Genomic DNA, 64,300 nt, shown 5'->3' with positions numbered 1-64,300 from the left:
ATTCAATACAACGGTATGAACACGATACGAAGGCAAACCCATGAAAATACCCCTTGATGAAAGAAAAAAGACACTACATAACTTTATTGCATTGGAAATATACTATGGCTATGTGATGGACCCCCTCTTTAGTGGATTATTTCAACGCAAGGGTTCAGCTCTCCCAAAATTTGAAGCATTTAGGAGACAAACTTTTGCGTGCCCTAAAATTAATGTCACAAAACAACATTGAGGGTACCTATCAAAAAAAGTATGTCGTATAAGCATGTCATTTTGTAAGTTTTCATGAGGAATGACACACGTTTTCCATCCTTTAATAACTAGCGGGGGGGGGGGGGTGGGTTGAAAACCCGAAAATATTAAAAAACCTCGGCGCCTTGTTCTCTAATCACCTCCCATTCGTCATTTTGATGTCTATGATGCGTCTCCTCCTTCTTCTGTACAAACATCATCCGAAGAAAACCCAATGACATTTCGCGGTTGTGCATCTCCCTTTCTTCTTTTTGCAGCTCTACAAAATGTTTAGGTTTATAGGGTTCATTAAATCTCGTCCTTTACACACATCATTTATTATTCTCTCTTTCTTATTCATTAACACTCGTTCTCTCATGACTCCTGTGACTTGGCCGCCTAAAATCTTTCCTCCATTGTGCAGCTGTCTTTGCCGGAGTCCAGGTCGTTACTGGAGACTAGAGTGAACATTGATGTCGCCTAAGCCTCAGCGAGCCTCCAATGTACCGGATCTCTCTCTCTCTCTCTCTCTAACTTGGTAATAACTTATTCGTTTTATAAGTATATTATTTTTTTAAACTTTTTAGGTTTGAAATATTGATTATGATTGGAAATTGTTTTCATTTGTTACAAAATCCAATTGTTACTTTGTAATTAGATTGATGATTTTTTTTTGATGATTTAGTGTTAGCGTTCTTAATTTTCCTTTTGGTTTGTGCTTTCTAATACGAAAAAGATTATAGATAGTTTATTTTCATGGAATGTTTGCTTTTGCTTGCTAAATTTTCTGTAGGGGAGTTTGTAAATGTATGGTATTACTATGCATTTAGCAAATCGATTCTCCATTTTATTACCATCCTGAAATAGAAGATAAAACTATGTAGGTTGTTATACATGTTATTTGTATTAATAAAAGTTGTGATAACTTAGAAGATGAATCCATGAAAGCTAAAATGGTGACTTTTATGTAACCCATTAAAGAAATAAGAAACCTTTTTTTTAATAATCTTGCTTTATTTAATTTGCAACCATTTGGACTCTTGGTAAATTAAATGAAAGTGGAAAAGAATCTTGGAGCAATGAAGGAGAAACACACGTGACTGTCATTGATGGAATCTCTAGTCGAATCAAACATTTATTCATTTAGTATTATATCACTTGCTATTAGTTTTTGAGTATTGTTTTTTTATAGAGAGGAGGCAACTGGGGTAACTGGATCTCTTGCAATAGGTGTAGCATACTTTGGTGTCATCAAATCGACCAAAAAATGGATTGAAGAAACACATGTGAATCTTAGAGGTCCCTAGGCTAATATGGAAAGATAATGGACCAAAGGGACTATATAAAGGATCGGTTGGGTCTCATGTTTCAATTGTTGCGTTTGAGGTAGGTGAATTGGTCTGAATACAAGTCTTAATCGGAGATGGTGTATTGTTAGGGGAATTGATAAGATATGATGAAATAGTTTTTGTATTACATTTATTTAAACATGGGAATGATTATTATTATTTGACATACTATATCTTTTTAAATGGATTGTCTTTTTTTTTTTTTTTTTTTAATGATATGCTATTTTATATTTTGAGACAATAATTGTCATCTAATTTGGAAATTATTAAATCCATTTAAAAAAATATTTTTTTAAAACCTTTAAAATTGTCTTTCTTTATGACACGAGCTTTAATGATACGCACTGTGTGCGTAAATGCGCGTCGTAAGGTTACGACACATAAATGCGTGCGGTCTTCCTTTATGATAGGCCCTTCATTGACACGCATTTGCGTGTCATATGTATCCTTCTATGACACGCAATTCTTGTCATTAAAGGATATTTTTCTATTAGTGTATTTATCTAAAAATTAAGGTCCAGAATTTTAACTTTGTTACAGAAGATGCAAGCACAAATGAAAACTTAATAAAAATACAATAATTGCATATTAGGCTCAAATAGACTGCAACATATAAGTTTTAACACCAAAATGGGTAAAAATGTGCTAAATCAGGAAGATTTCATATATATTTGTCGATGATTTGTATTAAATCCTTAATGAACTGGAAGCCAACGTTGAATAGCTAATAATGCTTGTATGTATTTATACATTTGAGACATGCATAACTATTAGATGTCGGTTTGAAACTAAATATCATGTTGTTTTGAGACTAATCTAATGTTTTGTTACTATAGTTTCAATCTCTCGTGTAAATATGTGTTATGTTCACTGGTAGATACATGTTCATCCCATTCATGATACCATTTTTTTCTTGGTTTTTTTCAATAAATCCGTTAAATTTAAGAAAAAAACTATAACAAATATAAATATTCAGTTATCACCATTAAATGGTAATTTCTTATGTAGCCTCTTTAAAGAGGTTCCTCGTCCTCAAACGACATCTTCAATTTCACACCTATAGTAAATTGCAGTCACAACATCAATCCTATGATGAATTTACTTTCCCTTCCAAATTTCAAGAAATCAGTCAAGATCCCAACCTTTTCTTTTTATGATAACTTTTAATTAACATTAAGAATGTGATTGCTAAAAATATAATTGTACATAATATAATAATGGATAAAGTATAATGAATTAAGAATAAATAATCTTGAAAAACAAATTGTAGGTTTCCTTCCTATATTTCTTTATTTAATACAAGTAGAGTTGCATTTGATCCATTTCTTATAAATCTCTTATTCGTGCAAGTGATGCTTTCATTTAAAGGGAAAACCGAGGAAGGAGAGGGAAATCACAATTTTAGATTAATTGATTGAATTTAGTAATGAAACTTAATGAAAAGAAGATCTTTGGGGGAATTTGCATCCGGTTTTATCATCATTAAGTGTTACCACCGAAATAGGTAAAAAAGTTGGTAATTTAGTGAGATTTCATATGTGTTTGTCGATGAGATTGTTACTTGAGGAGTCTGGTGTTCCTTTCCATTTCATGGTCGCTATAGAGACAAAGCATGGACTCCTGTTGCGGAGTGGCTTCAAGGAAAGACTTCATAATAACTTTAGGTGTAAGTTGTACTAAAAAGATAAACAAGTACTATTTGTGTTAAAACTATAGTCTAGAATTTAACTTTGTTATAGAACATGCGAGCAAATATGAAAACTAAAACGAAATACAATAATTGCATATTGGGCTCAAATAGACATCAACATATAAGTGTTAACACCTAAACAGGTACAAATTTGCTATATTAGCGGGATTTTATATATATTTGTTTATGATCTTTACTAAATCGTTGATCAATTAGAAGTCTATCATTATTGGTTCCCTTCACAAATGGATATATAGGTATATATTTATATATATGAGACATATGTAACTACTATATTTTGGTTTGACACTAAATATCATGTTGTTTTCAGACTAATGTAATGTTTTGTTACGATAATTTCAATCCTCGTGTAGATATCCATTATGTTCGCATGGTAGATAAATGTTCATCCCATTGATGATACCATTTTTTTCTTGATTTCTTTCAATGAATCCGTTAAATTAAGAAACAAAAATCTATAACATATATAAATATTCAATTATCAACATTACAAGGTTATGACTAAGACAAATTGTTTTAACTGCTGTTATTCCCTATAAACATGCATTTTAGATTGCAACACATTTGAGAACTCAAAAAAACAAATAATGGTAAATTTCTTAGTTACCCTCTTTAAGGAGTGTCCTCGTCCTCAAACGTCATCTTCGGTTTCACACCTACAGTAAATTATAACATCTATGTACTTGTTCAAGCCTATCACAAATTTACTTTCCCTATTAAATTTCAAGAACTCAATCAAGATCCCAACCACTCCGAAGAAATCAATATTTGCCGACTTTTAATCAACTTTAAGAATGTGATAGTTAAGAAATATAATTGTACATGATATAATAATAATGTTCTGAATGAACCAAAAATAAATAATCTCAAACAACATATTGTAGCTATCCTTCCCATATTTTTCTATTCAATGTACATAGAGTTGAGTTTGATCCATTTCATATAAATCTCCATTCCGTACAAGTGATGTTTTCATTTAAAGGGGAAGCCGAGGAGGGAGAGGGAAACCAATCTTTTGGATAAATTGGACGAATTTGGTAATAAAACTAAATGAAAAGGAAGATGTTAGGGGAATTTGCATACAGTTGTATCATCAATAAGTTTTAACACCGAAATGGGCAAAACGTTGATAATTTAGCGAGATTTCATATATATTTGTCGACGATATGTATTAAATCGTTAATCAGTTGGTAGTCCGCCGGTGCTGATGGTTCCCTTTACCGACAGATATATAATTAGTTTTAGTTTTAATTAGTTTTAAGGATTTTATTTTCCCTTATTAACAATTAAAACAAATTTATATTAGGTATGATGTCAACCACCGGTCCAAATATGACAAATTTGCTACTTTTGATTTGCCAGACGTATAGAAAAAAAAACCCACCGCTCCTGCCCTTGTCCAGAAGAATAATGTTAGTTGGCACGCGTCAATAGATATTGGTGCATCCATTAGCCATCATGACATCCTTCAGTAACAAGGATGGTTCCTATTGAAAACTGTCAACGCAGCCACACCTCTCTATATAAACGATATCAGTACTACTTCTCACAAACATAACATCTCTCTCTCTCTCTCTCTCTCTCTCTCTCTCTCTCCATACAAACAATAATGGCAAAGTCGAACTCTAATCTTTGTGCAGTTGTTCTTTTAATATCAATTCTAATAGTAGCAGCATCAGCAGGGAGTTTTTACGATGACATGGACATCAGTTTTGGGGGTGAACGTGCTAAAATTCTGAATGGAGGTCAGGATCTTTCACTTTCACTCGACCAATACTCTGGATCGGGTTTCCAGTCGAAGCACGAGTACCTGTTTGGAAGGTTCGACATGCAACTCAAACTAGTACCAGGCAATTCTGCTGGCACCGTCACCACATTCTACGTGAGTACCATCGATCGGTTCCAATCTTGAATTTCATATCTGAATTAAATATATATATTGTGATCACTCATTTGTATTAATCTTTTAAAGGCTGATAATAACCATGTCTTTGTATTAAATCACATTAGTTGTCATCACAAGGTGCGGGTCACGATGAGATCGACTTCGAGTTCTTGGGCAACTCCACGGGAAACCCTTACACAATTCACACCAATGTGTATTCACAAGGGAAAGGAAACAAAGAACAGCAGTTCCACCTTTGGTTTGACCCTACCGCAGCCTTCCACACCTATACCATCGTATGGAACAGTCTAAGAATTATGTAAGTCACGCATCCAACATAAACATTAATTGGTTCTCTTCCTTTCTCATGTTTTTCTGCTGTTCCTATATAAAGCTCTTTGTCTCTTCAGTTTCTTGATAGATAACATACCAGTAAGGGTGTTCAATAACAATGATGCTGCTGGAGTCCCATTTCCCAAGAGCCAACCCATGAGGGTTTATGCCAGCCTGTGGAACGCGGATGACTGGGCAACCCAAGGTGGGCGTGTGAAGACCGACTGGACTAATGCGCCTTTCACCGCGTTATACAGGAAATTCAATGCCAATGCCAAAAAAGTTGGTCCCAATTCAGTATCTACAAGCTCAATAAATGATGACCAGTCATGGAGTACCCAAGGACTTGATGCAGCTGGCCGAAATAGGATCCGATGGGTGCAAACCAAGCACATGATCTACAACTACTGCAACGACCGCAAACGGTTTCCCAATGGTATTTCAGCGGAATGCAAGACCTCTAGATTCCTTTAAGCCTGCTTACTAACTTGATATCCATATTTTTTATTCTTTATTGATCGATTTCTGATCTTCATGATTATTTATTCTTTGATTCATTGTAAACATTCAAATTGAAAATACAAATAAATACACAAGTATAAGATTCCATGTACACTTTAAAAACGCATTGTCTAACAGCACACTACAATAATTGAAATATCTTTTTCGTTCATATCTAATTATATAGTTTAGTTGGTCAAAATCGAAAGTCATTAGTAAAAACATTATAATTTCTAAAATCCTTTTTTTTTCGACACTACATACAAACTTCATTATGTGTAGAATTAACAACAAAAAATGATCCTAGAGGTCTATCATTGTTTTCGATAGGAAACATTGTATGTGGAAGAAATGGCTAAAGTCTCGTATGCCTTAGTTAATTGTAACTTCATGTATATATGATACGTTATGCACTAGATCTTAAATTGTAATGTAGTGGGAGGCGGTAGCAGGTTTATGTCAAATACAAGAAAAAAATTAGGAAGGGATGAAGTGGTCGTTATGCTATTTGAAAAGCACTTATGTGGTTACCTTACCTTTCAGAAGAAAGAAACTAGTCATAGAAGGCTTCAGTGATGTAGATAAGAGATGTTCTAGATATTTAGGGAAAACCATAACAGGGTTTTTGTATACCATTGCGGGTATAACCATCAGTTGGATATCCACACTTTGGAAAGAGTATTCATCTATTAACCATAGAAGCATAATGAATGGAAATTGAAAAAATTATCCTTAGAACTTATTTGGTTGAAAATTTTCATATATTTGGGCAAAAAAAGACTGTGTCCTACTTTATTAAAACCATAGTGCATTTCACCTTTCAAAGAATCTAATCATTCATGATAGAACAAAGTATGTGTAGATGAAGTAACGGTTTATCAAACAATCAATTAGCCATTGGACTCGGAACCCAAAGAAGATCCTTGGTACTAAGAATCTAGTAGACATGTTTTCCAAGGCAATCATGATACAGAAGTTGAATCTATGTAAAGCGTCAATTGGTTTCTAGATACTTGGAAAGATAGTTGGAAAGAAGGAAGGCCTATAGAGAGATGTGGTTAACAAAGATTAAGTTTAGGTGGCAGAAGATTGGTTGATTATTTTCCACCTGGGATATTGTGAGTTGAGGAGCCTGATCTTTCTTTCAACCACATTGTCGCTATGAAGACAAAGGAAAGGGCTCCTATTACTGAGTTGCTACAACGAAAGACTTCTCGGTAACTTTAGGTGTAAGTTGTACTAAAAAGATTAAAAAGTACTATCACTACTAAAAAACAGCACTTTAATGGCATGCGAACCATGGCACACAATGATTTATGATACATAAAACTCCCCGTGATACTCCAACTACCCGATGAATTGGTTATTCCTAAACGAGTCATGAAGGGTGTAACGAACATATTCTGTCTCCACATTGGATCAAGAACAGGGTCAGAAGGATCAAAAACTGCTAATTCATACAGGGCCATAGAACCGGCCCAACCAGCAACCAAAGCTGTATGCATTATATGAAAAGAAAGCAAGCATCCGGGATCATTCAATACAACGGTATGAACACGATACGAAGGCAAACCCATGAAAATACCCCTTGATGAAAGAAAAAAGACACTACATAACTTTATTGCATTGGAAATATACTATGGCTATGTGATGGACCCCCTCTTTAGTGGATTATTTCAACGCAAGGGTTCAGCTCTCCCAAAATTTGAAGCATTTAGGAGACAAACTTTTGCGTGCCCTAAAATTAATGTCACAAAACAACATTGAGGGTACCTATCAAAAAAAGTATGTCGTATAAGCATGTCATTTTGTAAGTTTTCATGAGGAATGACACACGTTTCCCATCCTTTAATAACTAGCGGGGGGGGGGGGGGGGGGTGGGTTGAAAACCCGAAAATATTAAAAAACCTCGGCGCCTTGTTCTCTAATCACCTCCCATTCGTCATTTTGATGTCTATGATGCGTCTCCTCCTTCTTCTGTACAAACATCATCCGAAGAAAACCCAATGACATTTCGCGGTTGTGCATCTCCCTTTCTTCTTTTTGCAGCTCTACAAAATGTTTAGGTTTATAGGGTTCATTAAATCTCGTCCTTTACACACATCATTTATTATTCTCTCTTTCTTATTCATTAACACTCGTTCTCTCATGACTCCTGTGACTTGGCCGCCTAAAATCTTTCCTCCATTGTGCAGCTGTCTTTGCCGGAGTCCAGGTCGTTACCGGAGACTAGAGTGAACATTGATGTCGCCTAAGCCTCAGCGAGCCTCCAATGTACCGGATCTCTCTCTCTCTCTCTAACTTGGTAATAACTTATTCGTTTTATAAGTATATTATTTTTTTAAACTTTTTAGGTTTGAAATATTGATTATGATTGGAAATTGTTTTCATTTGTTACAAAATCCAATTGTTACTTTGTAATTAGATTGATGATTTTTTTTTGATGATTTAGTGTTAGCGTTCTTAATTTTCCTTTTGGTTTGTGCTTTCTAATACGAAAAAGATTATAGATAGTTTATTTTCATGGAATGTTTGCTTTTGCTTGCTAAATTTTCTGTAGGGGAGTTTGTAAATGTATGGTATTACTATGCATTTAGCAAATCGATTCTCCATTTTATTACCATCCTGAAATAGAAGATAAAACTATGTAGGTTGTTATACATGTTATTTGTATTAATAAAAGTTGTGATAACTTAGAAGATGAATCCATGAAAGCTAAAATGGTGACTTTTATGTAACCCATTAAAGAAATAAGAAACCTTTTTTTTTAATAATCTTGCGTTATTTAATTTGCAACCATTTGGACTCTTGGTAAATTAAATGAAAGTGGAAAAGAATCTTGGAGCAATGAAGGAGAAACACACGTGACTGTCATTGATGGAATCTCTAGTCGAATCAAACATTTATTCATTTAGTATTATATCACTTGCTATTAGTTTTTGAGTATTGTTTTTTTATAGAGAGGAGGCAACTGGGGTAACTGGATCTCTTGCAATAGGTGTAGCATACTTTGGTGTCATCAAATCGACCAAAAAATGGATTGAAGAAACACATGTGAATCTTAGAGGTCCCTAGGCTAATATGGAAAGATAAAGGACCAAAGGGACTATATAAAGGATCGGTTGGGTCTCATGTTTCAATTGTTGCGTTTGAGGTAGGTGAATTGGTCTGAATACAAGTCTTAATCGGAGATGGTGTATTGTTAGGGGAATTGATAAGATATGATGAAATAGTTTTTGTATTACATTTATTTAAACATGGGAATGATTATTATTATTTGACATACTATATCTTTTTAAATGGATTGTCTTTTTTTTTTTTTTTTAATGATATGCTATTTTATATTTTGAGACAATAATTGTCATCTAATTTGGAAATTATTAAATCCATTTAAAAAAATATTTTTTTAAAACCTTTAAAATTGTCTTTCTTTATGACACGAGCTTTAATGATACGCACTGTGTGCGTAAATGCGCGTCGTAAGGTTACGACACATAAATGCGTGCGGTCTTCCTTTATGATAGGCCCTTCATTGACACGCATTTGCGTGTCATATGTATCCTTCTATGACACGCAATTCTTGTCATTAAAGGATATTTTTCTATTAGTGTATTTATCTAAAAATTAAGGTCCAGAATTTTAACTTTGTTACAGAAGATGCAAGCACAAATGAAAACTTAATAAAAATACAATAATTGCATATTAGGCTCAAATAGACTGCAACATATAAGTTTTAACACCAAAATGGGTAAAAATGTGCTAAATCAGGAAGATTTCATATATATTTGTCGATGATTTGTATTAAATCCTTAATGAACTGGAAGCCAACGTTGAATAGCTAATAATGCTTGTATGTATTTATACATTTGAGACATGCATAACTATTAGATGTCGGTTTGAAACTAAATATCATGTTGTTTTGAGACTAATCTAATGTTTTGTTACTATAGTTTCAATCTCTCGTGTAAATATGTGTTATGTTCACTGGTAGATACATGTTCATCCCATTCATGATACCATTTTTTTCTTGGTTTTTTTCAATAAATCCGTTAAATTTAAGAAAAAAACTATAACAAATATAAATATTCAGTTATCACCATTAAATGGTAATTTCTTATGTAGCCTCTTTAAAGAGGTTCCTCGTCCTCAAACGACATCTTCAATTTCACACCTATAGTAAATTGCAGTCACAACATCAATCCTATGATGAATTTACTTTCCCTTCCAAATTTCAAGAAATCAGTCAAGATCCCAACCTTTTCTTTTTATGATAACTTTTAATTAACATTAAGAATGTGATTGCTAAAAATATAATTGTACATAATATAATAATGGATAAAGTATAATGAATTAAGAATAAATAATCTTGAAAAACAAATTGTAGGTTTCCTTCCTATATTTCTTTATTTAATACAAGTAGAGTTGCATTTGATCCATTTCTTATAAATCTCTTATTCGTGCAAGTGATGCTTTCATTTAAAGGGAAAACCGAGGAAGGAGAGGGAAATCACAATTTTAGATTAATTGATTGAATTTAGTAATGAAACTTAATGAAAAGAAGATCTTTGGGGGAATTTGCATCCGGTTTTATCATCATTAAGTGTTACCACCGAAATAGGTAAAAAAGTTGGTAATTTAGTGAGATTTCATATGTGTTTGTCGATGAGATTGTTACTTGAGGAGTCTGGTGTTCCTTTCCATTTCATGGTCGCTATAGAGACAAAGCATGGACTCCTGTTGCGGAGTGGCTTCAAGGAAAGACTTCATAATAACTTTAGGTGTAAGTTGTACTAAAAAGATAAACAAGTACTATTTGTGTTAAAACTATAGTCTAGAATTTAACTTTGTTATAGAACATGCGAGCAAATATGAAAACTAAAACGAAATACAATAATTGCATATTGGGCTCAAATAGACATCAACATATAAGTGTTAACACCTAAACAGGTACAAATTTGCTATATTAGCGGGATTTTATATATATTTGTTTATGATCTTTACTAAATCGTTGATCAATTAGAAGTCTATCATTATTGGTTCCCTTCACAAATGGATATATAGGTATATATTTATATATATGAGACATATGTAACTACTATATTTTGGTTTGACACTAAATATCATGTTTTCAGACTAATGTAATGTTTTGTTACGATAATTTCAATCCTCGTGTAGATATCCATTATGTTCGCATGGTAGATAAATGTTCATCCCATTGATGATACCATTTTTTTCTTGATTTCTTTCAATGAATCCGTTAAATTAAGAAACAAAAATCTATAACATATATAAATATTCAATTATCAACATTACAAGGTTATGACTAAGACAAATTGTTTTAACTGCTGTTATTCCCTATAAACATGCATTTTAGATTGCAACACATTTGAGAACTCAAAAAAACAAATAATGGTAAATTTCTTAGTTACCCTCTTTAAGGAGTGTCCTCGTCCTCAAACGTCATCTTCGGTTTCACACCTACAGTAAATTATAACATCTATGTACTTGTTCAAGCCTATCACAAATTTACTTTCCCTATTAAATTTCAAGAACTCAATCAAGATCCCAACCACTCCGAAGAAATCAATATTTGCCGACTTTTAATCAACTTTAAGAATGTGATAGTTAAGAAATATAATTGTACATGATATAATAATAATGTTCTGAATGAACCAAAAATAAATAATCTCAAACAACATATTGTAGCTATCCTTCCCATATTTTTCTATTCAATGTACATAGAGTTGAGTTTGATCCATTTCATATAAATCTCCATTCCGTACAAGTGATGTTTTCATTTAAAGGGGAAGCCGAGGAGGGAGAGGGAAACCAATCTTTTGGATAAATTGGACGAATTTGGTAATAAAACTAAATGAAAAGGAAGATGTTAGGGGAATTTGCATACAGTTGTATCATCAATAAGTTTTAACACCGAAATGGGCAAAACGTTGATAATTTAGCGAGATTTCATATATATTTGTCGACGATATGTATTAAATCGTTAATCAGTTGGTAGTCCGCCGGTGCTGATGGTTCCCTTTACCGACAGATATATAATTAGTTTTAGTTTTAATTAGTTTTAAGGATTTTATTTTCCCTTATTAACAATTAAAACAAATTTATATTAGGTATGATGTCAACCACCGGTCCAAATATGACAAATTTGCTACTTTTGATTTGCCAGACGTATAGAAAAAAAAACCCACCGCTCCTGCCCTTGTCCAGAAGAATAATGTTAGTTGGCACGCGTCAATAGATATTGGTGCATCCATTAGCCATCATGACATCCTTCAGTAACAAGGATGGTTCCTATTGAAAACTGTCAACGCAGCCACACCTCTCTATATAAACGATATCAGTACTACTTCTCACAAACATAACATCTCTCTCTCTCTCTCTCTCTCTCTCTCTCTCTCCATACAAACAATAATGGCAAAGTCGAACTCTAATCTTTGTGCAGTTGTTCTTTTAATATCAATTCTAATAGTAGCAGCATCAGCAGGGAGTTTTTACGATGACATGGACATCAGTTTTGGGGGTGAACGTGCTAAAATTCTGAATGGAGGTCAGGATCTTTCACTTTCACTCGACCAATACTCTGGATCGGGTTTCCAGTCGAAGCACGAGTACCTGTTTGGAAGGTTCGACATGCAACTCAAACTAGTACCAGGCAATTCTGCTGGCACCGTCACCACATTCTACGTGAGTACCATCGATCGGTTCCAATCTTGAATTTCATATCTGAATTAAATATATATATTGTGATCACTCATTTGTATTAATCTTTTAAAGGCTGATAATAACCATGTCTTTGTATTAAATCACATTAGTTGTCATCACAAGGTGCGGGTCACGATGAGATCGACTTCGAGTTCTTGGGCAACTCCACGGGAAACCCTTACACAATTCACACCAATGTGTATTCACAAGGGAAAGGAAACAAAGAACAGCAGTTCCACCTTTGGTTTGACCCTACCGCAGCCTTCCACACCTATACCATCGTATGGAACAGTCTAAGAATTATGTAAGTCACGCATCCAACATAAACATTAATTGGTTCTCTTCCTTTCTCATGTTTTTCTGCTGTTCCTATATAAAGCTCTTTGTCTCTTCAGTTTCTTGATAGATAACATACCAGTAAGGGTGTTCAATAACAATGATGCTGCTGGAGTCCCATTTCCCAAGAGCCAACCCATGAGGGTTTATGCCAGCCTGTGGAACGCGGATGACTGGGCAACCCAAGGTGGGCGTGTGAAGACCGACTGGACTAATGCGCCTTTCACCGCGTTATACAGGAAATTCAATGCCAATGCCAAAAAAGTTGGTCCCAATTCAGTATCTACAAGCTCAATAAATGATGACCAGTCATGGAGTACCCAAGGACTTGATGCAGCTGGCCGAAATAGGATCCGATGGGTGCAAACCAAGCACATGATCTACAACTACTGCAATGACCGCAAACGGTTTCCCAATGGTATTTCAGCGGAATGCAAGACCTCTAGATTCCTTTAAGCCTGCTTACTAACTTGATATCCATATTTTTTATTCTTTATTGATCGATTTCTGATCTTCATGATTATTTATTCTTTGATTCATTGTAAACATTCAAATTGAAAATACAAATAAATACACAAGTATAAGATTCCATGTACACTTTAAAAACGCATTGTCTAACAGCACACTACAATAATTGAAATATCTTTTTCGTTCATATCTAATTATATAGTTTAGTTGGTCAAAATCGAAAGTCATTAGTAAAAACATTATAATTTCTAAAATCCTTTTTTTTTCGACACTACATACAAACTTCATTATGTGTAGAATTAACAACAAAAAATGATCCTAGAGGTCTATCATTGTTTTCGATAGGAAACATTGTATGTGGAAGAAATGGCTAAAGTCTCGTATGCCTTAGTTAATTGTAACTTCATGTATATATGATACGTTATGCACTAGATCTTAAATTGTAATGTAGTGGGAGGCGGTAGCAGGTTTATGTCAAATACAAGAAAAAAATTAGGAAGGGATGAAGTGGTCGTTATGCTATTTGAAAAGCACTTATGTGGTTACCTTACCTTTCAGAAGAAAGAAACTAGTCATAGAAGGCTTCAGTGATGTAGATAAGAGATGTTCTAGATATTTAGGGAAAACCATAACAGGGTTTTTGTATACCATTGCGGGTATAACCATCAGTTGGATATCCACACTTTGGAAAGAGTATTCATCTATTAACCATAGAAGCATAATGAATGGAAATTGAAAAAATTATCCTTAGAACTTATTTGGTTGAAAATTTTCATATATTTGGGCAAAAAAAGACTGTGTCCTACTTTATTAAAACCATAGTGCATTTCACCTTTCAAAGAATCTAATCATTCATGATAGAACAAAGTATGTGTAGATGAAGTAACGGTTTATCAAACAATCAATTAGCCATTGGACTCGGAACCCAAAGAAGATCCTTGGTACTAAGAATCTAGTAGACATGTTTTCCAAGGCAATCATGATACAGAAGTTGAATCTATGTAAAGCGTCAATTGGTTTCTAGATACTTGGAAAGATAGTTGGAAAGAAGGAAGGCCTATAGAGAGATGTGGTTAACAAAGATTAAGTTTAGGTGGCAGAAGATTGGTTGATTATTTTCCACCTGGGATATTGTGAGTTGAGGAGCCTGATCTTTCTTTCAACCACATTGTCGCTATGAAGACAAAGGAAAGGGCTCCTATTACTGAGTTGCTACAACGAAAGACTTCTCGGTAACTTTAGGTGTAAGTTGTACTAAAAAGATTAAAAAGTACTATCACTACTAAAAAACAGCACTTTAATGGCATGCGAACCATGGCACACAATGATTTATGATACATAAAACTCCCCGTGATACTCCAACTACCCGATGAATTGGTTATTCCTAAACGAGTCATGAAGGGTGTAACGAACATATTCTGTCTCCACATTGGATCAAGAACAGGGTCAGAAGGATCAAAAACTGCTAATTCATACAGGGCCATAGAACCGGCCCAACCAGCAACCAAAGCTGTATGCATTATATGAAAAGAAAGCAAGCATCCGGGATCATTCAATACAACGGTATGAACACGATACGAAGGCAAACCCATGAAAATACCCCTTGATGAAAGAAAAAAGACACTACATAACTTTATTGCATTGGAAATATACTATGGCTATGTGATGGACCCCCTCTTTAGTGGATTATTTCAACGCAAGGGTTCAGCTCTCCCAAAATTTGAAGCATTTAGGAGACAAACTTTTGCGTGCCCTAAAATTAATGTCACAAAACAACATTGAGGGTACCTATCAAAAAAAGTATGTCGTATAAGCATGTCATTTTGTAAGTTTTCATGAGGAATGACACACGTTTCCCATCCTTTAATAACTAGCGGGGGGGGGGGGGGGTGGGTTGAAAACCCGAAAATATTAAAAAACCTCGGCGCCTTGTTCTCTAATCACCTCCCATTCGTCATTTTGATGTCTATGATGCGTCTCCTCCTTCTTCTGTACAAACATCATCCGAAGAAAACCCAATGACATTTCGCGGTTGTGCATCTCCCTTTCTTCTTTTTGCAGCTCTACAAAATGTTTAGGTTTATAGGGTTCATTAAATCTCGTCCTTTACACACATCATTTATTATTCTCTCTTTCTTATTCATTAACACTCGTTCTCTCATGACTCCTGTGACTTGGCCGCCTAAAATCTTTCCTCCATTGTGCAGCTGTCTTTGCCGGAGTCCAGGTCGTTACCGGAGACTAGAGTGAACATTGATGTCGCCTAAGCCTCAGCGAGCCTCCAATGTACCGGATCTCTCTCTCTCTCTCTAACTTGGTAATAACTTATTCGTTTTATAAGTATATTATTTTTTTAAACTTTTTAGGTTTGAAATATTGATTATGATTGGAAATTGTTTTCATTTGTTACAAAATCCAATTGTTACTTTGTAATTAGATTGATGATTTTTTTTTGATGATTTAGTGTTAGCGTTCTTAATTTTCCTTTTGGTTTGTGCTTTCTAATACGAAAAAGATTATAGATAGTTTATTTTCATGGAATGTTTGCTTTTGCTTGCTAAATTTTCTGTAGGGGAGTTTGTAAATGTATGGTATTACTATGCATTTAGCAAATCGATTCTCCATTTTATTACCATCCTGAAATAGAAGATAAAACTATGTAGGTTGTTATACATGTTATTTGTATTAATAAAAGTTGTGATAACTTAGAAGATGAATCCATGAAAGCTAAAATGGTGACTTTTATGTAACCCATTAAAGAAATAAGAAACCTTTTTTTTAATAATCTTGCTTTATTTAATTTGCAACCATTTGGACTCTTGGTAAATTAAATGAAAGTGGAAAAGAATCTTGGAGCAATGAAGGAGAAACACACGTGACTGTCATTGATGGAATCTCTAGTCGAATCAAACATTTATTCATTTAGTATTATATCACTTGCTATTAGTTTTTGAGTATTGTTTTTTTATAGAGAGGAGGCAACTGGGGTAACTGGATCTCTTGCAATAGGTGTAGCATACTTTGGTGTCATCAAATCGACCAAAAAATGGATTGAAGAAACACATGTGAATCTTAGAGGTCCCTAGGCTAATATGGAAAGATAAAGGACCAAAGGGACTATATAAAGGATCGGTTGGGTCTCATGTTTCAATTGTTGCGTTTGAGGTAGGTGAATTGGTCTGAATACAAGTCTTAATCGGAGATGGTGTATTGTTAGGGGAATTGATAAGATATGATGAAATAGTTTTTGTATTACATTTATTTAAACATGGGAATGATTATTATTATTTGACATACTATATCTTTTTAAATGGATTGTCTTTTTTTTTTTTTTTAATGATATGCTATTTTATATTTTGAGACAATAATTGTCATCTAATTTGGAAATTATTAAATCCATTTAAAAAAATATTTTTTTAAAACCTTTAAAATTGTCTTTCTTTATGACACGAGCTTTAATGATACGCACTGTGTGTCGTAAATGCGCGTCGTAAGGTTACGACACATAAATGCGTGCGGTCTTCCTTTATGATAGGCCCTTCATTGACACGCATTTGCGTGTCATATGTATCCTTCTATGACACGCAATTCTTGTCATTAAAGGATATTTTTCTATTAGTGTATTTATCTAAAAATTAAGGTCCAGAATTTTAACTTTGTTACAGAAGATGCAAGCACAAATGAAAACTTAATAAAAATACAATAATTGCATATTAGGCTCAAATAGACTGCAACATATAAGTTTTAACACCAAAATGGGTAAAAATGTGCTAAATCAGGAAGATTTCATATATATTTGTCGATGATTTGTATTAAATCCTTAATGAACTGGAAGCCAACGTTGAATAGCTAATAATGCTTGTATGTATTTATACATTTGAGACATGCATAACTATTAGATGTCGGTTTGAAACTAAATATCATGTTGTTTTGAGACTAATCTAATGTTTTGTTACTATAGTTTCAATCTCTCGTGTAAATATGTGTTATGTTCACTGGTAGATACATGTTCATCCCATTCATGATACCATTTTTTTCTTGGTTTTTTTCAATAAATCCGTTAAATTTAAGAAAAAAACTATAACAAATATAAATATTCAGTTATCACCATTAAATGGTAATTTCTTATGTAGCCTCTTTAAAGAGGTTCCTCGTCCTCAAACGACATCTTCAATTTCACACCTATAGTAAATTGCAGTCACAACATCAATCCTATGATGAATTTACTTTCCCTTCCAAATTTCAAGAAATCAGTCAAGATCCCAACCTTTTCTTTTTATGATAACTTTTAATTAACATTAAGAATGTGATTGCTAAAAATATAATTGTACATAATATAATAATGGATAAAGTATAATGAATTAAGAATAAATAATCTTGAAAAACAAATTGTAGGTTTCCTTCCTATATTTCTTTATTTAATACAAGTAGAGTTGCATTTGATCCATTTCTTATAAATCTCTTATTCGTGCAAGTGATGCTTTCATTTAAAGGGAAAACCGAGGAAGGAGAGGGAAATCACAATTTTAGATTAACTGATTGAATTTAGTAATGAAACTTAATGAAAAGAAGATCTTTGGGGGAATTTGCATCCGGTTTTATCATCATTAAGTGTTACCACCGAAATAGGTAAAAAAGTTGGTAATTTAGTGAGATTTCATATGTGTTTGTCGATGAGATTGTTACTTGAGGAGTCTGGTGTTCCTTTCCATTTCATGGTCGCTATAGAGACAAAGCATGGACTCCTGTTGCGGAGTGGCTTCAAGGAAAGACTTCATAATAACTTTAGGTGTAAGTTGTACTAAAAAGATAAACAAGTACTATTTGTGTTAAAACTATAGTCTAGAATTTAACTTTGTTATAGAACATGCGAGCAAATATGAAAACTAAAACGAAATACAATAATTGCATATTGGGCTCAAATAGACATCAACATATAAGTGTTAACACCTAAACAGGTACAAATTTGCTATATTAGCGGGATTTTATATATCTTTGTTTATGATCTTTACTAAATCGTTGATCAATTAGAAGTCTATCATTATTGGTTCCCTTCACAAATGGATATATAGGTATATATTTATATATATGAGACATATGTAACTACTATATTTTGGTTTGACACTAAATATCATGTTGTTTTCAGACTAATGTAATGTTTTGTTACGATAATTTCAATCCTCGTGTAGATATCCATTATGTTCGCATGGTAGATAAATGTTCATCCCATTGATGATACCATTTTTTTCTTGATTTCTTTCAATGAATCCGTTAAATTAAGAAACAAAAATCTATAACATATATAAATATTCAATTATCAACATTACAAGGTTATGACTAAGACAAATTGTTTTAACTGCTGTTATTCCCTATAAACATGCATTTTAGATTGCAACACATTTGAGAACTCAAAAAAACAAATAATGGTAAATTTCTTAGTTACCCTCTTTAAGGAGTGTCCTCGTCCTCAAACGTCATCTTCGGTTTCACACCTACAGTAAATTATAACATCTATGTACTTGTTCAAGCCTATCACAAATTTACTTTCCCTATTAAATTTCAAGAACTCAATCAAGATCCCAACCACTCCGAAGAAATCAATATTTGCCGACTTTTAATCAACTTTAAGAATGTGATAGTTAAGAAATATAATTGTACATGATATAATAATAATGTTCTGAATGAACCAAAAATAAATAATCTCAAACAACATATTGTAGCTATCCTTCCCATATTTTTCTATTCAATGTACATAGAGTTGAGTTTGATCCATTTCATATAAATCTCCATTCCGTACAAGTGATGTTTTCATTTAAAGGGGAAGCCGAGGAGGGAGAGGGAAACCAATCTTTTGGATAAATTGGACGAATTTGGTAATAAAACTAAATGAAAAGGAAGATGTTAGGGGAATTTGCATACAGTTGTATCATCAATAAGTTTTAACACCGAAATGGGCAAAACGTTGATAATTTAGCGAGATTTCATATATATTTGTCGACGATATGTATTAAATCGTTAATCAGTTGGTAGTCCGCCGGTGCTGATGGTTCCCTTTACCGACAGATATATAATTAGTTTTAGTTTTAATTAGTTTTAAGGATTTTATTTTCCCTTATTAACAATTAAAACAAATTTATATTAGGTATGATGTCAACCACCGGTCCAAATATGACAAATTTGCTACTTTTGATTTGCCAGACGTATAGAAAAAAAAACCCACCGCTCCTGCCCTTGTCCAGAAGAATAATGTTAGTTGGCACGCGTCAATAGATATTGGTGCATCCATTAGCCATCATGACATCCTTCAGTAACAAGGATGGTTCCTATTGAAAACTGTCAACGCAGCCACACCTCTCTATATAAACGATATCAGTACTACTTCTCACAAACATAACATCTCTCTCTCTCTCTCTCTCTCTCTCTCCATACAAACAATAATGGCAAAGTCGAACTCTAATCTTTGTGCAGTTGTTCTTTTAATATCAATTCTAATAGTAGCAGTATCAGCAGGGAGTTTTTACGATGACATGGACATCAGTTTTGGGGGTGAACGTGCTAAAATTCTGAATGGAGGTCAGGATCTTTCACTTTCACTCGACCAATACTCTGGATCGGGTTTCCAGTCGAAGCACGAGTACCTGTTTGGAAGGTTCGACATGCAACTCAAACTAGTACCAGGCAATTCTGCTGGCACCGTCACCACATTCTACGTGAGTACCATCGATCGGTTCCAATCTTGAATTTCATATCTGAATTAAATATATATATTGTGATCACTCATTTGTATTAATCTTTTAAAGGCTGATAATAACCATGTCTTTGTATTAAATCACATTAGTTGTCATCACAAGGTGCGGGTCACGATGAGATCGACTTCGAGTTCTTGGGCAACTCCACGGGAAACCCTTACACAATTCACACCAATGTGTATTCACAAGGGAAAGGAAACAAAGAACAGCAGTTCCACCTTTGGTTTGACCCTACCGCAGCCTTCCACACCTATACCATCGTATGGAACAGTCTAAGAATTATGTAAGTCACGCATCCAACATAAACATTAATTGGTTCTCTTCCTTTCTCATGTTTTTCTGCTGTTCCTATATAAAGCTCTTTGTCTCTTCAGTTTCTTGATAGATAACATACCAGTAAGGGTGTTCAATAACAATGATGCTGCTGGAGTCCCATTTCCCAAGAGCCAACCCATGAGGGTTTATGCCAGCCTGTGGAACGCGGATGACTGGGCAACCCAAGGTGGGCGTGTGAAGACCGACTGGACTAATGCGCCTTTCACCGCGTTATACAGGAAATTCAATGCCAATGCCAAAAAAGTTGGTCCCAATTCAGTATCTACAAGCTCAATAAATGATGACCAGTCATGGAGTACCCAAGGACTTGATGCAGCTGGCCGAAATAGGATCCGATGGGTGCAAACCAAGCACATGATCTACAACTACTGCAACGACCGCAAACGGTTTCCCAATGGTATTTCAGCGGAATGCAAGACCTCTAGATTCCTTTAAGCCTGCTTACTAACTTGATATCCATATTTTTTATTCTTTATTGATCGATTTCTGATCTTCATGATTATTTATTCTTTGATTCATTGTAAACATTCAAATTGAAAATACAAATAAATACACAAGTATAAGATTCCATGTACACTTTAAAAACGCATTGTCTAACAGCACACTACAATAATTGAAATATCTTTTTCGTTCATATCTAATTATATAGTTTAGTTGGTCAAAATCGAAAGTCATTAGTAAAAACATTATAATTTCTAAAATCCTTTTTTTTTCGACACTACATACAAACTTCATTATGTGTAGAATTAACAACAAAAAATGATCCTAGAGGTCTATCATTGTTTTCGATAGGAAACATTGTATGTGGAAGAAATGGCTAAAGTCTCGTATGCCTTAGTTAATTGTAACTTCATGTATATATGATACGTTATGCACTAGATCTTAAATTGTAATGTAGTGGGAGGCGGTAGCAGGTTTATGTCAAATACAAGAAAAAAATTAGGAAGGGATGAAGTGGTCGTTATGCTATTTGAAAAGCACTTATGTGGTTACCTTACCTTTCAGAAGAAAGAAACTAGTCATAGAAGGCTTCAGTGATGTAGATAAGAGATGTTCTAGATATTTAGGGAAAACCATAACAGGGTTTTTGTATACCATTGCGGGTATAACCATCAGTTGGATATCCACACTTTGGAAAGAGTATTCATCTATTAACCATAGAAGCATAATGAATGGAAATTGAAAAAATTATCCTTAGAACTTATTTGGATGAAAATTTTCATATATTTGGGCAAAAAAAGACTGTGTCCTACTTTATTAAAACCATAGTGCATTTCACCTTTCAAAGAATCTAATCATTCATGATAGAACAAAGTATGTGTAGATGAAGTAACGGTTTATCAAACAATCAATTAGCCATTGGACTCGGAACCCAAAGAAGATCCTTGGTACTAAGAATCTAGTAGACATGTTTTCCAAGGCAATCATGATACATAAGTTGAATCTATGTAAAGCGTCAATTGGTTTCTAGATACTTGGAAAGATAGTTGGAAAGAAGGAAGGCCTATAGAGAGATGTGGTTAACAAAGATTAAGTTTAGGTGGCAGAAGATTGGTTGATTATTTTCCACCTGGGATATTGTGAGTTGAGGAGCCTGATCTTTCTTTCAACCACATTGTCGCTATGAAGAAAAAGGAAAGGGCTCCTATTACTGAGTTGCTACAACGAAAGACTTCTCGGTAACTTTAGGTGTAAGTTGTACTAAAAAGATTAAAAAGTACTATCACTACTAAAAAACAGCACTTTAATGGCATGCGAACCATGGCACACAATGATTTATGATACATAAAACTCCCCGTGATACTCCAACTACCCGATGAATTGGTTATTCCTAAACGAGTCATGAAGGGTGTAACGAACATATTCTGTCTCCACATTGGATCAAGAACAGGGTCAGAAGGATCAAAAACTGCTAATTCATACAGGGCCATAGAACCGGCCCAACCAGCAACCAAAGCTGTATGCATTATATGAAAAGAAAGCAAGCATCCGGGATCATTCAATACAACGGTATGAACACGATACGAAGGCAAACCCATGAAAATACCCCTTGATGAAAGAAAAAAGACACTACATAACTTTATTGCATTGGAAATATACTATGGCTATGTGATGGACCCCCTCTTTAGTGGATTATTTCAACGCAAGGGTTCAGCTCTCCCAAAATTTGAAGCATTTAGGAGACAAACTTTTGCGTGCCCTAAAATTAATGTCACAAAACAACATTGAGGGTACCTATCAAAAAAAGTATGTCGTATAAGCATGTCATTTTGTAAGTTTTCATGAGGAATGACACACGTTTCCCATCCTTTAATAACTAGCGGGGGGGGGGGGGGGGGGGGTTGAAAACCCGAAAATATTAAAAAACCTCGGCGCCTTGTTCTCTAATCACCTCCCATTCGTCATTTTGATGTCTATGATGCGTCTCCTCCTTCTTCTGTACAAACATCATCCGAAGAAAACCCAATGACATTTCGCCGTTGTGCATCTCCCTTTCTTCTTTTTGCAGCTCTACAAAATGTTTAGGTTTATAGGGTTCATTAAATCTCGTCCTTTACACACATCATTTATTATTCTCTCTTTCTTATTCATTAACACTCGTTCTCTCATGACTCCTGTGACTTGGCCGCCTAAAATCTTTCCTCCATTGTGCAGCTGTCTTTGCCGGAGTCCAGGTCGTTACTGGAGACTAGAGTGAACATTGATGTCGCCTAAGCCTCAGCGAGCCTCCAATGTACCGGATCTCTCTCTCTCTCTCTCTAACTTGGTAATAACTTATTCGTTTTATAAGTATATTATTTTTTTAAACTTTTTAGGTTTGAAATATTGATTATGATTGGAAATTGTTTTCATTTGTTACAAAATCCAATTGTTACTTTGTAATTAGATTGATGATTTTTTTTTGATGATTTAGTGTTAGCGTTCTTAATTTTCCTTTTGGTTTGTGCTTTCTAATACGAAAAAGATTATAGATAGTTTATTTTCATGGAATGTTTGCTTTTGCTTGCTAAATTTTCTGTAGGGGAGTTTGTAAATGTATGGTATTACTATGCATTTAGCAAATCGATTCTCCATTTTATTACCATCCTGAAATAGAAGATAAAACTATGTAGGTTGTTATACATGTTATTTGTATTAATAAAAGTTGTGATAACTTAGAAGATGAATCCATGAAAGCTAAAATGGTGACTTTTATGTAACCCATTAAAGAAATAAGAAACCTTTTTTTTAATAATCTTGCTTTATTTAATTTGCAACCATTTGGACTCTTGGTAAATTAAATGAAAGTGGAAAAGAATCTTGGAGCAATGAAGGAGAAACACACGTGACTGTCATTGATGGAATCTCTAGTCGAATCAAACATTTATTCATTTAGTATTATATCACTTGCTATTAGTTTTTGAGTATTGTTTTTTTTATAGAGAGGAGGCAACTGGGGTAACTGGATCTCTTGCAATAGGTGTAGCATACTTTGGTGTCATCAAATCGACCAAAAAATGGATTGAAGAAACACATGTGAATCTTAGAGGTCCCTAGGCTAATATGGAAAGATAATGGACCAAAGGGACTATATAAAGGATCGGTTGGGTCTCATGTTTCAATTGTTGCGTTTGAGGTAGGTGAATTGGTCTGAATACAAGTCTTAATCGGAGATGGTGTATTGTTAGGGGAATTGATAAGATATGATGAAATAGTTTTTGTATTACATTTATTTAAACATGGGAATGATTATTATTATTTGACATACTATATCTTTTTAAATGGATTGTCTTTTTTTTTTTTTTTAATGATATGCTATTTTATATTTTGAGACAATAATTGTCATCTAATTTGGAAATTATTAAATCCATTTAAAAAAATATTTTTTTAAAACCTTTAAAATTGTCTTTCTTTATGACACGAGCTTTAATGATACGCACTGTGTGCGTAAATGCGCGTCGTAAGGTTACGACACATAAATGCGTGCGGTCTTCCTTTATGATAGGCCCTTCATTGACACGCATTTGCGTGTCATATGTATCCTTCTATGACACGCAATTCTTGTCATTAAAGGATATTTTTCTATTAGTGTATTTATCTAAAAATTAAGGTCCAGAATTTTAACTTTGTTACAGAAGATGCAAGCACAAATGAAAACTTAATAAAAATACAATAATTGCATATTAGGCTCAAATAGACTGCAACATATAAGTTTTAACACCAAAATGGGTAAAAATGTGCTAAATCAGGAAGATTTCATATATATTTGTCGATGATTTGTATTAAATCCTTAATGAACTGGAAGCCAACGTTGAATAGCTAATAATGCTTGTATGTATTTATACATTTGAGACATGCATAACTATTAGATGTCGGTTTGAAACTAAATATCATGTTGTTTTGAGACTAATCTAATGTTTTGTTACTATAGTTTCAATCTCTCGTGTAAATATGTGTTATGTTCACTGGTAGATACATGTTCATCCCATTCATGATACCATTTTTTTCTTGGTTTTTTTCAATAAATCCGTTAAATTTAAGAAAAAAACTATAACAAATATAAATATTCAGTTATCACCATTAAATGGTAATTTCTTATGTAGCCTCTTTAAAGAGGTTCCTCGTCCTCAAACGACATCTTCAATTTCACACCTATAGTAAATTGCAGTCACAACATCAATCCTATGATGAATTTACTTTCCCTTCCAAATTTCAAGAAATCAGTCAAGATCCCAACCTTTTCTTTTTATGATAACTTTTAATTAACATTAAGAATGTGATTGCTAAAAATATAATTGTACATAATATAATAATGGATAAAGTATAATGAATTAAGAATAAATAATCTTGAAAAACAAATTGTAGGTTTCCTTCCTATATTTCTTTATTTAATACAAGTAGAGTTGCATTTGATCCATTTCTTATAAATCTCTTATTCGTGCAAGTGATGCTTTCATTTAAAGGGAAAACCGAGGAAGGAGAGGGAAATCACAATTTTAGATTAACTGATTGAATTTAGTAATGAAACTTAATGAAAAGAAGATCTTTGGGGGAATTTGCATCCGGTTTTATCATCATTAAGTGTTACCACCGAAATAGGTAAAAAAGTTGGTAATTTAGTGAGATTTCATATGTGTTTGTCGATGAGATTGTTACTTGAGGAGTCTGGTGTTCCTTTCCATTTCATGGTCGCTATAGAGACAAAGCATGGACTCCTGTTGCGGAGTGGCTTCAAGGAAAGACTTCATAATAACTTTAGGTGTAAGTTGTACTAAAAAGATAAACAAGTACTATTTGTGTTAAAACTATAGTCTAGAATTTAACTTTGTTATAGAACATGCGAGTAAATATGAAAACTAAAACGAAATACAATAATTGCATATTGGGCTCAAATAGACATCAACATATAAGTGTTAACACCTAAACAGGTACAAATTTGCTATATTAGCGGGATTTTATATATCTTTGTTTATGATCTTTACTAAATCGTTGATCAATTAGAAGTCTATCATTATTGGTTCCCTTCACAAATGGATATATAGGTATATATTTATATATATGAGACATATGTAACTACTATATTTTGGTTTGACACTAAATATCATGTTGTTTTCAGACTAATGTAATGTTTTGTTACGATAATTTCAATCCTCGTGTAGATATCCATTATGTTCGCATGGTAGATAAATGTTCATCCCATTGATGATACCATTTTTTTCTTGATTTCTTTCAATGAATCCGTTAAATTAAGAAACAAAAATCTATAACATATATAAATATTCAATTATCAACATTACAAGGTTATGACTAAGACAAATTGTTTTAACTGCTGTTATTCCCTATAAACATGCATTTTAGATTGCAACACATTTGAGAACTCAAAAAAACAAATAATGGTAAATTTCTTAGTTACCCTCTTTAAGGAGTGTCCTCGTCCTCAAACGTCATCTTCGGTTTCACACCTACAGTAAATTATAACATCTATGTACTTGTTCAAGCCTATCACAAATTTACTTTCCCTATTAAATTTCAAGAACTCAATCAAGATCCCAACCACTCCGAAGAAATCAATATTTGCCGACTTTTAATCAACTTTAAGAATGTGATAGTTAAGAAATATAATTGTACATGATATAATAATAATGTTCTGAATGAACCAAAAATAAATAATCTCAAACAACATATTGTAGCTATCCTTCCCATATTTTTCTATTCAATGTACATAGAGTTGAGTTTGATCCATTTCATATAAATCTCCATTCCGTACAAGTGATGTTTTCATTTAAAGGGGAAGCCGAGGAGGGAGAGGGAAACCAATCTTTTGGATAAATTGGACGAATTTGGTAATAAAACTAAATGAAAAGGAAGATGTTAGGGGAATTTGCATACAGTTGTATCATCAATAAGTTTTAACACCGAAATGGGCAAAACGTTGATAATTTAGCGAGATTTCATATATATTTGTCGACGATATGTATTAAATCGTTAATCAGTTGGTAGTCCGCCGGTGCTGATGGTTCCCTTTACCGACAGATATATAATTAGTTTTAGTTTTAATTAGTTTTAAGGATTTTATTTTCCCTTATTAACAATTAAAACAAATTTATATTAGGTATGATGTCAACCACCGGTCCAAATATGACAAATTTGCTACTTTTGATTTGCCAGACGTATAGAAAAAAAAACCCACCGCTCCTGCCCTTGTCCAGAAGAATAATGTTAGTTGGCACGCGTCAATAGATATTGGTGCATCCATTAGCCATCATGACATCCTTCAGTAACAAGGATGGTTCCTATTGAAAACTGTCAACGCAGCCACACCTCTCTATATAAACGATATCAGTACTACTTCTCACAAACATAACATCTCTCTCTCTCTCTCTCTCTCTCTCTCTCCATACAAACAATAATGGCAAAGTCGAACTCTAATCTTTGTGCAGTTGTTCTTTTAATATCAATTCTAATAGTAGCAGTATCAGCAGGGAGTTTTTACGATGACATGGACATCAGTTTTGGGGGTGAACGTGCTAAAATTCTGAATGGAGGTCAGGATCTTTCACTTTCACTCGACCAATACTCTGGATCGGGTTTCCAGTCGAAGCACGAGTACCTGTTTGGAAGGTTCGACATGCAACTCAAACTAGTACCAGGCAATTCTGCTGGCACCGTCACCACATTCTACGTGAGTACCATCGATCGGTTCCAATCTTGAATTTCATATCTGAATTAAATATATATATTGTGATCACTCATTTGTATTAATCTTTTAAAGGCTGATAATAACCATGTCTTTGTATTAAATCACATTAGTTGTCATCACAAGGTGCGGGTCACGATGAGATCGACTTCGAGTTCTTGGGCAACTCCACGGGAAACCCTTACACAATTCACACCAATGTGTATTCACAAGGGAAAGGAAACAAAGAACAGCAGTTCCACCTTTGGTTTGACCCTACCGCAGCCTTCCACACCTATACCATCGTATGGAACAGTCTAAGAATTATGTAAGTCACGCATCCAACATAAACATTAATTGGTTCTCTTCCTTTCTCATGTTTTTCTGCTGTTCCTATATAAAGCTCTTTGTCTCTTCAGTTTCTTGATAGATAACATACCAGTAAGGGTGTTCAATAACAATGATGCTGCTGGAGTCCCATTTCCCAAGAGCCAACCCATGAGGGTTTATGCCAGCCTGTGGAACGCGGATGACTGGGCAACCCAAGGTGGGCGTGTGAAGACCGACTGGACTAATGCGCCTTTCACCGCGTTATACAGGAAATTCAATGCCAATGCCAAAAAAGTTGGTCCCAATTCAGTATCTACAAGCTCAATAAATGATGACCAGTCATGGAGTACCCAAGGACTTGATGCAGCTGGCCGAAATAGGATCCGATGGGTGCAAACCAAGCACATGATCTACAACTACTGCAACGACCGCAAACGGTTTCCCAATGGTATTTCAGCGGAATGCAAGACCTCTAGATTCCTTTAAGCCTGCTTACTAACTTGATATCCATATTTTTTATTCTTTATTGATCGATTTCTGATCTTCATGATTATTTATTCTTTGATTCATTGTAAACATTCAAATTGAAAATACAAATAAATACACAAGTATAAGATTCCATGTACACTTTAAAAACGCATTGTCTAACAGCACACTACAATAATTGAAATATCTTTTTCGTTCATATCTAATTATATAGTTTAGTTGGTCAAAATCGAAAGTCATTAGTAAAAACATTATAATTTCTAAAATCCTTTTTTTTTCGACACTACATACAAACTTCATTATGTGTAGAATTAACAACAAAAAATGATCCTAGAGGTCTATCATTGTTTTCGATAGGAAACATTGTATGTGGAAGAAATGGCTAAAGTCTCGTATGCCTTAGTTAATTGTAACTTCATGTATATATGATATGTTATGCACTAGATCTTAAATTGTAATGTAGTGGGAGGCGGTAGCAGGTTTATGTCAAATACAAGAAAAAAATTAGGAAGGGATGAAGTGGTCGTTATGCTATTTGAAAAGCACTTATGTGGTTACCTTACCTTTCAGAAGAAAGAAACTAGTCATAGAAGGCTTCAGTGATGTAGATAAGAGATGTTCTAGATATTTAGGGAAAACCATAACAGGGTTTTTGTATACCATTGCGGGTATAACCATCAGTTGGATATCCACACTTTGGAAAGAGTATTCATCTATTAACCATAGAAGCATAATGAATGGAAATTGAAAAAATTATCCTTAGAACTTATTTGGTTGAAAATTTTCATATATTTGGGCAAAAAAAGACTGTGTCCTACTTTATTAAAACCATAGTGCATTTCACCTTTCAAAGAATCTAATCATTCATGATAGAACAAAGTATGTGTAGATGAAGTAACGGTTTATCAAACAATCAATTAGCCATTGGACTCGGAACCCAAAGAAGATCCTTGGTACTAAGAATCTAGTAGACATGTTTTCCAAGGCAATCATGATACAGAAGTTGAATCTATGTAAAGCGTCAATTGGTTTCTAGATACTTGGAAAGATAGTTGGAAAGAAGGAAGGCCTATAGAGAGATGTGGTTAACAAAGATTAAGTTTAGGTGGCAGAAGATTGGTTGATTATTTTCCACCTGGGATATTGTGAGTTGAGGAGCCTGATCTTTCTTTCAACCACATTGTCGCTATGAAGACAAAGGAAAGGGCTCCTATTACTGAGTTGCTACAACGAAAGACTTCTCGGTAACTTTAGGTGTAAGTTGTACTAAAAAGATTAAAAAGTACTATCACTACTAAAAAACAGCACTTTAATGGCATGCGAACCATGGCACACAATGATTTATGATACATAAAACTCCCCGTGATACTCCAACTACCCGATGAATTGGTTATTCCTAAACGAGTCATGAAGGGTGTAACGAACATATTCTGTCTCCACATTGGATCAAGAACAGGGTCAGAAGGATCAAAAACTGCTAATTCATACAGGGCCATAGAACCGGCCCAACCAGCAACCAAAGCTGTATGCATTATATGAAAAGAAAGCAAGCATCCGGGATCATTCAATACAACGGTATGAACACGATACGAAGGCAAACCCATGAAAATACCCCTTGATGAAAGAAAAAAGACACTACATAACTTTATTGCATTGGAAATATACTATGGCTATGTGATGGACCCCCTCTTTAGTGGATTATTTCAACGCAAGGGTTCAGCTCTCCCAAAATTTGAAGCATTTAGGAGACAAACTTTTGCGTGCCCTAAAATTAATGTCACAAAACAACATTGAGGGTACCTATCAAAAAAAGTATGTCGTATAAGCATGTCATTTTGTAAGTTTTCATGAGGAATGACACACGTTTCCCATCCTTTAATAACTAGCGGGGGGGGGGGGGGGGTGGGTTGAAAACCCGAAAATATTAAAAAACCTCGGCGCCTTGTTCTCTAATCACCTCCCATTCGTCATTTTGATGTCTATGATGCGTCTCCTCCTTCTTCTGTACAAACATCATCCGAAGAAAACCCAATGACATTTCGCCGTTGTGCATCTCCCTTTCTTCTTTTTGCAGCTCTACAAAATGTTTAGGTTTATAGGGTTCATTAAATCTCGTCCTTTACACACATCATTTATTATTCTCTCTTTCTTATTCATTAACACTCGTTCTCTCATGACTCCTGTGACTTGGCCGCCTAAAATCTTTCCTCCATTGTGCAGCTGTCTTTGCCGGAGTCCAGGTCGTTACTGGAGACTAGAGTGAACATTGATGTCGCCTAAGCCTCAGCGAGCCTCCAATGTACCGGATCTCTCTCTCTCTCTCTCTCTCTCTCTCTCTAACTTGGTAATAACTTATTCGTTTTATAAGTATATTATTTTTTTAAACTTTTTAGGTTTGAAATATTGATTATGATTGGAAATTGTTTTCATTTGTTACAAAATCCAATTGTTACTTTGTAATTAGATTGATGATTTTTTTTGATGATTTAGTGTTAGCGTTCTTAATTTTCCTTTTGGTTTGTGCTTTCTAATACGAAAAAGATTATAGATAGTTTATTTTCATGGAATGTTTGCTTTTGCTTGCTAAATTTTCTGTAGGGGAGTTTGTAAATGTATGGTATTACTATGCATTTAGCAAATCGATTCTCCATTTTATTACCATCCTGAAATAGAAGATAAAACTATGTAGGTTGTTATACATGTTATTTGTATTAATAAAAGTTGTGATAACTTAGAAGATGAATCCATGAAAGCTAAAATGGTGACTTTTATGTAACCCATTAAAGAAATAAGAAACCTTTTTTTTAATAATCTTGCTTTATTTAATTTGCAACCATTTGGACTCTTGGTAAATTAAATGAAAGTGGAAAAGAATCTTGGAGCAATGAAGGAGAAACACACGTGACTGTCATTGATGGAATCTCTAGTCGAATCAAACATTTATTCATTTAGTATTATATCACTTGCTATTAGTTTTTGAGTATTGTTTTTTTTATAGAGAGGAGGCAACTGGGGTAACTGGATCTCTTGCAATAGGTGTAGCATACTTTGGTGTCATCAAATCGACCAAAAAATGGATTGAAGAAACACATGTAAATCTTAGAGGTCCCTAGGCTAATATGGAAAGATAATGGACCAAAGGGACTATATAAAGGATCGGTTGGGTCTCATGTTTCAATTGTTGCGTTTGAGGTAGGTGAATTGGTCTGAATACAAGTCTTAATCGGAGATGGTGTATTGTTAGGGGAATTGATAAGATATGATGAAATAGTTTTTGTATTACATTTATTTAAACATGGGAATGATTATTATTATTTGACATACTATATCTTTTTAAATGGATTGTCTTTTTTTTTTTTTTAATGATATGCTATTTTATATTTTGAGACAATAATTGTCATCTAATTTGGAAATTATTAAATCCATTTAAAAAAATATTTTTTTAAAACCTTTAAAATTGTCTTTCTTTATGACACGAGCTTTAATGATACGCACTGTGTGCGTAAATGCGCGTCGTAAGGTTACGACACATAAATGCGTGCGGTCTTCCTTTATGATAGGCCCTTCATTGACACGCATTTGCGTGTCATATGTATCCTTCTATGACACGCAATTCTTGTCATTAAAGGATATTTTTCTATTAGTGTATTTATCTAAAAATTAAGGTCCAGAATTTTAACTTTGTTACAGAAGATGCAAGCACAAATGAAAACTTAATAAAAATACAATAATTGCATATTAGGCTCAAATAGACTGCAACATATAAGTTTTAACACCAAAATGGGTAAAAATGTGCTAAATCAGGAAGATTTCATATATATTTGTCGATGATTTGTATTAAATCCTTAATGAACTGGAAGCCAACGTTGAATAGCTAATAATGCTTGTATGTATTTATACATTTGAGACATGCATAACTATTAGATGTCGGTTTGAAACTAAATATCATGTTGTTTTGAGACTAATCTAATGTTTTGTTACTATAGTTTCAATCTCTCGTGTAAATATGTGTTATGTTCACTGGTAGATACATGTTCATCCCATTCATGATACCATTTTTTTCTTGGTTTTTTTCAATAAATCCGTTAAATTTAAGAAAAAAACTATAACAAATATAAATATTCAGTTATCACCATTAAATGGTAATTTCTTATGTAGCCTCTTTAAAGAGGTTCCTCGTCCTCAAACGACATCTTCAATTTCACACCTATAGTAAATTGCAGTCACAACATCAATCCTATGATGAATTTACTTTCCCTTCCAAATTTCAAGAAATCAGTCAAGATCCCAACCTTTTCTTTTTATGATAACTTTTAATTAACATTAAGAATGTGATTGCTAAAAATATAATTGTACATAATATAATAATGGATAAAGTATAATGAATTAAGAATAAATAATCTTGAAAAACAAATTGTAGGTTTCCTTCCTATATTTCTTTATTTAATACAAGTAGAGTTGCATTTGATCCATTTCTTATAAATCTCTTATTCGTGCAAGTGATGCTTTCATTTAAAGGGAAAACCGAGGAAGGAGAGGGAAATCACAATTTTAGATTAACTGATTGAATTTAGTAATGAAACTTAATGAAAAGAAGATCTTTGGGGGAATTTGCATCCGGTTTTATCATCATTAAGTGTTACCACCGAAATAGGTAAAAAAGTTGGTAATTTAGTGAGATTTCATATGTGTTTGTCGATGAGATTGTTACTTGAGGAGTCTGGTGTTCCTTTCCATTTCATGGTCGCTATAGAGACAAAGCATGGACTCCTGTTGCGGAGTGGCTTCAAGGAAAGACTTCATAATAACTTTAGGTGTAAGTTGTACTAAAAAGATAAACAAGTACTATTTGTGTTAAAACTATAGTCTAGAATTTAACTTTGTTATAGAACATGCGAGCAAATATGAAAACTAAAACGAAATACAATAATTGCATATTGGGCTCAAATAGACATCAACATATAAGTGTTAACACCTAAACAGGTACAAATTTGCTATATTAGCGGGATTTTATATATCTTTGTTTATGATCTTTACTAAATCGTTGATCAATTAGAAGTCTATCATTATTGGTTCCCTTCACAAATGGATATATAGGTATATATTTATATATATGAGACATATGTAACTACTATATTTTGGTTTGACACTAAATATCATGTTGTTTTCAGACTAATGTAATGTTTTGTTACGATAATTTCAATCCTCGTGTAGATATCCATTATGTTCGCATGGTAGATAAATGTTCATCCCATTGATGATACCATTTTTTTCTTGATTTCTTTCAATGAATCCGTTAAATTAAGAAACAAAAATCTATAACATATATAAATATTCAATTATCAACATTACAAGGTTATGACTAAGACAAATTGTTTTAACTGCTGTTATTCCCTATAAACATGCATTTTAGATTGCAACACATTTGAGAACTCAAAAAAACAAATAATGGTAAATTTCTTAGTTACCCTCTTTAAGGAGTGTCCTCGTCCTCAAACGTCATCTTCGGTTTCACACCTACAGTAAATTATAACATCTATGTACTTGTTCAAGCCTATCACAAATTTACTTTCCCTATTAAATTTCAAGAACTCAATCAAGATCCCAACCACTCCGAAGAAATCAATATTTGCCGACTTTTAATCAACTTTAAGAATGTGATAGTTAAGAAATATAATTGTACATGATATAATAATAATGTTCTGAATGAACCAAAAATAAATAATCTCAAACAACATATTGTAGCTATCCTTCCCATATTTTTCTATTCAATGTACATAGAGTTGAGTTTGATCCATTTCATATAAATCTCCATTCCGTACAAGTGATGTTTTCATTTAAAGGGGAAGCCGAGGAGGGAGAGGGAAACCAATCTTTTGGATAAATTGGACGAATTTGGTAATAAAACTAAATGAAAAGGAAGATGTTAGGGGAATTTGCATACAGTTGTATCATCAATAAGTTTTAACACCGAAATGGGCAAAACGTTGATAATTTAGCGAGATTTCATATATATTTGTCGACGATATGTATTAAATCGTTAATCAGTTGGTAGTCCGCCGGTGCTGATGGTTCCCTTTACCGACAGATATATAATTAGTTTTAGTTTTAATTAGTTTTAAGGATTTTATTTTCCCTTATTAACAATTAAAACAAATTTATATTAGGTATGATGTCAACCACCGGTCCAAATATGACAAATTTGCTACTTTTGATTTGCCAGACGTATAGAAAAAAAAACCCACCGCTCCTGCCCTTGTCCAGAAGAATAATGTTAGTTGGCACGCGTCAATAGATATTGGTGCATCCATTAGCCATCATGACATCCTTCAGTAACAAGGATGGTTCCTATTGAAAACTGTCAACGCAGCCACACCTCTCTATATAAACGATATCAGTACTACTTCTCACAAACATAACATCTCTCTCTCTCTCTCTCTCTCTCTCTCTCTCTCTCCATACAAACAATAATGGCAAAGTCGAACTCTAATCTTTGTGCAGTTGTTCTTTTAATATCAATTCTAATAGTAGCAGTATCAGCAGGGAGTTTTTACGATGACATGGACATCAGTTTTGGGGGTGAACGTGCTAAAATTCTGAATGGAGGTCAGGATCTTTCACTTTCACTCGACCAATACTCTGGATCGGGTTTCCAGTCGAAGCACGAGTACCTGTTTGGAAGGTTCGACATGCAACTCAAACTAGTACCAGGCAATTCTGCTGGCACCGTCACCACATTCTACGTGAGTACCATCGATCGGTTCCAATCTTGAATTTCATATCTGAATTAAATATATATATTGTGATCACTCATTTGTATTAATCTTTTAAAGGCTGATAATAACCATGTCTTTGTATTAAATCACATTAGTTGTCATCACAAGGTGCGGGTCACGATGAGATCGACTTCGAGTTCTTGGGCAACTCCACGGGAAACCCTTACACAATTCACACCAATGTGTATTCACAAGGGAAAGGAAACAAAGAACAGCAGTTCCACCTTTGGTTTGACCCTACCGCAGCCTTCCACACCTATACCATCGTATGGAACAGTCTAAGAATTATGTAAGTCACGCATCCAACATAAACATTAATTGGTTCTCTTCCTTTCTCATGTTTTTCTGCTGTTCCTATATAAAGCTCTTTGTCTCTTCAGTTTCTTGATAGATAACATACCAGTAAGGGTGTTCAATAACAATGATGCTGCTGGAGTCCCATTTCCCAAGAGCCAACCCATGGGGGTTTATGCCAGCCTGTGGAACGCGGATGACTGGGCAACCCAAGGTGGGCGTGTGAAGACCGACTGGACTAATGCGCCTTTCACCGCGTTATACAGGAAATTCAATGCCAATGCCAAAAAAGTTGGTCCCAATTCAGTATCTACAAGCTCAATAAATGATGACCAGTCATGGAGTACCCAAGGACTTGATGCAGCTGGCCGAAATAGGATCCGATGGGTGCAAACCAAGCACATGATCTACAACTACTGCAACGACCGCAAACGGTTTCCCAATGGTATTTCAGCGGAATGCAAGACCTCTAGATTCCTTTAAGCCTGCTTACTAACTTGATATCCATATTTTTTATTCTTTATTGATCGATTTCTGATCTTCATGATTATTTATTCTTTGATTCATTGTAAACATTCAAATTGAAAATACAAATAAATACACAAGTATAAGATTCCATGTACACTTTAAAAACGCATTGTCTAACAGCACACTACAATAATTGAAATATCTTTTTCGTTCATATCTAATTATATAGTTTAGTTGGTCAAAATCGAAAGTCATTAGTAAAAACATTATAATTTCTAAAATCCTTTTTTTTTCGACACTACATACAAACTTCATTATGTGTAGAATTAACAACAAAAAATGATCCTAGAGGTCTATCATTGTTTTCGATAGGAAACATTGTATGTGGAAGAAATGGCTAAAGTCTCGTATGCCTTAGTTAATTGTAACTTCATGTATATATGATACGTTATGCACTAGATCTTAAATTGTAATGTAGTGGGAGGCGGTAGCAGGTTTATGTCAAATACAAGAAAAAAATTAGGAAGGGATGAAGTGGTCGTTATGCTATTTGAAAAGCACTTATGTGGTTACCTTACCTTTCAGAAGAAAGAAACTAGTCATAGAAGGCTTCAGTGATGTAGATAAGAGATGTTCTAGATATTTAGGGAAAACCATAACAGGGTTTTTGTATACCATTGCGGGTATAACCATCAGTTGGATATCCACACTTTGGAAAGAGTATTCATCTATTAACCATAGAAGCATAATGAATGGAAATTGAAAAAATTATCCTTAGAACTTATTTGGTTGAAAATTTTCATATATTTGGGCAAAAAAAGACTGTGTCCTACTTTATTAAAACCATAGTGCATTTCACCTTTCAAAGAATCTAATCATTCATGATAGAACAAAGTATGTGTAGATGAAGTAACGGTTTATCAAACAATCAATTAGCCATTGGACTCGGAACCCAAAGAAGATCCTTGGTACTAAGAATCTAGTAGACATGTTTTCCAAGGCAATCATGATACAGAAGTTGAATCTATGTAAAGCGTCAATTGGTTTCTAGATACTTGGAAAGATAGTTGGAAAGAAGGAAGGCCTATAGAGAGATGTGGTTAACAAAGATTAAGTTTAGGTGGCAGAAGATTGGTTGATTATTTTCCACCTGGGATATTGTGAGTTGAGGAGCCTGATCTTTCTTTCAACCACATTGTCGCTATGAAGACAAAGGAAAGGGCTCCTATTACTGAGTTGCTACAACGAAAGACTTCTCGGTAACTTTAGGTGTAAGTTGTACTAAAAAGATTAAAAAGTACTATCACTACTAAAAAACAGCACTTTAATGGCATGCGAACCATGGCACACAATGATTTATGATACATAAAACTCCCCGTGATACTCCAACTACCCGATGAATTGGTTATTCCTAAACGAGTCATGAAGGGTGTAACGAACATATTCTGTCTCCACATTGGATCAAGAACAGGGTCAGAAGGATCAAAAACTGCTAATTCATACAGGGCCATAGAACCGGCCCAACCAGCAACCAAAGCTGTATGCATTATATGAAAAGAAAGCAAGCATCCGGGATCATTCAATACAACGGTATGAACACGATACGAAGGCAAACCCATGAAAATACCCCTTGATGAAAGAAAAAAGACACTACATAACTTTATTGCATTGGAAATATACTATGGCTATGTGATGGACCCCCTCTTTAGTGGATTATTTCAACGCAAGGGTTCAGCTCTCCCAAAATTTGAAGCATTTAGGAGACAAACTTTTGCGTGCCCTAAAATTAATGTCACAAAACAACATTGAGGGTACCTATCAAAAAAAGTATGTCGTATAAGCATGTCATTTTGTAAGTTTTCATGAGGAATGACACACGTTTCCCATCCTTTAATAACTAGCGGGGGGGGGGGGTGGGTTGAAAACCCGAAAATATTAAAAAACCTCGGCGCCTTGTTCTCTAATCACCTCCCATTCGTCATTTTGATGTCTATGATGCGTCTCCTCCTTCTTCTGTACAAACATCATCCGAAGAAAACCCAATGACATTTCGCCGTTGTGCATCTCCCTTTCTTCTTTTTGCAGCTCTACAAAATGTTTAGGTTTATAGGGTTCATTAAATCTCGTCCTTTACACACATCATTTATTATTCTCTCTTTCTTATTCATTAACACTCGTTCTCTCATGACTCCTGTGACTTGGCCGCCTAAAATCTTTCCTCCATTGTGCAGCTGTCTTTGCCGGAGTCCATGTCGTTACTGGAGACTAGAGTGAACATTGATGTCGCCTAAGCCTCAGCGAGCCTCCAATGTACCGGATCTCTCTCTCTCTCTCTCTCTCTCTCTAACTTGGTAATAACTTATTCGTTTTATAAGTATATTATTTTTTTAAACTTTTTAGGTTTGAAATATTGATTATGATTGGAAATTGTTTTCATTTGTTACAAAATCCAATTGTTACTTTGTAATTAGATTGATGATTTTTTTTTGATGATTTAGTGTTAGCGTTCTTAATTTTCCTTTTGGTTTGTGCTTTCTAATACGAAAAAGATTATAGATAGTTTATTTTCATGGAATGTTTGCTTTTGCTTGCTAAATTTTCTGTAGGGGAGTTTGTAAATGTATGGTATTACTATGCATTTAGCAAATCGATTCTCCATTTTATTACCATCCTGAAATAGAAGATAAAACTATGTAGGTTGTTATACATGTTATTTGTATTAATAAAAGTTGTGATAACTTAGAAGATGAATCCATGAAAGCTAAAATGGTGACTTTTATGTAACCCATTAAAGAAATAAGAAACCTTTTTTTTAATAATCTTGCTTTATTTAATTTGCAACCATTTGGACTCTTGGTAAATTAAATGAAAGTGGAAAAGAATCTTGGAGCAATGAAGGAGAAACACACGTGACTGTCATTGATGGAATCTCTAGTCGAATCAAACATTTATTCATTTAGTATTATATCACTTGCTATTAGTTTTTGAGTATTGTTTTTTTATAGAGAGGAGGCAACTGGGGTAACTGGATCTCTTGCAATAGGTGTAGCATACTTTGGTGTCATCAAATCGACCAAAAAATGGATTGAAGAAACACATGTGAATCTTAGAGGTCCCTAGGCTAATATGGAAAGATAAAGGACCAAAGGGACTATATAAAGGATCGGTTGGGTCTCATGTTTCAATTGTTGCGTTTGAGGTAGGTGAATTGGTCTGAATACAAGTCTTAATCGGAGATGGTGTATTGTTAGGGGAATTGATAAGATATGATGAAATAGTTTTTGTATTACATTTATTTAAACATGGGAATGATTATTATTATTTGACATACTATATCTTTTTAAATGGATTGTCTTTTTTTTTTTTTTTTAATGATATGCTATTTTATATTTTGAGACAATAATTGTCATCTAATTTGGAAATTATTAAATCCATTTAAAAAAATATTTTTTTAAAACCTTTAAAATTGTCTTTCTTTATGACACGAGCTTTAATGATACGCACTGTGTGTGTAAATGCGCGTCGTAAGGTTACGACACATAAATGCGTGCGGTCTTCCTTTATGATAGGCCCTTCATTGACACGCATTTGTGTGTCATATGTATCCTTCTATGACACGCAATTCTTGTCATTAAAGGATATTTTTCTATTAGTGTATTTATCTAAAAATTAAGGTCCAGAATTTTAACTTTGTTACAGAAGATGCAAGCACAAATGAAAACTTAATAAAAATACAATAATTGCATATTAGGCTCAAATAGACTGCAACATATAAGTTTTAACACCAAAATGGGTAAAAATGTGCTAAATCAGGAAGATTTCATATATATTTGTCGATGATTTGTATTAAATCCTTAATGAACTGGAAGCCAACGTTGAATAGCTAATAATGCTTGTATGTATTTATACATTTGAGACATGCATAACTATTAGATGTCGGTTTGAAACTAAATATCATGTTGTTTTGAGACTAATCTAATGTTTTGTTACTATAGTTTCAATCTCTCGTGTAAATATGTGTTATGTTCACTGGTAGATACATGTTCATCCCATTCATGATACCATTTTTTTCTTGGTTTTTTTCAATAAATCCGTTAAATTTAAGAAAAAAACTATAACAAATATAAATATTCAGTTATCACCATTAAATGGTAATTTCTTATGTAGCCTCTTTAAAGAGGTTCCTCGTCCTCAAACGACATCTTCAATTTCACACCTATAGTAAATTGCAGTCACAACATCAATCCTATGATGAATTTACTTTCCCTTCCAAATTTCAAGAAATCAGTCAAGATCCCAACCTTTTCTTTTTATGATAACTTTTAATTAACATTAAGAATGTGATTGCTAAAAATATAATTGTACATAATATAATAATGGATAAAGTATAATGAATTAAGAATAAATAATCTTGAAAAACAAATTGTAGGTTTCCTTCCTATATTTCTTTATTTAATACAAGTAGAGTTGCATTTGATCCATTTCTTATAAATCTCTTATTCGTGCAAGTGATGCTTTCATTTAAAGGGAAAACCGAGGAAGGAGAGGGAAATCACAATTTTAGATTAACTGATTGAATTTAGTAATGAAACTTAATGAAAAGAAGATCTTTGGGGGAATTTGCATCCGGTTTTATCATCATTAAGTGTTACCACCGAAATAGGTAAAAAAGTTGGTAATTTAGTGAGATTTCATATGTGTTTGTCGATGAGATTGTTACTTGAGGAGTCTGGTGTTCCTTTCCATTTCATGGTCGCTATAGAGACAAAGCATGGACTCCTGTTGCGGAGTGGCTTCAAGGAAAGACTTCATAATAACTTTAGGTGTAAGTTGTACTAAAAAGATAAACAAGTACTATTTGTGTTAAAACTATAGTCTAGAATTTAACTTTGTTATAGAACATGCGAGCAAATATGAAAACTAAAACGAAATACAATAATTGCATATTGGGCTCAAATAGACATCAACATATAAGTGTTAACACCTAAACAGGTACAAATTTGCTATATTAGCGGGATTTTATATATCTTTGTTTATGATCTTTACTAAATCGTTGATCAATTAGAAGTCTATCATTATTGGTTCCCTTCACAAATGGATATATAGGTATATATTTATATATATGAGACATATGTAACTACTATATTTTGGTTTGACACTAAATATCATGTTGTTTTCAGACTAATGTAATGTTTTGTTACGATAATTTCAATCCTCGTGTAGATATCCATTATGTTCGCATGGTAGATAAATGTTCATCCCATTGATGATACCATTTTTTTCTTGATTTCTTTCAATGAATCCGTTAAATTAAGAAACAAAAATCTATAACATATATAAATATTCAATTATCAACATTACAAGGTTATGACTAAGACAAATTGTTTTAACTGCTGTTATTCCCTATAAACATGCATTTTAGATTGCAACACATTTGAGAACTCAAAAAAACAAATAATGGTAAATTTCTTAGTTACCCTCTTTAAGGAGTGTCCTCGTCCTCAAACGTCATCTTCGGTTTCACACCTACAGTAAATTATAACATCTATGTACTTGTTCAAGCCTATCACAAATTTACTTTCCCTATTAAATTTCAAGAACTCAATCAAGATCCCAACCACTCCGAAGAAATCAATATTTGCCGACTTTTAATCAACTTTAAGAATGTGATAGTTAAGAAATATAATTGTACATGATATAATAATAATGTTCTGAATGAACCAAAAATAAATAATCTCAAACAACATATTGTAGCTATCCTTCCCATATTTTTCTATTCAATGTACATAGAGTTGAGTTTGATCCATTTCATATAAATCTCCATTCCGTACAAGTGATGTTTTCATTTAAAGGGGAAGCCGAGGAGGGAGAGGGAAACCAATCTTTTGGATAAATTGGACGAATTTGGTAATAAAACTAAATGAAAAGGAAGATGTTAGGGGAATTTGCATACAGTTGTATCATCAATAAGTTTTAACACCGAAATGGGCAAAACGTTGATAATTTAGCGAGATTTCATATATATTTGTCGACGATATGTATTAAATCGTTAATCAGTTGGTAGTCCGCCGGTGCTGATGGTTCCCTTTACCGACAGATATATAATTAGTTTTAGTTTTAATTAGTTTTAAGGATTTTATTTTCCCTTATTAACAATTAAAACAAATTTATATTAGGTATGATGTCAACCACCGGTTCAAATATGACAAATTTGCTACTTTTGATTTGCCAGACGTATAGAAAAAAAAACCCACCGCTCCTGCCCTTGTCCAGAAGAATAATGTTAGTTGGCACGCGTCAATAGATATTGGTGCATCCATTAGCCATCATGACATCCTTCAGTAACAAGGATGGTTCCTATTGAAAACTGTCAACGCAGCCACACCTCTCTATATAAACGATATCAGTACTACTTCTCACAAACATAACATCTCTCTCTCTCTCTCTCTCTCTCTCTCTCTCTCTCTCCATACAAACAATAATGGCAAAGTCGAACTCTAATCTTTGTGCAGTTGTTCTTTTAATATCAATTCTAATAGTAGCAGTATCAGCAGGGAGTTTTTACGATGACATGGACATCAGTTTTGGGGGTGAACGTGCTAAAATTCTGAATGGAGGTCAGGATCTTTCACTTTCACTCGACCAATACTCTGGATCGGGTTTCCAGTCGAAGCACGAGTACCTGTTTGGAAGGTTCGACATGCAACTCAAACTAGTACCAGGCAATTCTGCTGGCACCGTCACCACATTCTACGTGAGTACCATCGATCGGTTCCAATCTTGAATTTCATATCTGAATTAAATATATATATTGTGATCACTCATTTGTATTAATCTTTTAAAGGCTGATAATAACCATGTCTTTGTATTAAATCACATTAGTTGTCATCACAAGGTGCGGGTCACGATGAGATCGACTTCGAGTTCTTGGGCAACTCCACGGGAAACCCTTACACAATTCACACCAATGTGTATTCACAAGGGAAAGGAAACAAAGAACAGCAGTTCCACCTTTGGTTTGACCCTACCGCAGCCTTCCACACCTATACCATCGTATGGAACAGTCTAAGAATTATGTAAGTCACGCATCCAACATAAACATTAATTGGTTCTCTTCCTTTCTCATGTTTTTCTGCTGTTCCTATATAAAGCTCTTTGTCTCTTCAGTTTCTTGATAGATAACATACCAGTAAGGGTGTTCAATAACAATGATGCTGCTGGAGTCCCATTTCCCAAGAGCCAACCCATGAGGGTTTATGCCAGCCTGTGGAACGCGGATGACTGGGCAACCCAAGGTGGGCGTGTGAAGACCGACTGGACTAATGCGCCTTTCACCGCGTTATACAGGAAATTCAATGCCAATGCCAAAAAAGTTGGTCCCAATTCAGTATCTACAAGCTCAATAAATGATGACCAGTCATGGAGTACCCAAGGACTTGATGCAGCTGGCCGAAATAGGATCCGATGGGTGCAAACCAAGCACATGATCTACAACTACTGCAACGACCGCAAACGGTTTCCCAATGGTATTTCAGCGGAATGCAAGACCTCTAGATTCCTTTAAGCCTGCTTACTAACTTGATATCCATATTTTTTATTCTTTATTGATCGATTTCTGATCTTCATGATTATTTATTCTTTGATTCATTGTAAACATTCAAATTGAAAATACAAATAAATACACAAGTATAAGATTCCATGTACACTTTAAAAACGCATTGTCTAACAGCACACTACAATAATTGAAATATCTTTTTCGTTCATATCTAATTATATAGTTTAGTTGGTCAAAATCGAAAGTCATTAGTAAAAACATTATAATTTCTAAAATCCTTTTTTTTTCGACACTACATACAAACTTCATTATGTGTAGAATTAACAACAAAAAATGATCCTAGAGGTCTATCATTGTTTTCGATAGGAAACATTGTATGTGGAAGAAATGGCTAAAGTCTCGTATGCCTTAGTTAATTGTAACTTCATGTATATATGATACGTTATGCACTAGATCTTAAATTGTAATGTAGTGGGAGGCGGTAGCAGGTTTATGTCAAATACAAGAAAAAAATTAGGAAGGGATGAAGTGGTCGTTATGCTATTTGAAAAGCACTTATGTGGTTACCTTACCTTTCAGAAGAAAGAAACTAGTCATAGAAGGCTTCAGTGATGTAGATAAGAGATGTTCTAGATATTTAGGGAAAACCATAACAGGGTTTTTGTATACCATTGCGGGTATAACCATCAGTTGGATATCCACACTTTGGAAAGAGTATTCATCTATTAACCATAGAAGCATAATGAATGGAAATTGAAAAAATTATCCTTAGAACTTATTTGGTTGAAAATTTTCATATATTTGGGCAAAAAAAGACTGTGTCCTACTTTATTAAAACCATAGTGCATTTCACCTTTCAAAGAATCTAATCATTCATGATAGAACAAAGTATGTGTAGATGAAGTAACGGTTTATCAAACAATCAATTAGCCATTGGACTCGGAACCCAAAGAAGATCCTTGGTACTAAGAATCTAGTAGACATGTTTTCCAAGGCAATCATGATACAGAAGTTGAATCTATGTAAAGCGTCAATTGGTTTCTAGATACTTGGAAAGATAGTTGGAAAGAAGGAAGGCCTATAGAGAGATGTGGTTAACAAAGATTAAGTTTAGGTGGCAGAAGATTGGTTGATTATTTTCCACCTGGGATATTGTGAGTTGAGGAGCCTGATCTTTCTTTCAACCACATTGTCGCTATGAAGACAAAGGAAAGGGCTCCTATTACTGAGTTGCTACAACGAAAGACTTCTCGGTAACTTTAGGTGTAAGTTGTACTAAAAAGATTAAAAAGTACTATCACTACTAAAAAACAGCACTTTAATGGCATGCGAACCATGGCACACAATGATTTATGATACATAAAACTCCCCGTGATACTCCAACTACCTGATGAATTGGTTATTCCTAAACGAGTCATGAAGGGTGTAACGAACATATTCTGTCTCCACATTGGATCAAGAACAGGGTCAGAAGGATCAAAAACTGCTAATTCATACAGGGCCATAGAACCGGCCCAACCAGCAACCAAAGCTGTATGCATTATATGAAAAGAAAGCAAGCATCCGGGATCATTCAATACAACGTTATGAACACGATACGAAGGCAAACCCATGAAAATACCCCTTGATGAAAGAAAAAAGACACTACATAACTTTATTGCATTGGAAATATACTATGGCTATGTGATGGACCCCCTCTTTAGTGGATTATTTCAACGCAAGGGTTCAGCTCTCCCAAAATTTGAAGCATTTAGGAGACAAACTTTTGCGTGCCCTAAAATTAATGTCACAAAACAACATTGAGGGTACCTATCAAAAAAAGTATGTCGTATAAGCATGTCATTTTGTAAGTTTTCATGAGGAATGACACACGTTTCCCATCCTTTAATAACTAGCGGGGGGGGGGGGGGGGGTGGGTTGAAAACCCGAAAATATTAAAAAACCTCGGCGCCTTGTTCTCTAATCACCTCCCATTCGTCATTTTGATGTCTATGATGCGTCTCCTCCTTCTTCTGTACAAACATCATCCGAAGAAAACCCAATGACATTTCGCCGTTGTGCATCTCCCTTTCTTCTTTTTGCAGCTCTACAAAATGTTTAGGTTTATAGGGTTCATTAAATCTCGTCCTTTACACACATCATTTATTATTCTCTCTTTCTTATTCATTAACACTCGTTCTCTCATGACTCCTGTGACTTGGCCGCCTAAAATCTTTCCTCCATTGTGCAGCTGTCTTTGCCGGAGTCCAGGTCGTTACTGGAGACTAGAGTGAACATTGATGTCGCCTAAGCCTCAGCGAGCCTCCAATGTACCGGATCTCTCTCTCTCTCTCTCTCTCTCTCTAACTTGGTAATAACTTATTCGTTTTATAAGTATATTATTTTTTTAAACTTTTTAGGTTTGAAATATTGATTATGATTGGAAATTGTTTTCATTTGTTACAAAATCCAATTGTTACTTTGTAATTAGATTGATGATTTTTTTTTGATGATTTAGTGTTAGCGTTCTTAATTTTCCTTTTGGTTTGTGCTTTCTAATACGAAAAAGATTATAGATAGTTTATTTTCATGGAATGTTTGCTTTTGCTTGCTAAATTTTCTGTAGGGGAGTTTGTAAATGTATGGTATTACTATGCATTTAGCAAATCGATTCTCCATTTTATTACCATCCTGAAATAGAAGATAAAACTATGTAGGTTGTTATACATGTTATTTGTATTAATAAAAGTTGTGATAACTTAGAAGATGAATCCATGAAAGCTAAAATGGTGACTTTTATGTAACCCATTAAAGAAATAAGAAACCTTTTTTTTAATAATCTTGCTTTATTTAATTTGCAACCATTTGGACTCTTGGTAAATTAAATGAAAGTGGAAAAGAATCTTGGAGCAATGAAGGAGAAACACACGTGACTGTCATTGATGGAATCTCTAGTCGAATCAAACATTTATTCATTTAGTATTATATCACTTGCTATTAGTTTTTGAGTATTGTTTTTTTTATAGAGAGGAGGCAACTGGGGTAACTGGATCTCTTGCAATAGGTGTAGCATACTTTGGTGTCATCAAATCGACCAAAAAATGGATTGAAGAAACACATGTGAATCTTAGAGGTCCCTAGGCTAATATGGAAAGATAATGGACCAAAGGGACTATATAAAGGATCGGTTGGGTCTCATGTTTCAATTGTTGCGTTTGAGGTAGGTGAATTGGTCTGAATACAAGTCTTAATCGGAGATGGTGTATTGTTAGGGGAATTGATAAGATATGATGAAATAGTTTTTGTATTACATTTATTTAAACATGGGAATGATTATTATTATTTGACATACTATATCTTTTTAAATGGATTGTCTTTTTTTTTTTTTTTTTAATGATATGCTATTTTATATTTTGAGACAATAATTGTCATCTAATTTGGAAATTATTAAATCCATTTAAAAAAATATTTTTTTAAAACCTTTAAAATTGTCTTTCTTTATGACACGAGCTTTAATGATACGCACTGTGTGTCGTAAATGCGCGTCGTAAGGTTACGACACATAAATGCGTGCGGTCTTCCTTTATGATAGGCCCTTCATTGACACGCATTTGCGTGTCATATGTATCCTTCTATGACACGCAATTCTTGTCATTAAAGGATATTTTTCTATTAGTGTATTTATCTAAAAATTAAGGTCCAGAATTTTAACTTTGTTACAGAAGATGCAAGCACAAATGAAAACTTAATAAAAATACAATAATTGCATATTAGGCTCAAATAGACTGCAACATATAAGTTTTAACACCAAAATGGGTAAAAATGTGCTAAATCAGGAAGATTTCATATATATTTGTCGATGATTTGTATTAAATCCTTAATGAACTGGAAGCCAACGTTGAATAGCTAATAATGCTTGTATGTATTTATACATTTGAGACATGCATAACTATTAGATGTCGGTTTGAAACTAAATATCATGTTGTTTTGAGACTAATCTAATGTTTTGTTACTATAGTTTCAATCTCTCGTGTAAATATGTGTTATGTTCACTGGTAGATACATGTTCATCCCATTCATGATACCATTTTTTTCTTGGTTTTTTTCAATAAATCCGTTAAATTTAAGAAAAAAACTATAACAAATATAAATATTCAGTTATCACCATTAAATGGTAATTTCTTATGTAGCCTCTTTAAAGAGGTTCCTCGTCCTCAAACGACATCTTCAATTTCACACCTATAGTAAATTGCAGTCACAACATCAATCCTATGATGAATTTACTTTCCCTTCCAAATTTCAAGAAATCAGTCAAGATCCCAACCTTTTCTTTTTATGATAACTTTTAATTAACATTAAGAATGTGATTGCTAAAAATATAATTGTACATAATATAATAATGGATAAAGTATAATGAATTAAGAATAAATAATCTTGAAAAACAAATTGTAGGTTTCCTTCCTATATTTCTTTATTTAATACAAGTAGAGTTGCATTTGATCCATTTCTTATAAATCTCTTATTCGTGCAAGTGATGCTTTCATTTAAAGGGAAAACCGAGGAAGGAGAGGGAAATCACAATTTTAGATTAACTGATTGAATTTAGTAATGAAACTTAATGAAAAGAAGATCTTTGGGGGAATTTGCATCCGGTTTTATCATCATTAAGTGTTACCACCGAAATAGGTAAAAAAGTTGGTAATTTAGTGAGATTTCATATGTGTTTGTCGATGAGATTGTTACTTGAGGAGTCTGGTGTTCCTTTCCATTTCATGGTCGCTATAGAGACAAAGCATGGACTCCTGTTGCGGAGTGGCTTCAAGGAAAGACTTCATAATAACTTTAGGTGTAAGTTGTACTAAAAAGATAAACAAGTACTATTTGTGTTAAAACTATAGTCTAGAATTTAACTTTGTTATAGAACATGCGAGCAAATATGAAAACTAAAACGAAATACAATAATTGCATATTGGGCTCAAATAGACATCAACATATAAGTGTTAACACCTAAACAGGTACAAATTTGCTATATTAGCGGGATTTTATATATCTTTGTTTATGATCTTTACTAAATCGTTGATCAATTAGAAGTCTATCATTATTGGTTCCCTTCACAAATGGATATATAGGTATATATTTATATATATGAGACATATGTAACTACTATATTTTGGTTTGACACTAAATATCATGTTGTTTTCAGACTAATGTAATGTTTTGTTACGATAATTTCAATCCTCGTGTAGATATCCATTATGTTCGCATGGTAGATAAATGTTCATCCCATTGATGATACCATTTTTTTCTTGATTTCTTTCAATGAATCCGTTAAATTAAGAAACAAAAATCTATAACATATATAAATATTCAATTATCAACATTACAAGGTTATGACTAAGACAAATTGTTTTAACTGCTGTTATTCCCTATAAACATGCATTTTAGATTGCAACACATTTGAGAACTCAAAAAAACAAATAATGGTAAATTTCTTAGTTACCCTCTTTAAGGAGTGTCCTCGTCCTCAAACGTCATCTTCGGTTTCACACCTACAGTAAATTATAACATCTATGTACTTGTTCAAGCCTATCACAAATTTACTTTCCCTATTAAATTTCAAGAACTCAATCAAGATCCCAACCACTCCGAAGAAATCAATATTTGCCGACTTTTAATCAACTTTAAGAATGTGATAGTTAAGAAATATAATTGTACATGATATAATAATAATGTTCTGAATGAACCAAAAATAAATAATCTCAAACAACATATTGTAGCTATCCTTCCCATATTTTTCTATTCAATGTACATAGAGTTGAGTTTGATCCATTTCATATAAATCTCCATTCCGTACAAGTGATGTTTTCATTTAAAGGGGAAGCCGAGGAGGGAGAGGGAAACCAATCTTTTGGATAAATTGGACGAATTTGGTAATAAAACTAAATGAAAAGGAAGATGTTAGGGGAATTTGCATACAGTTGTATCATCAATAAGTTTTAACACCGAAATGGGCAAAACGTTGATAATTTAGCGAGATTTCATATATATTTGTCGACGATATGTATTAAATCGTTAATCAGTTGGTAGTCCGCCGGTGCTGATGGTTCCCTTTACCGACAGATATATAATTAGTTTTAGTTTTAATTAGTTTTAAGGATTTTATTTTCCCTTATTAACAATTAAAACAAATTTATATTAGGTATGATGTCAACCACCGGTCCAAATATGACAAATTTGCTACTTTTGATTTGCCAGACGTATAGAAAAAAAAACCCACCGCTCCTGCCCTTGTCCAGAAGAATAATGTTAGTTGGCACGCGTCAATAGATATTGGTGCATCCATTAGCCATCATGACATCCTTCAGTAACAAGGATGGTTCCTATTGAAAACTGTCAACGCAGCCACACCTCTCTATATAAACGATATCAGTACTACTTCTCACAAACATAACATCTCTCTCTCTCTCTCTCTCTCTCTCTCTCCATACAAACAATAATGGCAAAGTCGAACTCTAATCTTTGTGCAGTTGTTCTTTTAATATCAATTCTAATAGTAGCAGCATCAGCAGGGAGTTTTTACGATGACATGGACATCAGTTTTGGGGGTGAACGTGCTAAAATTCTGAATGGAGGTCAGGATCTTTCACTTTCACTCGACCAATACTCTGGATCGGGTTTCCAGTCGAAGCACGAGTACCTGTTTGGAAGGTTCGACATGCAACTCAAACTAGTACCAGGCAATTCTGCTGGCACCGTCACCACATTCTACGTGAGTACCATCGATCGGTTCCAATCTTGAATTTCATATCTGAATTAAATATATATATTGTGATCACTCATTTGTATTAATCTTTTAAAGGCTGATAATAACCATGTCTTTGTATTAAATCACATTAGTTGTCATCACAAGGTGCGGGTCACGATGAGATCGACTTCGAGTTCTTGGGCAACTCCACGGGAAACCCTTACACAATTCACACCAATGTGTATTCACAAGGGAAAGGAAACAAAGAACAGCAGTTCCACCTTTGGTTTGACCCTACCGCAGCCTTCCACACCTATACCATCGTATGGAACAGTCTAAGAATTATGTAAGTCACGCATCCAACATAAACATTAATTGGTTCTCTTCCTTTCTCATGTTTTTCTGCTGTTCCTATATAAAGCTCTTTGTCTCTTCAGTTTCTTGATAGATAACATACCAGTAAGGGTGTTCAATAACAATGATGCTGCTGGAGTCCCATTTCCCAAGAGCCAACCCATGAGGGTTTATGCCAGCCTGTGGAACGCGGATGACTGGGCAACCCAAGGTGGGCGTGTGAAGACCGACTGGACTAATGCGCCTTTCACCGCGTTATACAGGAAATTCAATGCCAATGCCAAAAAAGTTGGTCCCAATTCAGTATCTACAAGCTCAATAAATGATGACCAGTCATGGAGTACCCAAGGACTTGATGCAGCTGGCCGAAATAGGATCCGATGGGTGCAAACCAAGCACATGATCTACAACTACTGCAACGACCGCAAACGGTTTCCCAATGGTATTTCAGCGGAATGCAAGACCTCTAGATTCCTTTAAGCCTGCTTACTAACTTGATATCCATATTTTTTATTCTTTATTGATCGATTTCTGATCTTCATGATTATTTATTCTTTGATTCATTGTAAACATTCAAATTGAAAATACAAATAAATACACAAGTATAAGATTCCATGTACACTTTAAAAACGCATTGTCTAACAGCACACTACAATAATTGAAATATCTTTTTCGTTCATATCTAATTATATAGTTTAGTTGGTCAAAATCGAAAGTCATTAGTAAAAACATTATAATTTCTAAAATCCTTTTTTTTTCGACACTACATACAAACTTCATTATGTGTAGAATTAACAACAAAAAATGATCCTAGAGGTCTATCATTGTTTTCGATAGGAAACATTGTATGTGGAAGAAATGGCTAAAGTCTCGTATGCCTTAGTTAATTGTAACTTCATGTATATATGATACGTTATGCACTAGATCTTAAATTGTAATGTAGTGGGAGGCGGTAGCAGGTTTATGTCAAATACAAGAAAAAAATTAGGAAGGGATGAAGTGGTCGTTATGCTATTTGAAAAGCACTTATGTGGTTACCTTACCTTTCAGAAGAAAGAAACTAGTCATAGAAGGCTTCAGTGATGTAGATAAGAGATGTTCTAGATATTTAGGGAAAACCATAACAGGGTTTTTGTATACCATTGCGGGTATAACCATCAGTTGGATATCCACACTTTGGAAAGAGTATTCATCTATTAACCATAGAAGCATAATGAATGGAAATTGAAAAAATTATCCTTAGAACTTATTTGGTTGAAAATTTTCATATATTTGGGCAAAAAAAGACTGTGTCCTACTTTATTAAAACCATAGTGCATTTCACCTTTCAAAGAATCTAATCATTCATGATAGAACAAAGTATGTGTAGATGAAGTAACGGTTTATCAAACAATCAATTAGCCATTGGACTCGGAACCCAAAGAAGATCCTTGGTACTAAGAATCTAGTAGACATGTTTTCCAAGGCAATCATGATACAGAAGTTGAATCTATGTAAAGCGTCAATTGGTTTCTAGATACTTGGAAAGATAGTTGGAAAGAAGGAAGGCCTATAGAGAGATGTGGTTAACAAAGATTAAGTTTAGGTGGCAGAAGATTGGTTGATTATTTTCCACCTGGGATATTGTGAGTTGAGGAGCCTGATCTTTCTTTCAACCACATTGTCGCTATGAAGACAAAGGAAAGGGCTCCTATTACTGAGTTGCTACAACGAAAGACTTCTCGGTAACTTTAGGTGTAAGTTGTACTAAAAAGATTAAAAAGTACTATCACTACTAAAAAACAGCACTTTAATGGCATGCGAACCATGGCACACAATGATTTATGATACATAAAACTCCCCGTGATACTCCAACTACCCGATGAATTGGTTATTCCTAAACGAGTCATGAAGGGTGTAACGAACATATTCTGTCTCCACATTGGATCAAGAACAGGGTCAGAAGGATCAAAAACTGCTAATTCATACAGGGCCATAGAACCGGCCCAACCAGCAACCAAAGCTGTATGCATTATATGAAAAGAAAGCAAGCATCCGGGATCATTCAATACAACGGTATGAACACGATACGAAGGCAAACCCATGAAAATACCCCTTGATGAAAGAAAAAAGACACTACATAACTTTATTGCATTGGAAATATACTATGGCTATGTGATGGACCCCCTCTTTAGTGGATTATTTCAACGCAAGGGTTCAGCTCTCCCAAAATTTGAAGCATTTAGGAGACAAACTTTTGCGTGCCCTAAAATTAATGTCACAAAACAACATTGAGGGTACCTATCAAAAAAAGTATGTCGTATAAGCATGTCATTTTGTAAGTTTTCATGAGGAATGACACACGTTTCCCATCCTTTAATAACTAGCGGGGGGGGGGGGGGTGGGTTGAAAACCCGAAAATATTAAAAAACCTCGGCGCCTTGTTCTCTAATCACCTCCCATTCGTCATTTTGATGTCTATGATGCGTCTCCTCCTTCTTCTGTACAAACATCATCCGAAGAAAACCCAATGACATTTCGCGGTTGTGCATCTCCCTTTCTTCTTTTTGCAGCTCTACAAAATGTTTAGGTTTATAGGGTTCATTAAATCTCGTCCTTTACACACATCATTTATTATTCTCTCTTTCTTATTCATTAACACTCGTTCTCTCATGACTCCTGTGACTTGGCCGCCTAAAATCTTTCCTCCATTGTGCAGCTGTCTTTGCCGGAGTCCAGGTCGTTACTGGAGACTAGAGTGAACATTGATGTCGCCTAAGCCTCAGCGAGCCTCCAATGTACCGGATCTCTCTCTCTCTCTCTAACTTGGTAATAACTTATTCGTTTTATAAGTATATTATTTTTTTAAACTTTTTAGGTTTGAAATATTGATTATGATTGGAAATTGTTTTCATTTGTTACAAAATCCAATTGTTACTTTGTAATTAGATTGATGATTTTTTTTTGATGATTTAGTGTTAGCGTTCTTAATTTTCCTTTTGGTTTGTGCTTTCTAATACGAAAAAGATTATAGATAGTTTATTTTCATGGAATGTTTGCTTTTGCTTGCTAAATTTTCTGGAGGGGAGTTTGTAAATGTATGGTATTACTATGCATTTAGCAAATCGATTCTCCATTTTATTACCATCCTGAAATAGAAGATAAAACTATGTAGGTTGTTATACATGTTATTTGTATTAATAAAAGTTGTGATAACTTAGAAGATGAATCCATGAAAGCTAAAATGGTGACTTTTATGTAACCCATTAAAGAAATAAGAAACCTTTTTTTTAATAATCTTGCTTTATTTAATTTGCAACCATTTGGACTCTTGGTAAATTAAATGAAAGTGGAAAAGAATCTTGGAGCAATGAAGGAGAAACACACGTGACTGTCATTGATGGAATCTCTAGTCGAATCAAACATTTATTCATTTAGTATTATATCACTTGCTATTAGTTTTTGAGTATTGTTTTTTTATAGAGAGGAGGCAACTGGGGTAACTGGATCTCTTGCAATAGGTGTAGCATACTTTGGTGTCATCAAATCGACCAAAAAATGGATTGAAGAAACACATGTGAATCTTAGAGGTCCCTAGGCTAATATGGAAAGATAAAGGACCAAAGGGACTATATAAAGGATCGGTTGGGTCTCATGTTTCAATTGTTGCGTTTGAGGTAGGTGAATTGGTCTGAATACAAGTCTTAATCGGAGATGGTGTATTGTTAGGGGAATTGATAAGATATGATGAAATAGTTTTTGTATTACATTTATTTAAACATGGGAATGATTATTATTATTTGACATACTATATCTTTTTAAATGGATTGTCTTTTTTTTTTTTTTTTAATGATATGCTATTTTATATTTTGAGACAATAATTGTCATCTAATTTGGAAATTATTAAATCCATTTAAAAAAATATTTTTTTAAAACCTTTAAAATTGTCTTTCTTTATGACACGAGCTTTAATGATACGCACTGTGTGTCGTAAATGCGCGTCGTAAGGTTACGACACATAAATGCGTGCGGTCTTCCTTTATGATAGGCCCTTCATTGACACGCATTTGCGTGTCATATGTATCCTTCTATGACACGCAATTCTTGTCATTAAAGGATATTTTTCTATTAGTGTATTTATCTAAAAATTAAGGTCCAGAATTTTAACTTTGTTACAGAAGATGCAAGCACAAATGAAAACTTAATAAAAATACAATAATTGCATATTAGGCTCAAATAGACTGCAACATATAAGTTTTAACACCAAAATGGGTAAAAATGTGCTAAATCAGGAAGATTTCATATATATTTGTCGATGATTTGTATTAAATCCTTAATGAACTGGAAGCCAACGTTGAATAGCTAATAATGCTTGTATGTATTTATACATTTGAGACATGCATAACTATTAGATGTCGGTTTGAAACTAAATATCATGTTGTTTTGAGACTAATCTAATGTTTTGTTACTATAGTTTCAATCTCTCGTGTAAATATGTGTTATGTTCACTGGTAGATACATGTTCATCCCATTCATGATACCATTTTTTTCTTGGTTTTTTTCAATAAATCCGTTAAATTTAAGAAAAAAACTATAACAAATATAAATATTCAGTTATCACCATTAAATGGTAATTTCTTATGTAGCCTCTTTAAAGAGGTTCCTCGTCCTCAAACGACATCTTCAATTTCACACCTATAGTAAATTGCAGTCACAACATCAATCCTATGATGAATTTACTTTCCCTTCCAAATTTCAAGAAATCAGTCAAGATCCCAACCTTTTCTTTTTATGATAACTTTTAATTAACATTAAGAATGTGATTGCTAAAAATATAATTGTACATAATATAATAATGGATAAAGTATAATGAATTAAGAATAAATAATCTTGAAAAACAAATTGTAGGTTTCCTTCCTATATTTCTTTATTTAATACAAGTAGAGTTGCATTTGATCCATTTCTTATAAATCTCTTATTCGTGCAAGTGATGCTTTCATTTAAAGGGAAAACCGAGGAAGGAGAGGGAAATCACAATTTTAGATTAACTGATTGAATTTAGTAATGAAACTTAATGAAAAGAAGATCTTTGGGGGAATTTGCATCCGGTTTTATCATCATTAAGTGTTACCACCGAAATAGGTAAAAAAGTTGGTAATTTAGTGAGATTTCATATGTGTTTGTCGATGAGATTGTTACTTGAGGAGTCTGGTGTTCCTTTCCATTTCATGGTCGCTATAGAGACAAAGCATGGACTCCTGTTGCGGAGTGGCTTCAAGGAAAGACTTCATAATAACTTTAGGTGTAAGTTGTACTAAAAAGATAAACAAGTACTATTTGTGTTAAAACTATAGTCTAGAATTTAACTTTGTTATAGAACATGCGAGCAAATATGAAAACTAAAACGAAATACAATAATTGCATATTGGGCTCAAATAGACATCAACATATAAGTGTTAACACCTAAACAGGTACAAATTTGCTATATTAGCGGGATTTTATATATCTTTGTTTATGATCTTTACTAAATCGTTGATCAATTAGAAGTCTATCATTATTGGTTCCCTTCACAAATGGATATATAGGTATATATTTATATATATGAGACATATGTAACTACTATATTTTGGTTTGACACTAAATATCATGTTGTTTTCAGACTAATGTAATGTTTTGTTACGATAATTTCAATCCTCGTGTAGATATCCATTATGTTCGCATGGTAGATAAATGTTCATCCCATTGATGATACCATTTTTTTCTTGATTTCTTTCAATGAATCCGTTAAATTAAGAAACAAAAATCTATAACATATATAAATATTCAATTATCAACATTACAAGGTTATGACTAAGACAAATTGTTTTAACTGCTGTTATTCCCTATAAACATGCATTTTAGATTGCAACACATATGAGAACTCAAAAAAACAAATAATGGTAAATTTCTTAGTTACCCTCTTTAAGGAGTGTCCTCGTCCTCAAACGTCATCTTCGGTTTCACACCTACAGTAAATTATAACATCTATGTACTTGTTCAAGCCTATCACAAATTTACTTTCCCTATTAAATTTCAAGAACTCAATCAAGATCCCAACCACTCCGAAGAAATCAATATTTGCCGACTTTTAATCAACTTTAAGAATGTGATAGTTAAGAAATATAATTGTACATGATATAATAATAATGTTCTGAATGAACCAAAAATAAATAATCTCAAACAACATATTGTAGCTATCCTTCCCATATTTTTCTATTCAATGTACATAGAGTTGAGTTTGATCCATTTCATATAAATCTCCATTCCGTACAAGTGATGTTTTCATTTAAAGGGGAAGCCGAGGAGGGAGAGGGAAACCAATCTTTTGGATAAATTGGACGAATTTGGTAATAAAACTAAATGAAAAGGAAGATGTTAGGGGAATTTGCATACAGTTGTATCATCAATAAGTTTTAACACCGAAATGGGCAAAACGTTGATAATTTAGCGAGATTTCATATATATTTGTCGACGATATGTATTAAATCGTTAATCGGTTGGTAGTCCGCCGGTGCTGATGGTTCCCTTTACCGACAGATATATAATTAGTTTTAGTTTTAATTAGTTTTAAGGATTTTATTTTCCCTTATTAACAATTAAAACAAATTTATATTAGGTATGATGTCAACCACCGGTCCAAATATGACAAATTTGCTACTTTTGATTTGCCAGACGTATAGAAAAAAAAACCCACCGCTCCTGCCCTTGTCCAGAAGAATAATGTTAGTTGGCACGCGTCAATAGATATTGGTGCATCCATTAGCCATCATGACATCCTTCAGTAACAAGGATGGTTCCTATTGAAAACTGTCAACGCAGCCACACCTCTCTATATAAACGATATCAGTACTACTTCTCACAAACATAACATCTCTCTCTCTCTCTCTCTCTCTCTCTCTCTCCATACAAACAATAATGGCAAAGTCGAACTCTAATCTTTGTGCAGTTGTTCTTTTAATATCAATTCTAATAGTAGCAGCATCAGCAGGGAGTTTTTACGATGACATGGACATCAGTTTTGGGGGTGAACGTGCTAAAATTCTGAATGGAGGTCAGGATCTTTCACTTTCACTCGACCAATACTCTGGATCGGGTTTCCAGTCGAAGCACGAGTACCTGTTTGGAAGGTTCGACATGCAACTCAAACTAGTACCAGGCAATTCTGCTGGCACCGTCACCACATTCTACGTGAGTACCATCGATCGGTTCCAATCTTGAATTTCATATCTGAATTAAATATATATATTGTGATCACTCATTTGTATTAATCTTTTAAAGGCTGATAATAACCATGTCTTTGTATTAAATCACATTAGTTGTCATCACAAGGTGCGGGTCACGATGAGATCGACTTCGAGTTCTTGGGCAACTCCACGGGAAACCCTTACACAATTCACACCAATGTGTATTCACAAGGGAAAGGAAACAAAGAACAGCAGTTCCACCTTTGGTTTGACCCTACCGCAGCCTTCCACACCTATACCATCGTATGGAACAGTCTAAGAATTATGTAAGTCACGCATCCAACATAAACATTAATTGGTTCTCTTCCTTTCTCATGTTTTTCTGCTGTTCCTATATAAAGCTCTTTGTCTCTTCAGTTTCTTGATAGATAACATACCAGTAAGGGTGTTCAATAACAATGATGCTGCTGGAGTCCCATTTCCCAAGAGCCAACCCATGAGGGTTTATGCCAGCCTGTGGAACGCGGATGACTGGGCAACCCAAGGTGGGCGTGTGAAGACCGACTGGACTAATGCGCCTTTCACCGCGTTATACAGGAAATTCAATGCCAATGCCAAAAAAGTTGGTCCCAATTCAGTATCTACAAGCTCAATAAATGATGACCAGTCATGGAGTACCCAAGGACTTGATGCAGCTGGCCGAAATAGGATCCGATGGGTGCAAACCAAGCACATGATCTACAACTACTGCAACGACCGCAAACGGTTTCCCAATGGTATTTCAGCGGAATGCAAGACCTCTAGATTCCTTTAAGCCTGCTTACTAACTTGATATCCATATTTTTTATTCTTTATTGATCGATTTCTGATCTTCATGATTATTTATTCTTTGATTCATTGTAAACATTCAAATTGAAAATACAAATAAATACACAAGTATAAGATTCCATGTACACTTTAAAAACGCATTGTCTAACAGCACACTACAATAATTGAAATATCTTTTTCGTTCATATCTAATTATATAGTTTAGTTGGTCAAAATCGAAAGTCATTAGTAAAAACATTATAATTTCTAAAATCCTTTTTTTTTCGACACTACATACAAACTTCATTATGTGTAGAATTAACAACAAAAAATGATCCTAGAGGTCTATCATTGTTTTCGATAGGAAACATTGTATGTGGAAGAAATGGCTAAAGTCTCGTATGCCTTAGTTAATTGTAACTTCATGTATATATGATACGTTATGCACTAGATCTTAAATTGTAATGTAGTGGGAGGCGGTAGCAGGTTTATGTCAAATACAAGAAAAAAATTAGGAAGGGATGAAGTGGTCGTTATGCTATTTGAAAAGCACTTATGTGGTTACCTTACCTTTCAGAAGAAAGAAACTAGTCATAGAAGGCTTCAGTGATGTAGATAAGAGATGTTCTAGATATTTAGGGAAAACCATAACAGGGTTTTTGTATACCATTGCGGGTATAACCATCAGTTGGATATCCACACTTTGGAAAGAGTATTCATCTATTAACCATAGAAGCATAATGAATGGAAATTGAAAAAATTATCCTTAGAACTTATTTGGTTGAAAATTTTCATATATTTGGGCAAAAAAAGACTGTGTCCTACTTTATTAAAACCATAGTGCATTTCACCTTTCAAAGAATCTAATCATTCATGATAGAACAAAGTATGTGTAGATGAAGTAACGGTTTATCAAACAATCAATTAGCCATTGGACTCGGAACCCAAAGAAGATCCTTGGTACTAAGAATCTAGTAGACATGTTTTCCAAGGCAATCATGATACAGAAGTTGAATCTATGTAAAGCGTCAATTGGTTTCTAGATACTTGGAAAGATAGTTGGAAAGAAGGAAGGCCTATAGAGAGATGTGGTTAACAAAGATTAAGTTTAGGTGGCAGAAGATTGGTTGATTATTTTCCACCTGGGATATTGTGAGTTGAGGAGCCTGATCTTTCTTTCAACCACATTGTCGCTATGAAGACAAAGGAAAGGGCTCCTATTACTGAGTTGCTACAACGAAAGACTTCTCGGTAACTTTAGGTGTAAGTTGTACTAAAAAGATTAAAAAGTACTATCACTACTAAAAAACAGCACTTTAATGGCATGCGAACCATGGCACACAATGATTTATGATACATAAAACTCCCCGTGATACTCCAACTACCCGATGAATTGGTTATTCCTAAACGAGTCATGAAGGGTGTAACGAACATATTCTGTCTCCACATTGGATCAAGAACAGGGTCAGAAGGATCAAAAACTGCTAATTCATACAGGGCCATAGAACCGGCCCAACCAGCAACCAAAGCTGTATGCATTATATGAAAAGAAAGCAAGCATCCGGGATCATTCAATACAACGGTATGAACACGATACGAAGGCAAACCCATGAAAATACCCCTTGATGAAAGAAAAAAGACACTACATAACTTTATTGCATTGGAAATATACTATGGCTATGTGATGGACCCCCTCTTTAGTGGATTATTTCAACGCAAGGGTTCAGCTCTCCCAAAATTTGAAGCATTTAGGAGACAAACTTTTGCGTGCCCTAAAATTAATGTCACAAAACAACATTGAGGGTACCTATCAAAAAAAGTATGTCGTATAAGCATGTCATTTTGTAAGTTTTCATGAGGAATGACACACGTTTCCCATCCTTTAATAACTAGCGGGGGGGGGGGGGTGGGTTGAAAACCCGAAAATATTAAAAAACCTCGGCGCCTTGTTCTCTAATCACCTCCCATTCGTCATTTTGATGTCTATGATGCGTCTCCTCCTTCTTCTGTACAAACATCATCCGAAGAAAACCCAATGACATTTCGCGGTTGTGCATCTCCCTTTCTTCTTTTTGCAGCTCTACAAAATGTTTAGGTTTATAGGGTTCATTAAATCTCGTCCTTTACACACATCATTTATTATTCTCTCTTTCTTATTCATTAACACTCGTTCTCTCATGACACCTGTGACTTGGCCGCCTAAAATCTTTCCTCCATTGTGCAGCTGTCTTTGCCGGAGTCCAGGTCGTTACTGGAGACTAGAGTGAACATTGATGTCGCCTAAGCCTCAGCGAGCCTCCAATGTACCGGATCTCTCTCTCTCTCTCTCTCTAACTTGGTAATAACTTATTCGTTTTATAAGTATATTATTTTTTTAAACTTTTTAGGTTTGAAATATTGATTATGATTGGAAATTGTTTTCATTTGTTACAAAATCCAATTGTTACTTTGTAATTAGATTGATGATTTTTTTTTGATGATTTAGTGTTAGCGTTCTTAATTTTCCTTTTGGTTTGTGCTTTCTAATACGAAAAAGATTATAGATAGTTTATTTTCATGGAATGTTTGCTTTTGCTTGCTAAATTTTCTGTAGGGGAGTTTGTAAATGTATGGTATTACTATGCATTTAGCAAATCGATTCTCCATTTTATTACCATCCTGAAATAGAAGATAAAACTATGTAGGTTGTTATACATGTTATTTGTATTAATAAAAGTTGTGATAACTTAGAAGATGAATCCATGAAAGCTAAAATGGTGACTTTTATGTAACCCATTAAAGAAATAAGAAACCTTTTTTTTAATAATCTTGCTTTATTTAATTTGCAACCATTTGGACTCTTGGTAAATTAAATGAAAGTGGAAAAGAATCTTGGAGCAATGAAGGAGAAACACACGTGACTGTCATTGATGGAATCTCTAGTCGAATCAAACATTTATTCATTTAGTATTATATCACTTGCTATTAGTTTTTGAGTATTGTTTTTTTTATAGAGAGGAGGCAACTGGGGTAACTGGATCTCTTGCAATAGGTGTAGCATACTTTGGTGTCATCAAATCGACCAAAAAATGGATTGAAGAAACACATGTGAATCTTAGAGGTCCCTAGGCTAATATGGAAAGATAATGGACCAAAGGGACTATATAAAGGATCGGTTGGGTCTCATGTTTCAATTGTTGCGTTTGAGGTAGGTGAATTGGTCTGAATACAAGTCTTAATCGGAGATGGTGTATTGTTAGGGGAATTGATAAGATATGATGAAATAGTTTTTGTATTACATTTATTTAAACATGGGAATGATTATTATTATTTGACATACTATATCTTTTTAAATGGATTGTCTTTTTTTTTTTTTTTTAATGATATGCTATTTTATATTTTGAGACAATAATTGTCATCTAATTTGGAAATTATTAAATCCATTTAAAAAAATATTTTTTTAAAACCTTTAAAATTGTCTTTCTTTATGACACGAGCTTTAATGATACGCACTGTGTGTCGTAAATGCGCGTCGTAAGGTTACGACACATAAATGCGTGCGGTCTTCCTTTATGATAGGCCCTTCATTGACACGCATTTGCGTGTCATATGTATCCTTCTATGACACGCAATTCTTGTCATTAAAGGATATTTTTCTATTAGTGTATTTATCTAAAAATTAAGGTCCAGAATTTTAACTTTGTTACAGAAGATGCAAGCACAAATGAAAACTTAATAAAAATACAATAATTGCATATTAGGCTCAAATAGACTGCAACATATAAGTTTTAACACCAAAATGGGTAAAAATGTGCTAAATCAGGAAGATTTCATATATATTTGTCGATGATTTGTATTAAATCCTTAATGAACTGGAAGCCAACGTTGAATAGCTAATAATGCTTGTATGTATTTATACATTTGAGACATGCATAACTATTAGATGTCGGTTTGAAACTAAATATCATGTTGTTTTGAGACTAATCTAATGTTTTGTTACTATAGTTTCAATCTCTCGTGTAAATATGTGTTATGTTCACTGGTAGATACATGTTCATCCCATTCATGATACCATTTTTTTCTTGGTTTTTTTCAATAAATCCGTTAAATTTAAGAAAAAAACTATAACAAATATAAATATTCAGTTATCACCATTAAATGGTAATTTCTTATGTAGCCTCTTTAAAGAGGTTCCTCGTCCTCAAACGACATCTTCAATTTCACACCTATAGTAAATTGCAGTCACAACATCAATCCTATGATGAATTTACTTTCCCTTCCAAATTTCAAGAAATCAGTCAAGATCCCAACCTTTTCTTTTTATGATAACTTTTAATTAACATTAAGAATGTGATTGCTAAAAATACAATTGTACATAATATAATAATGGATAAAGTATAATGAATTAAGAATAAATAATCTTGAAAAACAAATTGTAGGTTTCCTTCCTATATTTCTTTATTTAATACAAGTAGAGTTGCATTTGATCCATTTCTTATAAATCTCTTATTCGTGCAAGTGATGCTTTCATTTAAAGGGAAAACCGAGGAAGGAGAGGGAAATCACAATTTTAGATTAACTGATTGAATTTAGTAATGAAACTTAATGAAAAGAAGATCTTTGGGGGAATTTGCATCCGGTTTTATCATCATTAAGTGTTACCACCGAAATAGGTAAAAAAGTTGGTAATTTAGTGAGATTTCATATGTGTTTGTCGATGAGATTGTTACTTGAGGAGTCTGGTGTTCCTTTCCATTTCATGGTCGCTATAGAGACAAAGCATGGACTCCTGTTGCGGAGTGGCTTCAAGGAAAGACTTCATAATAACTTTAGGTGTAAGTTGTACTAAAAAGATAAACAAGTACTATTTGTGTTAAAACTATAGTCTAGAATTTAACTTTGTTATAGAACATGCGAGCAAATATGAAAACTAAAACGAAATACAATAATTGCATATTGGGCTCAAATAGACATCAACATATAAGTGTTAACACCTAAACAGGTACAAATTTGCTATATTAGCGGGATTTTATATATCTTTGTTTATGATCTTTACTAAATCGTTGATCAATTAGAAGTCTATCATTATTGGTTCCCTTCACAAATGGATATATAGGTATATATTTATATATATGAGACATATGTAACTACTATATTTTGGTTTGACACTAAATATCATGTTGTTTTCAGACTAATGTAATGTTTTGTTACGATAATTTCAATCCTCGTGTAGATATCCATTATGTTCGCATGGTAGATAAATGTTCATCCCATTGATGATACCATTTTTTTTCTTGATTTCTTTCAATGAATCCGTTAAATTAAGAAACAAAAATCTATAACATATATAAATATTCAATTATCAACATTACAAGGTTATGACTAAGACAAATTGTTTTAACTGCTGTTATTCCCTATAAACATGCATTTTAGATTGCAACACATTTGAGAACTCAAAAAAACAAATAATGGTAAATTTCTTAGTTACCCTCTTTAAGGAGTGTCCTCGTCCTCAAACGTCATCTTCGGTTTCACACCTACAGTAAATTA

The 64,300-nt window shown here is 33.9% G+C and overlaps 3 protein-coding genes and 5 pseudogenes across 3 annotated transcripts; all 8 read left to right on the top strand.

The window, feature by feature from the left end:
* The first annotated feature begins 4,866 nt into the window (after positions 1 to 4,866).
* On the top strand, positions 4,867 to 6,122 carry LOC145061325 (xyloglucan endotransglucosylase protein 1-like; annotated as a pseudogene).
* A 6,283-nt stretch (positions 6,123 to 12,405) lies between these two features.
* LOC145061370 (xyloglucan endotransglucosylase protein 1-like) lies at positions 12,406 to 13,707 on the top strand (annotated as a pseudogene).
* Positions 13,708 to 19,943: 6,236 nt separating this feature from the next.
* On the top strand, positions 19,944 to 21,193 carry LOC145061298 (xyloglucan endotransglucosylase protein 1-like). Its single transcript, XM_079008736.1, has 3 exons — positions 19,944 to 20,244; positions 20,373 to 20,566; positions 20,658 to 21,193. The coding sequence occupies exons 1-3, from the start codon at positions 19,972 to 19,974 to the stop codon at positions 21,052 to 21,054; spliced, it is 864 nt and encodes a 287-aa protein (XP_078864862.1). The 5' UTR covers positions 19,944 to 19,971; the 3' UTR covers positions 21,055 to 21,193.
* Positions 21,194 to 27,476: 6,283 nt separating this feature from the next.
* Positions 27,477 to 28,730, top strand: LOC145061293 (xyloglucan endotransglucosylase protein 1-like). Its single transcript, XM_079008731.1, has 3 exons — positions 27,477 to 27,781; positions 27,910 to 28,103; positions 28,195 to 28,730. The coding sequence occupies exons 1-3, from the start codon at positions 27,509 to 27,511 to the stop codon at positions 28,589 to 28,591; spliced, it is 864 nt and encodes a 287-aa protein (XP_078864857.1). The 5' UTR covers positions 27,477 to 27,508; the 3' UTR covers positions 28,592 to 28,730.
* Positions 28,731 to 35,027: 6,297 nt separating this feature from the next.
* Positions 35,028 to 36,283, top strand: LOC145061965 (xyloglucan endotransglucosylase/hydrolase 2-like; annotated as a pseudogene).
* A 6,293-nt stretch (positions 36,284 to 42,576) lies between these two features.
* LOC145061261 (xyloglucan endotransglucosylase protein 1-like) lies at positions 42,577 to 43,832 on the top strand. The gene is made up of 3 exons (XM_079008690.1): positions 42,577 to 42,883; positions 43,012 to 43,205; positions 43,297 to 43,832. Exons 1-3 carry the CDS (start codon positions 42,611 to 42,613, stop codon positions 43,691 to 43,693), a joined length of 864 nt encoding a protein of 287 aa, XP_078864816.1. The 5' UTR covers positions 42,577 to 42,610; the 3' UTR covers positions 43,694 to 43,832.
* A 6,294-nt stretch (positions 43,833 to 50,126) lies between these two features.
* Positions 50,127 to 51,381, top strand: LOC145061254 (xyloglucan endotransglucosylase protein 1-like; annotated as a pseudogene).
* A 6,281-nt stretch (positions 51,382 to 57,662) lies between these two features.
* On the top strand, positions 57,663 to 58,917 carry LOC145061253 (xyloglucan endotransglucosylase protein 1-like; annotated as a pseudogene).
* Positions 58,918 to 64,300: the final 5,383 nt, after the last annotated feature.

Source organism: Lactuca serriola, chromosome 7 (assembly GCF_051521515.1).
Source record: "Lactuca serriola cultivar US96UC23 chromosome 7, Lser_US96UC23_V15, whole genome shotgun sequence".
Lineage (NCBI taxonomy): Eukaryota > Viridiplantae > Streptophyta > Magnoliopsida > Asterales > Asteraceae > Lactuca > Lactuca serriola.
The sequence above is the reverse complement of the archived record's forward strand: the minus strand, read 5'-3'. Positions and strand labels throughout refer to the sequence as shown.

Coding starts and splice junctions, on each gene's coding strand:
- LOC145061298 (XM_079008736.1), top strand. CDS start 19,972: ATGGCAAAGTCGAACTCTAATCTTTGTGCAGTTGTTCTTTTAATATCA. Junction 20,245..20,372: donor GCACCGTCACCACATTCTAC/GTGAGTACCATC, acceptor AAATCACATTAG/TTGTCATCACAAGGTGCGGG. Junction 20,567..20,657: donor TGGAACAGTCTAAGAATTAT/GTAAGTCACGCA, acceptor TTGTCTCTTCAG/TTTCTTGATAGATAACATAC.
- LOC145061293 (XM_079008731.1), top strand. CDS start 27,509: ATGGCAAAGTCGAACTCTAATCTTTGTGCAGTTGTTCTTTTAATATCA. Junction 27,782..27,909: donor GCACCGTCACCACATTCTAC/GTGAGTACCATC, acceptor AAATCACATTAG/TTGTCATCACAAGGTGCGGG. Junction 28,104..28,194: donor TGGAACAGTCTAAGAATTAT/GTAAGTCACGCA, acceptor TTGTCTCTTCAG/TTTCTTGATAGATAACATAC.
- LOC145061261 (XM_079008690.1), top strand. CDS start 42,611: ATGGCAAAGTCGAACTCTAATCTTTGTGCAGTTGTTCTTTTAATATCA. Junction 42,884..43,011: donor GCACCGTCACCACATTCTAC/GTGAGTACCATC, acceptor AAATCACATTAG/TTGTCATCACAAGGTGCGGG. Junction 43,206..43,296: donor TGGAACAGTCTAAGAATTAT/GTAAGTCACGCA, acceptor TTGTCTCTTCAG/TTTCTTGATAGATAACATAC.